Genomic DNA, 72,089 nt, shown 5'->3' with positions numbered 1-72,089 from the left:
GCTAGCAAGGCTTGCGGAAAGCTTCCTGAAGCCTGGAGAGCGAGAGGGGTCGGTGCGCACTGACCCCTCTCGCTCTCCAGGCTTCAGCGAAAGCCTGCATTCGCCCCATAGGACGCACACACATTTCCACTTCATTTTTGGAGGGGGAAAAGTGCGTCCTATGGGGCGAAAAATACGGTAAGTCACTATCTCGGACCCTAACCTCTCTCACAAAGTTATTTTAAAAACAGGAACATAGGAAGGTGCCTTATCCTTGGTCAGATCCTTGGTCCAACTAGCTTGGTATTGTCTACCCTGACTGGCAGTGCCATTCCAGGGTTTCAGTCAGAGGTTTCTCCCAGCCCTACCTGGCAGGGATTGAACCTGCAACCTTCTGCAGCCAAAGCAGATGTTCTTCCATTGAGCTACGGTCCTTCCTCACCACAAAGGGGTGTTTATAAATGCTAAGTAAATGATGGGCCCCCTTAACATGATTACATAAACTGTTGTACGTAGGAGTTCAGTGGTATCTTTCCATTTCCAAAGCGAAGCTCCTTTATTTATCCATTCGTTGCATTTTTAGACTTCCCTTCATTTGCAGCTCTCAGAGTGGCTTAGAAAGGAGGTAAAATACAGTAGAATCGCCAACAAATCCCAGCAGGCAGATAACAATAATAATTTATTATTTGTACCACACCCATCTGGCTGGGTTTCCCCAGCCACTCTGGGCAGCTTCCACAAAGACCAAAAATACACTAAGATGTCACACATTAAAAACTTCCCTGAACAGGGCTGCCTTCAGATGTCAGGTAGTTGTTTATCTCTTTGACATCTGACGGGAGGGCGTTCCACATGGCGGGTGCCACTACCGAGAAGGCCCTCTGCCTGGTTCCCTGTAGCTTTGCTTCTCACAATGAGGGGACCGTCAGAAGGCCCTCGGCGCTGGACCTCAGCGTCCGGGCAGAACGATGGGGGTGGAGACGCTCCTTCAGCTATACTGGGCCGAGGCCCTTTAGGGCTTTAAAGGTCAACACCAACACTTTGAATTGTGCTCGGAAACATACTGGGAGCCAATGTAGGTCTTTCAAGACCGGTGTTATGTGGTCTTGGCGGCCGCCCCAAGTCAGCAGTCTAGCTGCCGCATTCTGGATTAGTTGTAGTTTCTGGGTCACCTTCAAAGGTAGGCCCACGTAGAGCGCATTGCAGTAGTCCAAGCGGGAGATAACTAGAGCATGCACCATTCTGGTGATACAGTCCACGGGCAGGTAGGGTCTCAGCCTGCGTACCAGGTGGAGCTGGTAGACAGCTGCCCTGGACACAGAATTAACCTGATCCTCCATGGACAGCTGTGAGTCCAAAATGACTCCCAGGCTGCGCACCTGGTCCTTCAGGGGCACAGTTACCCCATTCAAGACCAGGGAGTCCTCCACACCAGCCCGCCCCCTGTCCCCCAAAAACAGTACTTCTGTCTTGTCAGGATTGAACCTCAATCCATTAGCCGCCATCCATCCTCCAACCGCCTCCAGGCACTCACACAGGACCTTCACCGCCTTCACTGGTTCTGACATTTTTTTAAAAGGGCATGGAAAGTTTTAAAAAAAAGTTTGCAGGTGAAATTCTATTTGAAGATTTGCTAGCTGTGCTGGCAAGACATTCAGCTGCGCTGCCATGACGGATGGGAGCGATAACCGGGAGATAACTTCAGACCTCAGATAACAATGCAGTTTGGACCGAGGGCTCCTCAGATAGCCTCCATTCATAGGAAGGGTCACGCAAATGTAAATACGTCCAAAGCGCTCCTCCCGTTCTCTAGGGATGAGAGAGAAATTCATTTCAGTTCACATTTAAGGCAAATCTACCTAAATCGCATTCTCTGAAACAATGTGTGAACTGAGACGCAGACATCCTTCGAAATGGGAACTTCCCTGAATTTGGCAAGGCCAACCCAACCAAGTACAGTGGTACCTCGGGTTAAGTACTGAATTCGTTCCAGAGGTCCGTTCTTAACCTGAAACTGTTCTTAACCTGATGCACCACTTTAGCTAATGGGGCCTCCTGCTGCCGTTGCACCGCCGCTGCACAATTTCTGTTCTCATCCTGAAGCAAAGTTCTTAACCTGAAGCACTATTTCTGGGTTAGCGGAGTCTGTAACCTGAAGCCTATGTAACCTGAAGCCTATGTAACCTGAGGTACCACTGTAATGCATGCAAAAAAAAATGCATATACATAAGCAAAGGGTGCGCAACAATGTATTTAGTAGTGAAAACAATATATAAAAATGCATTAGGGGAAATACCAATATTGTGGGAAATCTGCTTTGCAAAAATGTGCGTATTGCGTGCAAGCATGTGTACATTCACACTAAAATGCTGGTGAACGTTCATGAGATCTTTACAAAATGTTTTGTTGGAGAACTGAAAAATGGAGGGGGGGAGGACTTTTCGTTGCTGAGTGGAGAAGCACATTGCAGCTGGGACTGCACAGCTTTACCCTCTGCCTCAGGGATTCAGTTGTGAACTGTCTGGGTGACTTTAAGCAAGTCATTTCTCCTCACTCCAGATAAACACATCAAGAAGGAGAAGGAGGAGGAGGAGGAGGAGGAGGAGGAGGAGGAGGAGGAGGAGGAGGAGGAGGAGAAGGAGAAGGAGAAGAAGAAGAAGAAGAAGAAGAAGAAGAAGAAGAAGAAGAAGAAGAAGAAGAACAACAACAACAACAACAACAACAACAACAACAACAACAACAACATTGTGTGTGTCAGACTCAGGTATGAACCGGCTTCTGTGACATCATGATGGTGTCCCAGCCCTCACTATGCTACTTGTTGGCCTTCCATGTACGGGTAAAGACTAAAATGGGGCTGTTGTCATTAAACATCATTGTGAGCAATGGTGAAGTTGCCAGACTTGTTGTTGCTGCTTTGCTGGTATTTACTTTTACTAGAACTACTGACTGCTTTGCTGCTGGGAGCGAAGGTGATTGTTGTGACTGCACCAAGCCAGCACAGTGCATATACAGGTTTTGTCTAAGATAGCAGGACCATAGCATTAGCCTGTCCTTCTTACACCTCTCTGCAGTATTTTCAGGAATCTTTTTATGCTATTTTTTTCTTTGTAAACTGTTTTTATGCAGTTTAAAGGTTTATTGAAGTATTAACAAACTGCCTCGACAACCAGGGTTGGGAAAGAAATTTAAAAATACCGTATTTTTCGCTCCATAAGATGCACCTAACCACAAAACGCACCTAGTTTTTAGAAGGGGAATGCAAGAAAAAAAATATTTTTAAAGAGACCGCTGAGCAGAGCCTGTATGAATCCCAGGCTCTGCTCAGCGCTCCCTTTCACGAGCTGCCTGGAGCGTGTGTGCGGTGCTTGCAGGCTTTTCCCCAGGAGGGAGAAAAGCCCCCAAGAGCTGCACACATACTCCATGCGGCTCGTGAAAGGGAGTGCGGCTCTTGGGGGCTTTTCCGGGAGGTGGGGGAAGGGACTGAGGGGCTGCCGCGCAGAGCATGTGTGTGGCTCTTGGGGGCTTTTCCCGCCTGCCTTCGCTCCATAAGATGCACACACGTTTGCCCTTACTTTTTAGGAGGGAAAAATTGCATCTTATGGAGCAAAAAATACGGTAAATAAATTAGAAGCATAGAAACAAGAAGAAGAGGTCCTGACTTCTACCAGACCTGTTCCGGATAGCCCTCATTAACACACTGAGTAGAAGCAGCGTTGAACACACTTCATATATCTTGGGCCAAACAGAGAACAGCAAAAAGGGAGAAGGGGAGGATGAGCCTTTTCATATATATATATAAAAATGACTGTCCAGAAGTGCCTCCAAATCCACACAGGATTCCCATTGCGTGTGTCTGAATCCTGCTCCAGAACCAATATTTGAGTAACAGCTTCAGAGGAATTTGCAGAGTGCAGCCACACGAATATCTTTTCCTTTTCACAAATGCGAGTCTTGGAGAGGATGCGAAGGGATCCCCAACAGAGCTCTCAGCATCATCACACAGAAGCAACAAATGCCAAGCAACAGTAGGGGTTTGGGTTTGGGGAGTGACATATATTCGGAGTCGAGAGCAGTGGCGTAGCGTGGGGGGTGCAGGGGGTGCCGGCCGCATCGGGCGCAACATCTGGGGTTAGAGCAAATCCACGGGTTAGGGGGCGCAAATCCACGGGTTGGGGGCCCAAATTACTTGCCTTGCCCCGGGTGCTGACAACCCACGCTACGCCACTGGTCGAGAGTGGATTTCATGCTCTTTATTCAGGTCATAGTGGTGAGGAGGAATGGAAGTTCCCCCACAATATCTGCTTTATATACATTATTTACACAATGGGCTGCACGTGATTGGCTAATTCCGGGATTCTCCTGTAGTCCAATCAGGTTGTGGATTCACTTCCACCTGGAGCTGGATTGGGTGGCTCCTGCGGACCAATCATACTGCTGCATTGTTCTAGGAGCAATAAGACTGCTGCATTTTGAATCCTATTGTTCTAGGACCAATCAGACTGCTGCATTTTGGATCCTATTCAACTCAGTACATAACAGGGGGGTTGCAGAAGATGAGGTATAGTGTCTCAGATTCTCCTGCATCCTGCCGCTTAGTCCAAACAGATGCAACCTAAAGGACTGTGCTACAAATGAGTGCTGTTTGTTCAGCTCACGTTCAGAGAAAGCAAACTGGGGGTGGGGTGGGGAATGTCTCTGTTTGGCTCATTATTTCACTTCTGGAAGGAACACACGTTTTGACTGCTTGGTAGCCGCAACGGTATTTAGCACAGAAGAAGAGCCATCATCCGGTCCACCTATTGGCCAAAGAAACAACAACAACCCAGTTTAGCTCGCTCGATGTATAAAGCGAGATATCTGGCAACACAGCTAGCCAAATACAACACACCGAGTTAGTCAGTCTTGTGAGGTCTGTGATTGTTGGCACAGGAGATGGCTCAGGGCTCGGGGCTTGGCCATGAAGGTACAAATTGGCTCAAGCGTCATTAAAATCAACAAGAGGTGTGAGTTCAGATGCTGTGAAGCCAAGGGGTTATTCATGCTGTGAAGATATATTCAGAAAAGCCATCTTTTGGCTCCTTAGAGAATAACGCATTTTATTATAGCATATGCTTTCATAGACAACTGTTCGTGTCATTCAATGCAGTAAGTGTCTATTATTATTTTTATTATTAATAACTTCATTTATTAATTGCTTACTGCAAGACATCTCTTTAAATGACATACAAAAAAGAGCCAAAAAGACTAAGCATAAAAACAAAGCAATGTATTTTATTTATTTTATATATATATAATTTTTATTAAATTTTCTGTTTTACAATTTAAAATACTCATTTTACATCCTTAAGATATCAATGACTTTCCTTCTTCTCTTTCCATGGTCCAATTTACAGATCATAAATCCCTGCATATTTTACAGAAACTATACCATTCAGTATTCCATTATTGCACCCATCAAAACTTGTTTACACTGTTGAATTTATCTTAATGCTGCCAACGTTTTCAGCTGTACACAATTATTTCCCATATATTCAATAAACGTTTTCCAATCTTCTTTAAAAGTATGTTTTTCTTGTTCTCTTATTCTGTGAGCTGTGCATATTCTGTCAACTTAAGTTGCCATTTTCCATTAGATGGGACCTCGCTCGTTTTCCATTTTGGGGCTAACAAAACACGGGTTGCAGTAGTAATGTATTTTAATAAAAACCATTTCAATAATCGATAAAGAGACCCTGTAGAAAGGAGCAAATCATCATCATCAACAACAACAACAACAAATGGCTTTTAATCAAACAGACTATCAGCCAACTAGCCATTAAGGGTCGTAGCTGACTGTCTCTTATTCAGAGATGATGGGGAATAGACTGGCTAAGGGCAACAGAAGACGAAGAAAAAAGTCATGGGTTCTGGAAGAAGCCAGGACATTCAGAGAGGCACTGCTCTAATCTGCCGTCCCTCCTTTTCCTTTTGAGAGAGTGACTGGGAAGCAGGACATAATTCAGAGAAGGAATAAATGAGCACGCCTGACCCAGCAAATTAAAGCCATGCCAATGGACCTATCATGCATGTCATATGATCCACTGCAGGGCGGCTGCAGCAGGCCCCAGCTTCCCCAAAGTCTGCTGCTTTTCCCAATGCCTGCATTGTTCCAGGACCTTTGAAGGAGGACTCTGACATGGGGAAGAGCCATTGTGAGCTCCTCTCGCACAGCGGAGGTTTCTTACCCTCTCAGCATCTTCACTCACACGCAACATTTTGGACTCTCTTGTGTGTCAGGCTGGACTCTGATCCAGGCAGCTCATAACTTCAAAACGTCTGACTGTGATTTTCAGCTGATCTGCTGTGTCTGGTGACATTTGTTAGTTTCATTTATTGTCAATGGACACTGCTTTTAAATACAGTGGTACCTTGGGTTACGCTACCTTTGGGTAACGTGATTTCAAGTTACAAATGCAGCAAACTCAGAAGTTTATACTTCCGGGTTCCGCCATACGCGCATGCACAAAAGCGCTCTATCGCACCATGCGCATACCAGAAGTGGCACGTCGGGACATGGACTTTTCAGGGTAAGTACGGACCCCCAGGACAAATTAAGTTTGTATCCAGAGGACCACTGTAACTATGATGATGATGATGATGATGATGATGATGCCGCCCATCTGAATGTTTTCCCCAGCCACTTTGGGTGGCTCCCAACAGAACATTAAAAACATGATAAAATATCAAACATTAAAAACTTCCCTAAGCAGGGCTGCCTTCAGATGTCTTCTAAAAGTCAGATAGTTGTTTCTTTCCTTGACATCTGGTGGGAGGGCGTTCCACAGGGCGGGTGCCACTACCGAGAAGGCCCTGTGCCTGGTTCCCTGTAACCTCACTTCTTGCAAGGAGGGAACCGCCAAAAGGCCCTCAGAGCTGGATCTCAGTGGATGGGGGTTATACAAAGCTGAGAAATGCCTCCTGCTTCTTTTACAGTGTTGAAGCCATTTCGGATTTTAAAGGTTAGTACCAACTTTTGAATTGCGCTCGGAAACATAGTGGGATCGCTCCCAGACCCTCCCAGTGTCCCTATTTTCCTCAATTTACATAAGCCGTCCCAGTTTCTGATTTGAACCCAGAATGTCCTGCTTTTCCTTAGGATGTCCCAGTTGGAGAAAACATTGGAGAACTGTCAAAAAGTATCGTAGGATGTCCCTATTTTCATTGGAGAAATGTTGGCGGGTATGGAGTTACTCAACCCCCTGAGCCGTCTGAAGGCAGCTCTGTACAGGGAAGTTTTTTTTAAAAAAATCTAATGCTTTATTATGTTTTATGTACGTTGGGACGCGGGTGGCACTGTGGGTTAAACCACAGAGCCTAGGACTTGCCGATCAGAGGGTTGGTGGTTTGAATCCCCACGACCGGGTGAGCTCCCGTTGCTCGGTCCCTGCTCCTGCCAACCTAGCAGTTCGAAAGCACGTCAAAGTGCAAGTAGATAAATAGGTACCGCTCCGGCAGGAAGGTAAACGGCGTTTCCGTTTGCTGCTCTGGTTCGCCAGAAGCGGCTTAGTCATGCTGGCCACATGACCCGGAAGCTGTACGCCGGCTCCCTCGGCCAATAAAGCGAGATGAGCACCGCAACCCCAGAGTCGGCCACGACTGGACCTAATGGTCAGGGGTCCCTTTACCTTTACCTTTATGTATGTTGAAAGCCATCCAGAGTAGCAACTCAGTCAGATGGGTGGGGTATAAATAGTAATAGCAATAGCAATAGCTGAGTTGCCAGACTGATGACTGGGAGCACACACCCACCAAAATTTCTCTAATGAAAATAGGGACGTCCCTATTTTCATCAGAGAAATTTTGGTGGGTGTGCGCTCCCAGTCACTAGTCTGGCAGCCGCCTTGTAGTTTACAAGTCACCTTCAAAGGTAGCCTCATGCAGCAGCGGAGTGTCATGTGCACCCTCCGCCCAGGGGCGGAACAAGCCACCCATTGGGCGGGGCGAGCTGGGGCAGGGTACGCTGCATCAAGCCTCGCCACCACCACCCCATCAGCTGTAGAGTGGTTGAGGGAGAGGCAGCGGGCGGATGAAAGCCCACGCTACCATTTTGGGCATCGTGGAGCCTGCAGGTGCCCGAGCCACCACATCACATAGCCCATATCCATTTTGTCACCCCCTTCGGGGATGACACCCGGGGCAGCCCACACCCACCGCACCCCCCCTTCATACACCACTGGCCCCACGTTGAGTACATTGCAGTAGTCCAAGCGGGAGATAACCAGAGCATGCACCACCTGGGCAAGACAATGCGCAGGCAGGTAGGGTCTCAGCCTGCGTACCAGATGGAGCTGGTAGACACATGAGTAGAATGTGTCCTTTTATTTAAAATGCATCTCTGAGTTATTTGTGGGGCATAAGAATTCGTTCATTCCCACCCCCCAAAAAAAAAATAATACAGTGGTACCTCAGGTTACATACGCTTCAGGTTACATACGCTTCAGGTTACAGACTCCGCTAACCCATAAATATTACCTCGGGTTAAGAGCTTTGCTTCAGGATGAGAACAGAAATCGTGCAGCGGCGGTGCAGTGGCAGCGAAAGGCCCCATTAGCTAAAGTGGTGCTTCAGGTTAAGAACAGTTTCAGGTTAAGAACAGACCTCCAGTACAAATTAAGTTCTTAACCTGAGGTACCACTGTATAGTCCGGCCCCCCACAAGGTATTTGGGACTGTGGACCAGCCCCCTGCTGAAAAAGTTTGCTGACCCCTGACTTAAATATTATTTTGACGACTTGTTTCCCCTCTGCCAAGCGAACGGAGGTTGGATCCGGCTTCCTTTATGCCAGGCTTGCTTTACTCCACCTTCTTTTGTACAGGATTGATCCCTAATACAGTGGTACCTCGGGTTAAGTACTTAATTCATTCCAGAGGTCCGTTCTTAACCTGAAACTGTTCTTAACCTGAAGCACCACTTTAGCTAATGGGGCCTCCTGCTGCCGACGCGCAACCAGAGCACGATTTCTGTTCTCATCCTGAAGCAAAGTTCTTAACCTGAAGCACTATTTCTGGGTTAGCGGAGTCTGTAACCTAAGGCGTATGTAACCTGAAGCGTATGTAACCTGAGGTACCACTGTACTTCGCATATCACATATGCCCAGTCCTCTAAAAATCTAATCCCATTAGCCCAAAGAAATTTGCACAAATGAGGGTGGGACTTTATTTTCATAGATCCCCAAACTGGTCATTCACACCCACTGACCGATTTTAGGGTGTACTTAAGGTGGGTTTTTGAATCGTAAAAGAGTAACAGCGCTTCAAACAATGCAGATGAGGGTGGGACTCCCAGCAGTTATAAATACATCACGGAGAACGTCACTGTGCTTCCCATGATATTCCCATGTGTATCTCTAGGGAAATAAAAGGCTCTGTTCTTTACTAGCTTAATTCCTGTCATTGTATTTTGGGGCTGTATCGCTGCAGCTTGCAATCTATGAGAGAAGCCCGAGGTTATCATCTTTGGGGTCATTCACAAGCCCTGAAATTACAGGCATTTATTTTTACAGGGCAAAACCGCTCATAAATCAGGGCGGACAAGCTCAGCGGCTGGCAGGAACACGGTGAGAACGCGAGCCGTTTTTCACCGGAAGATGGATTGGATATGAAGCCCTTACTGTACTTTGATAAATGCCATTGTTTCCCGACAGTTCTCGTCTCACTCGACGTGATGACAGGCCAGGATTTGCCAGGAGGCAAACTTCATTCTTGTCCCCCAGCCTGTCATGACACACCAACTCTTTGTTTTCGAAATACCGGCCTCCTGTCTTTCTTTTTTTTAAAAAAAAAAAATTATTCAATTTCCAATGCAAGATTTAAACATACATTTTCAATATTATCACAGATACGTAATTTTGACTTCCTTCAGCTCATCCGCGAATCTTCCGTTTTCTAATCTTCTATCCGCAATTCTAAATTTAACATTGCCTTTTATTTTAAATAAACCTATTCCCTTATTACCTTTTTTACAGTGTTTCTAATATTATTTCTTCACAAAGCTTCCTGTAAACCCACAAACGTTATTTGCGTACCACGAATGCTTTTCATATAGTCCACAAATTTGCTCCAGTCCTTGGTAAACTTGTGATCTCGTCGGTTTCGGATCCTTCCTGTTAATTTATCTAATTCTGCGTAGTCCATTAATTTCATTCTCCATTCTTCTATCGATGGTAATTCTTCCTGCTTCCATTTTTGGGCCAGTAGTATTCTTGCTGCTGATACTGCATATAAAAATAATTTATGGTCCTTTCTATTTATTTCATTTCCAACCATTCCTAACAAAAAAGCTTCTGGTTTTTTAACAAATGTATATTTCAACATTTTTTTTAATTCATTATATATCAGTTCCCAGAAGACTCTCGCCTTTTTACACTCCCACCACATCGGCCTCCTGTCCTTCTTGGGGCTCAGGGAGCAGAGCCTCAACAGGGTCTGTGCCAGACTCTCCCTATTTTGCGGGAGGGATTCAGTCACATAGTCGAAAATCCTCCCAGTTTACTGCCCTTAGTGACACAAGACCCCCATAAAAGTGCGTGGTCCAAAACTGTGCACCAAAAATTCCTCTCCTGCGGACTCCACCCACATCAGCTTCTCACGATGGGCTTTATTAAAGCAAAAAGGCTAATTGAACAGCGTCTGAAGGACTTAGAGCAACAGAACAATCTGGCCATTATAAAGAAACTCTGTCCTTGGTATGCCTCCCCCCCCCTCAGTTTGATTCCCTGGCACCATATTTGTATAAATTAACTATCCCAAAATACAGACGTGCCTTCACACTCGCCAGATTGGATGTGATGCCCTCTGCCGTACTTGAAGAAGAGTTTGGATTTGATATCCTGCCTTTCACTCCCCTTAAGGAGTCTTAAAGCGGCTAACATTCTCCTTTCCCTTCCTCCCCCACAACAAACACTCTGTGAGGTGAGTGGGGCTGAGAGACTTCAAAGAAGTGTGACTGGCCCAAGGTCACCCAGCAGCTGCATGTGGAGGAGCGGAGATGCGAACCCAGTTCCCCAGATTACGAGACTACCGCTCCTAACCACTACACCACACTTGAGGGCAGATACCAAAAGATTCCAACTGAGAAACGACTCTGCCCCTGTGGAGATGGCAATCTGGAAACAGTGGCTCATGTTCTCCTGTCCTGCCCCATTTATAAAGACCTGAGGAATGAGACCATCACCCCACTCCTACTCACCATCCCAGGCCGCCCATCTACGGCCACATTGTTCTTTCTCTTATCAGATCAAAATGATCAGACAACAGCAAAGGTTGCTAGGTTTATCGAGGGTGCAATGAGATTAAGGGCCACTATCTGAACGATAGTCTTGATCATTTGATTGTCCTTTTTATCCATTGTTGTCTTTTTAATTGTATATATTGTATATATTTAATTGTATATATTGTATATATTGCTTGTTTTATGTTGCTATGGCCGTTGGCTAATGCAAATAAAGTTTATCTATCTATCTAGTCGAAAATTAGGGTTGTGCAATGTAAAGTGCATGAAAGCGCTCTGACACAACAAACCCACTTTAAAAAAATTAATAAATTTAAAAGACTTTCTGCAATACCATACTCTCCCAAGTGCCCCAAATTTTCAGGGACAGTCCTGGAATTATGAAGGCCATCCAGTTTGTGATCTGATCCTGGAATGTCCCTATTTCCCTTACCAGTGCTGTTACCTCTGAGCTCAGGGAAGGAAGAGCCTGAGATTGTCCCAAGCAATGGTGATGGAAGCAGTGGCCGCCGCAAGGGAATATCTCATTACCTTTCCATGGCCACTGCTGCTGGACTCTGCCCTTGGGCAACTTGTAGCTGCTGCTATGTGTGAGGATGAGGAGAAGCTGCCCTTGCCGCTGAGACCCAGCCCCGTGTGACACTGGGTCTGGGGGGCAGGCAGAGGGTAGGGGTGCCATGAGCAGGAAGAAAGGGAGAGCGGAGGGGAGCTCAAGGGTCTTTTACAGTAGTACCTCAGGTTAAGAACTTAATTCGTTCTGGAGGTCTGTTCTTAACCTGAAACTGCTCTTAACCTGAAGCACCACTTTAGCTAATGGGGCCTCCTGCTGCCGCTGCGCCGCCAGAGCATGATTTCTGTTCTCATCCTGAAGCAAAGTTCTTAACCTGAGGTAATATTTCTGGGTTAGCGGAGTCTCTAACCTGAAGCGTATGTAACCTGAAGCGTCTGTAAGCCGAGGTACCACTGTATTATTATTAAGAATGATTTGTGTGTCCACGTCTTATCTTGCCCTTTTCTAAAGCTTATTTATTGGTGTCTGTTGTTTTTGCAAAACTGCTAATGATTAAAATAAAGAAATGGGTTTTCTCAGGAGGGTGGAGGGTGTGTGTGCTGTGCCCCATTGGTGTAGTGGTTTTGACACTTGCCCTTCTTTTGATAGGATGACAACAACAAAAATGGGGAGGTCAAGGAGGGTCCATTGGAAGGAAGTGAGAAATATCCCTATTTTTCATCTGAGGAATGTTGGAGGGTATGCCATACAAGGACCAGGGCCGAGAATATATACCCAAAAGTGTGGAATAGCAATCATTTAAAGATATGGCCTCACCGCAAACAAATCAGGATGAACGCAAGCAGACATTGTATAACCACCGTGCCAGTTTTGTGCAAGGAAATAAAGATGAATGCTCACCCAACAAGTCCTCGGCAGGATGTAAAAAACAACACTGTACTTGGCCACTGTCTCCTGTGGTCTCCAAAGTCTCAGGCAGAGAAGATCTTTCACATCAGCTTCCAACTGCTGTTTTAACTGGAGAGGCCAGTGATTGCCAACTTCATACAAAACATGTGGTCTACCATTGAGTTATGGCTCCTGCCTCCACAAAAAAAACTAGTAGGTTCAGGATGGAGTCTGGACAAATTTGGTGGCTCTGGAATGGAGCTAAGGCACAATCTAGCAAGCTGGGGTGGAAAACTGGGGCTTCCAGTACGTTTCCGAGCACAATTCAAAGTGTTGGTGCTGACCTTTAAAGCCCTAAACGGCCTCGGCCCAGTATATCTGAAGGAACGTCTCCACCCCCATCATTCTGCCCGGACACTGAGGTCCAGCGCCGAGGGCCTTCTGGCGGTTCCCTCATTGCGAGAAGCCAAGTTACAGGGAACCAGACAGAGGGCCTTCTTGGTAGTGGCACCCGCCCTGTGGAACGCCCTCCCACCAGATGTCAAAGAGAACAACAACTACCAGACTTTTAGAAGACATCTGAAGGCAGCCCTGTTTAGGGAAGCTTTTAATGTTTGATGCACTACTGTATTTTAATATTTTGTTGGAAGCCGCCCAGAGTGGCTGGGGAAGCCCAGCCAGATGGGCAGGGTGTAAATAAATTATTATTATTATTATTATTATTATTATTATTATTATTATTATATGGTAGCATGGTTATAGAGAGAGCCTATTGGAGCCTGGTAGGAGCAGAGCATACTGGCATTTCAAACGTCAATACTTAATAGCCTTCGTTTGATTCGTTCAACCAGGAATGTGCTGGCTGGCTGGCAACCGTATGCACCAATCTTCCTGTCTGCCTAACTCAATATATAGGATTTACCTTTTGTTCTTGAGAAGTTCCTTCCTATGCAAACAAACATGAGGTTGATCTCATCCTGATCCTTTCTGATCCAGCTACGACCTGCCCTTTGTTTGAAAATTGCCTGTTTTTGTTTAGGCAAAGCTACGTCAATCTAATTGTCGGACTACGTGAAACAAATATTTGTGACTTTATGGATGTGAGCAGGCCTTTGTCGCTTGGGAAAATCCACGTCTGAGAGCACTGCTGGGAGATGAGAGTGCCAAAGGCAAACAAGGGATGGGCAGTTCTGTTCAGACAAAATAAGGGCACAGAAAACAGCCAGTCTATATTTAGGAGTTCTCTTAGGACAGACGGACTATCTTTAGGAGTAACGTCGAGCAAAGTCGTTTCCGTTAAAATTGTCACCGAAATCAATTTTGGGGGCAATGTAAACAAGTAGCAAACGTGTTCAAGGACAAGTACACAAGTTCAAAGGGACAAGGTTATTTATTTCCCATTGCTTTCCTGAGAAAATCTTGAGGTGCTCTGTTAATAGCTGGTTTGATGGCAAATGTCCAACTCCTTGAAGGACATTAACTTCTCATATTCTCTCACTAACCATTCTAGAAGTAGTGCCACAGAGGAAGGTCAGGAGGGAGTTACCACCACCAGTCTCCTTTTTACCTCTTCTTCGTCTATCATTTTATTGAAGTGTGTTCCTGACAAACTTTTTAATATTCAGATCCTTTAGGTCAGGTGCCACCATGGACTTCAGCTCCTTTATCAATCATTCCCTCTCCCTAGGATAGGTCTGCCATATTTCAAAAAGTAAAAACCAGGACATCCCGAGATTTTTTTTAGGAAGACCCCAGAAAGTTATTGGGCTTTTTTTATGCAAAGAGCAAAAAACCATGATTTTTAGGTTTACTTGCCAAACATCCAGGACAAATGTCACTTCCGCCTTGGAAATCCCAGTAATGTCTAGGAAAACCCGGACGTATGGCAGCCCTACCCTAGGGAACCCTGGGGAATGTAATTCTGTGAGAGGATTCCCAGCACCCACCCCAAACAACAATTCCCAGGATTCTTTGGGGGAAGCCATGACAGTTAAGATATTAGAAAACCAATATAGATTTGCAGTGTTGATGTAAATTTGTTGTGTAGATGTGTTTTAGCGGAGTAAAAGCTGACCAGCCTGTTCATCTTGAATAATAATAATAATTATTATTATTATTATTATTATTATTATTATTATTATTATTATTACTTATTCCCCAGCCACTCTGGGTGGCTCCCAAAAGAATATTAAAAACACGATAAAACATCAAACATTAAAAACTTCCCTAAACAGGACTGCCTTCACATCTCATACCAGAGATTTTGTTTGTAAGTGTGCTATGGTCAATTACAAAATAGAATATTTACAGTCTATACATTAAAGCTGAGTTGAGAAGGGTATTAACAATCAGAAATGTCGGGATCTAATACAGGCCCCTCTAGGTTCCTATATATGATGATTCATGATCATAATGCTATCAGGGTGGTCATACACAATCCAGCTTTCAATACGATTTGTGTCTGCGAAATATTTAGGGCAAACATTCCGTTTCAACTCCAATCAGAGCATTTCCTGGTAGCTCCTGATGAAATCCTATAATGTTCGTTTTCGCCTTTGAGTGCCCAGGTCGAGCCCTTGGAGGTTCCCTTTCTAATTAGGCAGAGGCTCTTGTAACTGAAACTTAAGAAATGGATTCACACCTGCAGTGGTGTAGCGTGGGTTGCCAGTGCCCGGGGCTGCACGGAGAGGTGGGATGGAGGGTAATGGATGGAGTACGCATGCGCATTCAACTGCCTACCGGTGTCTGCATTGCCCAAGAGATCGCAGCCGCAGAGAAAAGAAAAGAAGAGTTGTTCCATTGTCTGCAGAATTCACCTCCTGGTTTGCATGGAGAATCCATTTTCAATGGAGCCCAGAGACGGAAGTGTGCAGTTGTATTGAAATTTTGCACCCCTAACAATTTTGCATCTGGGGCTACATACTACACCACAGTGTGCCTGAAGACTTCTTCCCCCCACCTCCCAAACATCCATGCTCTGCACATGTGTGTCTCAATAGCACTTGGCCAGCCCACACTGGAAAGATTTTGCATGGCCGTCACATTTATATTAAAAACAAAAATTAAGAGTTGTCATATGTGGATGCTCCACACACAGAGAAAGTGTACAAAAGATGGCAATTGAAGACCAAAAGGGGTGAGGGGAAACCACTGGACTGGAAGCAACCACCGTTATGTTGAACCAATGTTTCTTTCTGAAATCATTTGGAGACATCAATTTCATGCCTGTATATCTCTCCCAGTAACTACTAGCCACAATGGCTAGTATGTTCCAGATCCACTTTTAAAGGCAGCCTGGCTTTGAATACCAGTTGCTGACCATTGCAGGTGGGAAGAATGCTTTAGGTTCTGCTTGTGACCTTCCCAGAGCCATCTGGTTGGCCACTGTGAAAAGATGGTGAATTGGATGAGGCTTTGGCCTGCTCTTATGTCCTTATTTTCATATATCAGATGCCGCTATATATCTCCATAGGACTCTAAAGGTGTTAGAAGCTGACTTCAGATTGGAGTCTAACACTTTGAAAAGTCTGCCATGCATGGGCTTTGTCCAGGGACAAATTTTGTTCTGGAGAAAGGAGAAAACTATTAGACTATGAACCAAACATAGGTTCCAACACCAGCCCTGGAAAGTATTCTTCATGAGCCAGAAGCCTTAAGCTCCTTCAACACAGCTGTGGTGCTGTTGTTTACATTCCCAGTTTTCTAAATCTCGCACAACTCCCCAGTTTGAGTTAAAACGTGCATACTTTGATCCACAGACCAGCAGACATTTCAGACAGCTTGAAATGCCATGGAGGTTGCCAATTCTCAGGCAAGATGCTTGTAGTGGGATGGGATTAAGCCTTTTGGCAGTTTGAAAGACAGCAGCCAAGAAACCTGGATACGCTCGACACATTTTCACTTGTTAGGAATTCTTTCATCAGATTGATTTTTTAAAAGTGAAAGGGCTTAAAAGGGAGCCGATTCTTAGAATCTGTTCTGCATAAAATAGTAAGTAAAAGACCCCATGGTGGTTAAGTCCGGGCAAACTTGACTAAGGGGTGTGGCGCTCATCTTCACTTTCAGGCCGAGTGAGCCAGCGTTTGTCCACAGACAGCTTTCTGGCCAGCATGACTAAACCACGTCTGGCGCAACAGGACACCATGACGGAAGCCAGAGCGCACAAAAATGCTGTTTACCTTCCTGCCACTGTGGTACCTATTTATCTACTTGCGCTGGTGTGTTTTCAAACTGCTAGGTTGGCAGAAGCTGGGACAGAGCAAAAGGAGCTCACCCCCATGGCGGGGATTCGAACCGCCAACCTTCTGATCGGCAAGCCCAAGAGGCTCAGTGGTTTAGAGCACAGCGCCACCCGCATCCCTATAAAATAGTAAAGATGGTCTTATTGGCTTGATTAGTTCCACCGCTACCAGCCTTCTCGCACTTGGCTTCAACAAGACTCTGCCACAAGCACCAGGGTGCAAAAGTTGAGTCCTAGGCTCACCTGGACTGAAGCCTATACATGCATCTATCTGTAGCACCCTAAAGACCCACACAGTTATTATGGCATACACTGTCAGAAGGAGGTTCCAGCAGGAAACCGTTGAATTGGAACTTAATCAAGAAATTCTCTTCTACTCTATCGGGTGTGAATAGAGACTCTCCTTTCCTGTCCCGTTACAGGTATTAATTTACTCTTCACTGCTGTCTGCATTATCATCTATCAGTGATGTTGTGGAGCCTCAGTGTGCTTGTTTTGCAGACAATCAAGTTCTAATTGAAGACTGGATTTTTTGTTTTTTGTTTTGCATTTTTGCACCCAGAATTCACACACAGAGTTGAGAATTGCATCTAGTCTGAAGGGGAAAGACAGTTTGAGGACCTCTGGTAAGAGGGAGATCTCACAGGGTGAAAGGCTGTGGGAAGAGAGCGGTGAGCCCAGGTGAGAGATTGGAAGCCACACCTTTCTCTAGGGATGAGAGAGGATTTTGTAGTTTCTTTTCCTGTTTCTTCTTTCTTTAGTTTCTTTGTTTCCTATTTATTTCTTGCAGATCAGTTTGTTCTTTTAATTGTATCGTGCAAACTTCACAAGACAGTGTGAGGGCTGGTGGGGGGCATCAAACGTTGCCGACGGCCACCAAAAAGTGTCTTGGGGGGTAGCATGTGACCCTTTGGCCACTTATTGGACCACCCTGGCAGACATGCTATTTCCCAAAAAAACAAGGTCTGTATCACTGAACCTCAGAAATATTCCAAACATTTGATCCTTCATCATTCTGGTGTCCAAGCTTATCTTCTTCAGCTCAGTTCTCGTGCCTTTAGCCGCCTCTGTTTTTTATATTTTTAAATTCCATCATGGGAAGCATGAGGGATGCTTATTTGGGGCCATGGAACCCTGACAGGGGGCACACAAAAGTGAAAGCTGCAAAGATCATAGTCTGCGTATTCCTTTCTTGGATAACTCAATTAGCTGGGACATTCCCCTCGAAATGAAACATCTGGATGGATAGGAATGAGGAAGCAAAGCATGATGCACACTCAAATCCCACATGAGCATCTCTGAGTCCATGTATTAGCAGAGGTGAGGAACATATGTCCCTCCAGATGTTGTTGGATTCCAACTCACATCAGCCCTGGCTATGATCAGGGATGATGGGAATTGCAGTCTGGTAACATCTGGAGCAGGGACGCGGGTGACGCTGTGGGTTAAACCACAGAGCCTAGGACTTACCGATCAGAAGGTCAGTGGTTGTCCCAGGTGAATCTCCACCCCTTCCCCGTGTCTCCCACTTCCCCATTCATCATTTCCTCATCCGCCGAGACCATATAACACCAGCCCTGAAAGACCTACATTGGCTCCCAGTACGTTTCTGAACACAATTCAAAGTGTTGATGCTGACCTTTAAAGCCCTAAACGGCCTCAGCCCAGTATACTTGAAGGAGCGTCTCCACCCCCATCATTCACTGAGGTCCAGCTCTGAGGGCCTTCTGGCAGTTCCCTCACTGCAAGAAGTGAGGTTCTATAGCCTCTCTCTGTAAAGATTGAAATTAAAAAGGACGGTAAGAATCTTTTCCTTGTCTTTATGCTTTCCTGGGCAACCAGCCGGGAGCCGCTAACAACAGGGTTCTGCAGTAATGGCATTTTAGCCATTAATCCCACTACAACAGGCATTTTTGCTGTCTCCTACTGAGGCATTGGACCATAAAGAAGGATGATCGCCGAAGAATTGATGCTTTGAATTATGGTGCTGGAGGAGACTCTTGAGAGTCCCATGGACTGCAAGAAGATCAAACGCATCCATTCTTACGGAAATTAGCCCTGAGTGCTCACTGGAAGGACAGATCCTGAAGCTGAGGCGCCAATACTTTGGCCACCTCGTGAGAAGAGAAGACTCCCTGGAAAAGACCCTGATGTTGGGAAAGATGGAGGGCACAAGGAGAAGGGGACGACAGAGGACGAGATGGTTGGATAGTGTTCTTGAAGCTACCAGCATGAGTTTGACCAAACTGCGGGAGGCAGTGGAAGACAGGAGTGCCTGGCGTGCTCTGGTCCATGGGGTCACGAAGAGTCGGACACGACTAAACGACTAAACAACAACAACAACAACAACTGATGCATACCTAATGATGTTTCCCATGGTTTTTTTCCTTATTGACTTGTAAGTTGCCTTTGAAGTCTAACAACGTAAGCCTTATCTGTTTCTGGCTGTGGTCTTGTCCGATGGGAAACTCGTATATAGGACATGGGAGCTGTGGCCTTCTCCAAATCTTGTACCATAGCCTCTGGTACCATTGATACCAGAGTAGCCATTGATAACTTTATTGTCCATGAATGTGTCTGATCCCCTTATAAGCTATCTAAGTTGTTGGTCATTTCTGCCTCTTGTGGAAGCCTAATAAAACTGTGATTGAAAGATAAGGTAGAAATACCTTTAAGCATATAAATAAACAGCATCACTTTTAAAAAACAAAATCCAGAAAAGTCCAAAGTTTGAGAAGTTCAAATCTGAAATTTTGAAATTATGCAAAATTAGCTTTTCCAGTGAATAATTTCATAAGGAAAAAAAATAACTTTATTATTTATATGTCACCCATCTTGACTGGGTTGCCCCAGCCACTCTGGGCAGCTCCCAACAAAATATTTAAAACACAGTAAAACACCATCCATTAAACACTTCCTTGAACAGGGCTGCCTTCAGATGTCTTCTAAAAGTCAGATAGTTGTTTATCTGCTTGACACCTGATGGGAGGACGTTCCACGGGGTGGGTGCCACTACCGAGAAGGCCCTTCTAGTTTCTCGATAAATTCAAGTTTCTCAATAAATTTGTTTTCTAGATTCCACCAACCCCTCTTTTTTAAACAACAAAGTCAGCACATACATGAAAAGTACTTTGCATGTGTATCTTGTGTCTGTGTGTTTTTTAAAGGAAACTATATATGATGTAAAGAGACTCTTTAAATGAGATTCTCTGCATATTTATTATTTCCCACAGCAGAGAGGTTGAAGGCATGGCTATGTATGGCTGTTGGCATCAAAGGAGTTTCTAACACAATCTAGTTTCCACCGAGAAAGCAAACACGATAATGGTGTTACACCTCCTTGTCCCCTTGTATGGTAAAGGCTCAAGCTGCAAGTGTGTGCATTGCACACACACACACATCTATATTTAGTACAAAAGGGATAACACTTTCTGAGCCAAATTGGAACAGGAATTCTGTCTCTGGGTGATGTTTTTGCATAGAATGATCCCCGAAGGCAAGCTCTAAACCTGCAAGGGAAACGTTTTGTTTTCAATACTGCTCTTTTGCGCGAATGGATTTCTGTGCAAAAGAGATGTTTTAACGGTAAAAATGGAAACACCATAAATGTGCCTTCAGCAGCCGGCTGTGGGAAAAGGCAGACTGCAGCCTTTCCTTTGGGCTGATGGAAGCAAAATAGAAGTAGAGGACATGGAGGAAGGGAGAGCACCCAGCAAAACATCACCACCTCAGGGGCTCTTGCTGCCTGAGGCTGCCTGAGGCTGCCACTTCATGCCAGTTCATGGGTGGGCTGGTCTCGCTTCAGGTCATTATGGACATGCCCACTGGTACTTGTTTACCTGTAAGCACACACCCAGGGGTGGAGGAAGGGGAGTGCGGTGGGGGCGGACCGCCCTGGGTGTTGCCACTGAGGGGTGTGTGTGACAAAATGCCGGGCGGCACTCACTACGGGCCTGCAGCGCGCCGGAGCCACAAGTCTCTCTGGGAATGACGTGGTGGCTTGGGCGCCCGCAGGCTCTGCGCTGCCCCAAATGGTCTGCCTGCCACCTCCCCCTCAACTGTAGGGCGGCTGAGTGGGAAGAGGCAGGCAGACTCCTCGGAGGCCCCGCGGAGCGTCCTGCCCTGGCTGGCCCCGCCCCACGGGGTGACTGGCCCTGCCCCTGGGCACAGGGCATGCGCGCCACCTCAGGCGCCTGATTGACTTGCTCTGCCGCTGCACACACCTTTATTTATTTATTTTTAAATACAAGTTTCTCAATCTACCAGATTTGCACAAAACAGCAGCCTTCTGTGTGTCTGTGTATGTGTGTGTGTATTGCTCCAAGCCAGGAAACCTGAGATTCATGGGTATTTGTTCATGTGAGAGACATGATACTTAAATCATATATAGGTGATCCTATGTGGTGCTGTGGGTTAAACCACAGAGCCTAGGACTTGCTGATCAGAAGGTTGGCAGTTCGAATCTCTGTGACGGGGTGAGCTCCCGTTGCTCAGTCCCTGCTCCTGCCAACCTAGCAGTTCAAAAGCACATCAAAGTACAAGTAGATAAATAGGTACCGCTCCAGCGGGAAGGTAAACGGCGTTTCCGTGCGCTGCCCTGGTTTGCCAGAAGTGGCTTAGTCATGCTGGCCACATGACCCGGAAGCTGTACGCCGGCTCCCTCGGCCAATAAAGCGAGATGAGCACCGCAACCCCAGAGTCGGCCATGACTGGACCTAATGGTCAGGGGTCCCTTTACCTTTATATGTTGCATTGAGCATAGAAGCATTACATTCAGGCAGACCACTAGTCCATCCAGCTTATTATTGTCTACTCTGACAGGCAGTGGCTTTCCAGGGTTTCAGACCACATCCTGGAGACGCTGGGGACTGAACTGTGGATCTTTTTCATGCAAAACACAAAAAGCACTAGCACTGAGCTAGCCTTCCCCCAAATGCTTTCTTCCCAGCACTTACAGAAGGGCAGATCTTCTGCGTTGCTGTTCACATCTGATGGTTTGCTACACAGATATCATTTCCACAGCCATCTTGTTTCACATGTAAGAGAAGCACATACATCTCTCAGCTTCTGCTTGTGTCTGTCATACATATTGCTGCACAGGCAGCATGCTGATTGTTTTCCTACATGGTCGGGATAAATTCCTGCATGCAAAGCAGTGCTATCGAGAAAAAGGGAAGCAGATAAGGCACCCTACGTTATCCTGCCAGACCGGCACAAATTGTGACCCACAAAGCCGTCCGTAGCCTGCCAACCAAATGAGGTAGCCCACCAGGGGATTAAAAAGCATCCGGAGGTGGATACATCCCTGAAGCTATGAAAAGAAAAGCATTGTGATGCATTTGGCAGGCTTCATCAAAGCTGACAGGCTTCATGTAGCTTTGTTGCACAGACTGTGGTCCTATTCAGGCTCTGGGAAGGTCACAAACAGAACCTAAAGCACTCTTCCCACCTGCAATGGTCAGCAACTGGTATTCAAAGCCATAATGCCTTTGAGAGCAGAGCTGGAATGTAGCCATTGTGGCTGGTAGTTATTGGGAGAGATTTCCCCACATTTATACGCCACCCATTCAACCAAGTCCTGTGTGGATGAATCGAGAGCATAGGTACAGATGTTCTCTGAGTACAATAGCATACCCTCCAAGTGTCCCTATTTTCCAGGGACAGTCCCGGAATTACAAAAGCCACCCCAGCTTCTGATTTGATCCCGGAATGCCCCTATTTCCCCAGCCACTGCTGGCGCCGCCAAGCTCAGGGAGGAGATTGAGCCGGCGCTTGTCCTGAGTGAGGTTACAGAGAACCAGGCAGAGGGCCTTCTCGGTGGTAGCACCCGCCCTATGGAACGCCCTCCCATCAGATGTCAAGGAAATCAACAACTATCTGACTTTTAGAAGATATCTGAAGGCAGCCCTGTTTAGGGAAGTTTTTAATGCTTGATGTTTTATTGTGTTTTTAATATTCTGTTGGGAGCCGCCCAGAGGGGCTAGGGAGAGCCCGGCCAGATGGGCGGGGTATAAATAAAATATGAAGATGATGATGATGATGATGATGATGATGATGATGATGACTTCTACAGGTGGTGCTAGGTGCCCTCTGTCTTTGAGCTCTTTGTTCTCCTACTTTTAAGGCTCGCCGGCTTCTAGGAGATGGAGGGTCTGGGATGCTTTCTAATGACAACGTGTCAGCTGGCTCTCTCAGGATTTCCCAGCTTTTCCCCTCATCTGCCCCTCAGCTGTGACCTCCCTCAAACCCTTGTTGTAAATCTATACTGTCTTCCTCTTCCTCCTCCCTGCAAGGGTCAGGATGGGGAGGCAGTCTCCACCATTCCTCCTCTGCCCAGTCCCTGACCCCTGTTCATATAACCTGCCTTACACAGAAGCATTCTGGTGTATTTAGTTCCGTACTGTCTGCACACAGAATGGCAGAGACTCTCTGGGGTTCCCTAGCCATACCTGGAAGGATTGAACCTGGAACCTCTTGCAAAAGTTCTACCATTGAGCTATGTATAGAGATAGGGCAGAAATTGGATCCGTTTGCATTTAAAGGCGGATCTAGCAAATCTGCACTTTCCGAAGCCATATGGGAACAGATACACAGCGAGCCTCCAAAATTCACATAGGATTGTGCTGGAGCTCTTCTCACTTTCTTAATAAAATCTGGTGAAGGGGGCAATGGTAAGAATTGCTGTTGAAGCAATTTGTCAAAACAAATTGTTGTTTCACCAGAAAACTGTTCATCCTTTTCCCCCCTCCTGCTCTTCACATCCTAGGCTCTTTTTGATGCTTTAAATCAGGGTTTCCCAACAGCTGGGCCTCCAGCTGTTTTTGGACTACAATTCCCATCTTCCCTGACCACTGGTCCTGCTAGCTAGGGATGATGGGAGTTGTAGTCCAACAATGCTGGGAGACCCAAGTTTGGGAAACCTTGCTTTAGATGGTTTCAGATTGCAAACTTAAAACGTACAACACCAAGCTTATTTGGGTTGCTTTTCTAGCCTAATCCTCTACATCTTTTTACCTGGCCTCACTTCCAAGTAAGACTGCATCCTCAAGAAATCATACGTGACAATAATTACACCGAAATACCTAGGAATGTTTAGGGCTCCCACCAATGATGGCCAACCCTCCCAATTAGTCAGAAGCAAATTGTTAAGAAAAGCAGCACTATCTTCCCCTTTGACACATGAAGAAGTTCAAGTATTTGTAATGGTTTTTGTAGACATCTTTGTATATGCAATTAGTGGTGAAGTGGAATAACAAAAGGCTTCCCGCCCCCCCAGTTAAGTTTCTATGCCTGTGCCAGAACAGCTTTGAATCACATTATACATAGCACACAGGTCTCTTCTGCAGCCTTTATAAATCACATATCCTTGGCTCTTGGTCACCGCTCTGCCCAAGTTTTCAAACCAGAGCTTATAATATTTCTTTGAGACGAGAAGTGGCTAAAACAAAATAGTAGCATGCTCAATATCAAATGAAGAGTGACACTTTAAGCACAGAATGCCACCAAAGCCCTCAAAGAACAAAGCCCACACAGATTGAGGTGGTAATTCACAGATTTCCCACAACCTCACAATACACAGGTTCAATATAACCAGGAAAAAATGAATCATTTATTCAAATTACTTTGTCCACACATCTTTCTTGTACTACGGGAACTCTCAAAATGATATGCCCCTAATGATGTTCAGAACGGGAATTTTTCAGCTGAGTCCCTGTATGCCTAAACAGGAAATTATTTGCTGCTCTGACTTTCAAAAAGACACCCGCAGCAGTCTGAACACTTCTGAATTTTTTTAGGAAATCGTTTCGTGACTGGAATCAGTAAGGAAGGGCACATTCCCTATGCTGTTAGGTGCGACATTAGCACAGAACCTCACCAACCTGATGCCCTCTGGGAAAGTGGGACTACAGTTTCCATCAGTCCCAGACAACAGAGTCATGTTCACTGGGGGCAGATGAGAACTGCAATCCAAAACAGCTGGAGCACACCAGGTTGGCAATTGCTGCTTTAGCACAACAGCCTCCTCCTCCTCTTTTGCAAAGCAAGAAGTGCTCTCCAGAGGAGGCTATTTCCAGCAAGGAAGTGAGTTGTTAACTGGTAGATTTTCTCCTGAAATTCACCACCACCCTCCCTGCAAAGTGATCTTTCTCTCTGTGGGGTTTGGAACTGCCAGAACTAGAGGAGAGAGATCGGTGGAAATTCAACCACTTAGCAGACAAGTGTTTCAGTACAGTGCTGCTACTCTCCTGAACGGCTATATTTGTAAGGACGTTGTATTATGATAATGGTCCCAATATGCCCAATAAAGGGACGCGGGTGGTGCAGTGGGTTAAACCACAGAGCCTAGGGTTTGCCGATCAGAAGGTTGGCAGTTCGAATCCCCATGATGGGGTGAGCTCCCGTTGCTGGGTCCCAGCTCCGACCAACCTAGCAGTTCGAAAGCACGTTCAAACTGCAAGTAGATAAATAGGTACCACTCCAGCGGGAAGGTAAACGGCGTTTCCGTGCATTGCTCTGGTTCGCCAGAAGTGGCTTAGTCATACTGGCCACATGACCCGGAAGCTGTACGCCGACTCCCTCGGCCAATAAAGCGAGATGAGCGCCGCAACCCCAGAGTCGGTCACGACTGGACGTAATGGTCAGGGGTCGCTTTACCTTTATGCCCAATAAACCATAAGATTCCTCTAATTCTGATCTTCTTAATGACAATGTGGCATATGAGCAAGGCCAAAGATTTAAGAGCATTGAAGACTTTTACGGATCTCCTAGAAACACACAAACTTAAAACTGTGGACATTTCTGTGGTGGGAATGTAGAGAAGTTAAAAAATTCTGGGGAAATGATATATAATGAATTGAAAAAAATGTTCAGAATGACATTTGTAAAAAACAAAACAAAAACCAGAAGCATTTTTGTTAGGGATTTTAGGACAAGACCTGCCAAGAAAAACAAAGAATTTATTTATGTATGCTACAACAGCGGCAAGAGTCTTGTTAGCACAAGGATGGAAGAATGAGGAAATTCCAACGAAAGAACAGTGACAAGAAAAATTGATGAGCTATGCGGAATTGGCTAAATTGACATACAAACTGCATGATAGGGACAATCGTGACTTCAAGGAAGAATTTGAACTTTTTACAATTTACCTAAAAAGACAACAAAATGATTTGGACTTCTTGGCAGGTTTTGAATAAACATCCACAAATTTATTGGTTGAACATATGATATATAAGGCAAAGATATGTACAATTTTATAACAAGCAGAGAATAATATGTGCAAAGAAATCAGGGGGGGAGCTGAGGGAAGTCTGTGGTGGGGGGAGTGGGAGGGGGAAATAATGTAATTGATTATTTGGATTGATAACTCCTTATATTGAAATGGTTTAATAAAAATATTTTCTTTAAAAAAACTGTGGACATTTCTTATCATCAGCTGTACAGGTGAAACACACAGATAGAAAAACAGATCTTGAAAATATATGCAAATATATAAGAGATCATTAAATCTGATACCATGGGATATCCGATTTCCACATTCTGCTGGGAAACTTGACTACAGTGCTACCTCAGGTTAAGTACTTAATTTGTTCCGGAGGTCTGTACTTAACCTGAAACTGTTCTTAACCTGAAGCACCACTTTAGCTAACGGGGCCTCCTGCTGCCACTGTGCCGCCGGGGCACGATTTCTGTTCTCATCCTGAAGCAAAGTTCTTAACCTGAGGTAATATTTCTGGGTTAGTGGAGTCTGTAACCTGCAGCGTATGTAACCCGAGGTACCACTGTATGCTAATATGATTTACAGCAGGGATCGACAACTAGAAACCTCAGGACCAAATCCCCAGTTGCCAATTGAGAGGAAGCAGGGTGTGCAGCCACTCACCACCTATGAGAGGCAGTGTGGTGTAATGATCCAAGTAGGCCTGGATTCAAATCCCCACTTAGCTACAAAACTCACCGGATGACCTTGAGCCAGGCATTGTTTCTGGGAGTTGCAGTCCAAAAGCATCAGGAGGGCAACACCTTGGCTGCCCCCGTTTTAACCTCACAAGAAGTCTATGAAGTAAGAGGAAATTGGGATTTGAAACTTCGTCTCCCTAATCCTAGTCAGAGGACCTTCTAATCACAACATCATCCTGGCTCTCAATTTTTTTATTATTTGCATAAGGATGTATAATCCTACAGCCAGAAGATTCTCTCTGTCTCTCGCTTTCCCATGTTTCAGATTTCCACGGAGGGGCATTGTGACATGTCTCAGCTAACAGGAAACTTTGGGCTGATGTTCTCCAGGCCTTTAGAGCTGACAAGCAGGAAAGGCTGCTGGTCTGGTGGAAGGAGGGGGTGGAGTTTAGCAGTGACTGATGGGAAAGACACAAGTAGGTTTTAAAAAAATAAATAAACCGGGGAGACTGTCTTCAGAATGCTCCATTATCAAAACCCTGTACACTGTAGACACCAGACAAGCAGTGGGCAGACAAACTATCTCAAGCAAGAAAGGGTTTTCTACAAGCAGTTGGAACTAAATCAAGGACTCTTCCGCTTGGACAATTTACAAGGTAAAGATCTTTTTCAAGTCGGTTTAGAATGAACACAAGCTTTTACTAGAAAACCAGAGCATGTCTCTTTTTAATTGATTCTTATTAAAAACGTGTGTTTTTTTAAGAAGTCCCTTTGATTTCAATGAAATCTCACTTGGAATTTATTTTGCCGAATGAAATAGGACTTGATTTGATTCTGCACAATGTGTTCCAAGTCAAGGTGAAGTAATTCAGGAACATCCCCGTAAACATGTTTTAAATAGTGCAGTCAATGGTCTTTAACAAATATTGTTGGCAGAGATTCCCCAGAAACTGTGCCCGTCGTGCATGGGTATAGCCAGCAGTCATTCAGGTAAATAAATAAAAATACTTAACTAAAAGTAGAAATTGTAGAAAGATTTTGAAAGGTGTTTCTGAGCATGGGGGGGGGGCAAAAGAAAGTAATTTTAAACAACTCTTGTTGAGACATTTCATTCTAATTCTGCTAGCCAGAGCCAGGCAGAGGGTGATGGCAGGTGGGTGTCCGGTCCACCACCAACATAAATCCTGGCTATGCCCATGACGTCGTGGTTCACCCTTGAGTTTAGAATCCCCCCCCCCCACTTTGATATTAAAATTGGAGCGATTAGTTCAATGGGAGTAGCAGAGACCCTCGCTTTTCCGCACCTCGCTGTTTTCTTTTGCACCTAACCTGGCTGTGCGCCCGGGAAAAGATCAAAGCGGAGCGTAAAGATATAGTAAAGAGCCTTGGCAGGGTTTTACCCCGCAAATCACGCTTGCTTGGCTCGGGGGCGTGTGTGTGTGTGTGTGTGTTTTCCTCTTCTCCCTTTCCCCACCCACTTCTCCCTGGGTTTCCCGACAGCGCACAGCGCTGCGCTCAGCAGACGGCCGGGCTGCTTCGCCGCCTGGTGCGCTCAGGGTGGGCGCACGTGTTTGGGGCTGCCTGGGATTGGCCGCGACGGGGATCCGGCGGGCGCTGCCACCTGGCGGGCTTGCTGATCCCGTATCCGGAGGTTTTCTCTCTCTGTCTCCCGTCCTTTTAGACCCAAGGCGGCGGCGTGCGCACCAGTCTCCTCCGGCAGCGGTCATGGGTAGGCGTAGCGCCTGGGAGCTGTGGCTCCTGGCGCTCTTCTTGCTCCGCTACGGCGCAGCGCTGGAGCCCAGCAGCGCCTCTCCGGCGCGCCTCGAGGGGGAGGCCGGGCGCAGCAGCCCCGCCGCTGGCGCTGGGAAGAGCAGCGTCGCCCCGATCGCCGCCGGAGAGCAGCTGGAGGAAGAGGACACCGGTAGCTCCAACCTCTCCAAGGCGCTGGCGCCCGGGAAGGGCGACCGAGGGTCGTACCCGCCGTGCGCCAGGAAGACGGACATCGCCGAGGCGTTCAAGTATGTCAACACGGTGGTGGCTTGCGCCGTCTTCGTGCTGGGCATCATCGGCAACTCCACGCTGCTGCGGATCATCTACAAGAACAAATGCATGAGGAACGGCCCCAACATCCTCATCGCCAGCCTGGCGCTGGGAGACCTGCTGCTCATCATCATCGACATCCCCATCAATTTGTACAAGGTAAGCGGCGACAGACAGCGAGGCGCGCGGTTGGTGGCGTGGGAGCAGCAAAGGGCAGACCTAAGCAGGGGGACTCTGGCGACGTCTTCTTGTTTCCTTTCTCTCTCCCCCCCCCCCGAAATTTTTATTAAAGTTTTAAGGAGACAATAGAATTATATCTAGAACCAGTGCTTCTTTCCCCCCCTAAAAAAATGTTTAGGGGTACTCTCATTTTGACTCAAGAAAACCACCATTTTATAGTTCAAATTGGGAAAAATAAATAGAGTACAGTGGTACCTCGGGTTAAGTACTTAATTCATTCCGGAGGTCTGTACTTAACCTGAAACTGTTCTTAACCTGAAGCTCCACTTTAGCTAATGGAGTCTCCTGCTGCTTCTGCGCCGCCGGACCCCGATTTCTGTTCTCATCCTGAAGCAAAGTTCTTAACCTGAAGCACTATTTCTGGGTTAGCGGAGTCTGTAACCTGAAGCATATGTAACCTGAAGCATATGTAACCCCCGAGGTACCACTGTAAATGGACAAAAGTACAAAGTTTCACAAAATGTTTATGGGTATGCGTACCCCTGCATCGCCCCAGAAAAAAGCACTGTCTAGGACAAATGAAGTCAGAAAAAGAAAGAAATAGAAAGAAGAGGAAAGTAAAGAAAAAAAATTGTTCCAGTAGCACCTTAGAGACCAACTATGTTTGTTATTGGTATGAGCTTTCGTGTGCATGTACACTTCTTTAGGGTGCTTCTGGAAAGGAAAGAAAAAAGAGAGGAAAAAGATGATAGATAGATCTATCTCCCTCTCCCTCTATTCTATTTATACTCTAATCTTCAATCCACATACAAAGAAGTGAGTCTGCCCTTCTGGGATGTTTTCCTCTTAGCCTCTAGCCTCACATCCTCAGAAAAGCCCACTCTTGCCTGTCTCCCACACAGGCTTCTCTCTTCTAACCATCACCCCTCTCTCTGTATGTAGCTTCATTTATGCAAAGGACATTAATAAGAGCACTACCAGAAATTAGCAATCATAAAAAAGTTGTTGATTCCTTTTGAGGATGCTGGGCTTTAATTTGAAATCGCTCTGTAATCTAAGTTTGAGGGACTCGGGTGGTAATAAAGGGGTGGCCTCTGAGCATGTGCAGAGTACATCACAGGCTTTGCTCATTAATGGTGGCCGACCCATGTGTGCTTGCCGTTGAAAGGGCAGAGCTTCTCGGGCGGAGAATTGCGGAGTTTACGCACAGGATCCTTGCATCCATTAAAACAGAGGAGCGGTTCAAGTAGAATTAACAGTACAGTCCTGTACATGCTTATTCTGAAGAAAGTTCCACTGTATTCACTGAGGCTTACATCCCAGAATTGCAGGCTAAGTCTTCTAAACAGTCTCGGTCGTAAAATGTTTAAGCTCTAAAAAGAAACTACATGGCTGCTAAGGGTTGCAAGTTGCTCAAAATTAAAATGAGTAAACAGCCATTTGTGGGGGTTTTTGAACAATTGTTTTGTCAAAATTTATCTTCTGTGCCATGGAAATAAATAAAAACAGTATTAATTTTTAAAAAACAAAAATGAGTAGAAAAAAAGTGTTTTTACAGTGAGAGGTGCTACTCAAGAGCACTCAAAAGGTTATACACTCTGCCCTGGAAACTCTTTTGTCTAATAACAGATATGTTGGGGTTGACAGCACTTAGTAGTGAGAGAAAGGAACTCTGCACATGGTCAGAGGCATTATCTACTTTAGCATCTCTTCAGGGCTCCTAGGTCTGAAACCTGGTTTCTGAGTCTTGGTAACAACTGCTTGTCTTAGGCTGCAATCCTGTGCACACTTTCTTTGGTGTAAGTCCCATTAAACTCAGTGGGGCTTACCTCTGAGTAAATGGGCGCTGCTATGAATTGTCATGAGAAATGGGGTGCGCTTCATGAGGTGTGCAGAAACATTAACTTTTTACGCCCCCTTTGACTTTGCTATGAGAAACTCAGCCGGGAGATAGATGAGTGTATAATTCTTTGTAATCACTGGGTCTTAAAGAGTGCTTAACTCTGGTTGGATTTCATTCACATTGTACTGTATTTCAACTATGCAAAACAGAACTGAGGAACTTTCTGCTGTGATATTGAATAACACGAATATTCATATTGAGGATTTATTACAGGGCAGAGGATATATTTAAGAGCCTTAAATTTTAAAAAGTAGACAAATTCATGAAAGACGGAAATATCACTGAATATTGTCTCAAAAACTCAAATTCCCCTGGAGTTTACATGGCAGTCCTAATCCCATTTATTCTAGAGTAAGCCCCATTGCATTCTGTTAAATTTACTTCTGAGTAGATATGGTTAGGATTACACTGTTAGAGATATACACAGCCTTATCTGATACCCCAGGCAATGAAGGTGATTTGCTGAGACTGGCCCTTGTTAATGCCAAGCATTTGAAGATATTTGAATATGAATAATTGGGCAGGGATCGGCTTCATTTTAGGGTCCCCAGCTGGGGTCTTGGGGAGAGGCAGCAAGCCTTGAGGCATGTGGCTTGGCTCACTCGCTGGAGTCAGTCATGGCCTCCGCAATTTTGACAAGTTTGACAAGGGAGAGAGCTACATTTAGACAATCCTGGTTTGTGGAAGTTGCATTTTATCAATCTTTTTATGAGATCCCATTGAGGTTCCGTTTGGCTGATGGTAGGATATATGACGCTGATGCACTGACCATTGGCCTGGCCCATCATTGCCCCATAGCATTGGGAATCAACTGAGCCACCATGATACTAATCACGTTCCTTGACCAACAACTCTTTGGCCATTTCCTTCCAAAGTCCGTCCCATTCTCAGCTGGTGTCATTGGACAGTTTGGTTGACTCACGTCTTGCTGGGATAGAACAGATCCTCAGTATGTGTGCAAAGGAAGTGTCGCTGACCACAGTGACCATCCCAGCCACAATTCAAAGCTTGCCAGTTTTGTTCCTGCTCCCAGCCCTTCCCACATTTGACAGAGGTTTAATGCACACCCAAAAAAGCCTTAATGGGGGCTTCCTGTACAACAGCATCCTATTTCCTAAACCAATCCTGAAACTATTTCAGTAGTTGCCCTTGTAGTTTCTTTTGCAGTTGTTGAATTCCCAGAAATAAAGTCCGTTTCGCTTGCTAGCTGATGCTTAGTGTTGTTTGTCAAATAAAAACAAACGCTCCCATTGTCACAGATATATGCAGATCTGTTTGACTCCGCATGTTGAATTTCCTGTACAAAAGCAGCAAAAGCTCAGAATTGCTTTGCTCACGAATTCCACCCCGCTTGGCTTCCCATCGCTGCAAAGCTCATTCAGAGCGCTCAGAAAAGCAGCGTCATCATTCGTTCATGCACTTTTCTAGGGCAGTGACTAAGGAGAGGGGACCTGCCACGTGGAGAGAGTGAGGAAGAACTTCTCATAGAACAGTGTTGTGGGGTTGAAAGGGACCTCGAGGATCATCTAGTCCAACCCACTGCTGGTGCAGGCCATCTGCTGCCATAGCATCCCTCTCAAGTAACCTAGGATCCCTTGACTTCTGGGGTGTCAGCAAAACTTCACACCGACTAGGTGTTCAGTGCAACATTTTTACAGTCGTACCCATTCTGGAAGTCTGTTCAACTTCCAGAACGTTCAGAAACCAAAGCATGGCTTCTGATTGGCTGTAGGAAGCTCCTGCAGCCAATCAGAAGCCGTGGAAGCCCCGTCGGACATTCGGCTTCCAAAAAATAGTTAGAAAACTGGAACACTAACTTCTAGGTTTCGATTGTTCAGGAGCCAAAATGTACGAGTACCAAAGCATTCGACAACTAAGGTATGACTGTATTATATTAGTACAGTAAGTAAGTGTGTAGTCAGACATTGGCAGAATTGGAAGAAAGTGCCACAAAATGCTTTTGGGTTTCTCCTGAATGATGTTTTAGAGGAGCAGAGATCAAATACAGATTACCATTTCTACCACGCTCCAACTTACCGGCAAACTCATTTTCTGCATTCTTGCAAAGTGGTGATAATTTTTAATATATTTCTGCACCGGATGTGGGAATTCCTTTTATTATTATTATTATTTAAGCCCAGGGGTTCCCTTATAGACAATTTCCCAAGGGCCACATATTCGTGTTGGGCAGGGAGAGACCGAGGCAGAAGTGGAACAAACATTACAAGGAGATTCCGACTAAACATCAGGAAGAACTTTCTGCTGGTGTAAGCTGCTAGTCAGTGGAACTTACCGTATTTTTCGTCCCATAGGATGCTCTGTCCCATAGGACGCACCTAGTTTTTTTGGGGGGGGAATAAAGGAATTTCCCCCCCTTTATTTCCCCCCCAAAACCAGGTCAGGGAAACCGAACCAGGTCGAGGAACAGCGGGATGGCGGCACTGTGCCTCCCTGCTGTCCCCCGAGCTTATGGGGCTGGCCGATGTCTGCCCGGCGTGCGGGGCGCTCTGCTTCAGGGTGCCCTGCGCGTGGGGCGGCAGGCTGCTATCCGCAGCGTGGGGAGCCCTGCGGGGAACTCCTGCAGGGCTCCCCACGCTGCGGATGTCTGCCCGGCGCGAGGGACGCTCTGCTTCAGGGTGCCGCTCGCGCCGGGCGGCAGGCTGCTATCCGCAGCCTAGACAGCCCTGCGGGAACTCCCGCAGGGTTGCCTAGGCTGCAGATGTGTTCCCGAAGCGCCAGGCGCTCTGCTTTCAGCGCACCCGGCGCCCCGGGAAGCAGGCTGCTATCCGCAGCCTAGACAGCCCTGTGGGAACTCCCGCAGGGCTGCCTAGGCTGCGGATGTCTTCCTGAAGCCTGGAGAGCGAGAGGAGTCGGTGCACACCGACCCCTCTCGCTCTCCAAGCTTCAGCGAAAGACTGCATTCGCCCCATAGGACGCACCCAGATTTCCCCTTCATTTTTGGAGGGGGAAAAGTGCATCCTATAGGGTGAAAAATACGGTACTTCCTTGGAAGGTGATGGACTCTCCTTCATTGGAGGGTTTTAAGCAGAGGTTGGATGGCCATCACTTAACTCAGGCAGAGCCGAGCCAATGAGAGACATGGCCTTGGAGAAGGAGCAGAGGCTGGGAAGAATCCCAGGCTGGATAGGGGGGGGGTGAGGTTTACATTCCCTCTTCTGTAGCATACAATAGGAATGGAGTACCAGTGACCCTTCAGGGGTTGTTAGACTACAACTCCCATCTTCCCTTCTATTGGCGAAAGCTAATGAGTCTGCTTCTTTTTGATGTTGCCCTCCAGTCTTCATTCACAGACCGATCCGCATCTGAGATTATCATGAGTGCTTTCAGCTGAGACCTCTGTATTAATTTAATCAGTTATCTTGGGGAGACTTGGAATAGAGTCACACACACCCCTTTCTTTTTACAGTGGTACCTCGGGTTACATACACTTCAGGCTACATACGCTTCAGGTTACATACTCCACTAACCCAGAAATAGTACCTTGGGTTAAGAATTTTGCTTCAGGATGAGAACAGAAATTGTGCTCCGGCAGCGCAGCAGCAGCAGGAGGCCCCATTAGCTAAAGTGGTGCTTCAGGTTAAGAACAGTTTCAGGTTAAGAACGGACCTCCGGAACGAATTAAGTACTTAACCCGAGGTTCCACTGTACTCATTATAATAACTTCTGGGCATCCCTATTTCAGAATATGGTAGAGTATTGCGGTGTGTGCAGACCGTTCCTGTTACCCTCCCTGACCAGTTCTGAACCTATTTGCTAAATTCAACCTTTTATTCATGATATACATCAAACCTCAGCAATATCTCTTTAAATGACCACTTCACAGCTTTGAAAGGTATACACACAAAATTAATTCAAACAGGATAGTTAGAAGCCTATGTTTTTCAAAGCACATCTATCAGGAATGGAAGTTTACTCCAGGCTGGATTTCTTATGGCTCCCTGTTAGGTTGGAAATCATGTGTTTGCAGCTACATAAAGTGTGAAGCTATGCTTGTTTGCAGTTATTATCCAGTGCTCTTAAATCTTTCTGTATCCCTTATCTGCATATCACTCCACACAAGCTTATCTTTTATCAGCCCCTTCTGTCTCCTTCTCCCACTTCTGTCTCCATGCTTTTTGCCCTTTGCCTTTTACCAGCTTCCCACTTCTCTGTGTCCATCAAAACTCTTCCTTTGTCTTCCCAAGTTCCGTATCTTCAGCACAGTATTTCTAACACTGCCTTAGACTCATCCTTTCTTCTGTTTCACTGCTGCCAAGCTTCTTCTCTATCCCATCCTCTCTAGGACTTGTCAAGTTTCAGTGGCTGGCTCCTTTTCCAGCTTGAAATAATTTTCTTTTTTTAAAAAAAAATAATTATTAGATTTTCCACAATAATAACATAAACCACAAAGCAGAATAACACACAAAAACAGAAAAAAGAAAAGAAAAATACATCAGTGAACGAGAGAAAAAGGAACAATAAACAGATAAACAATAACAACTAACTTAATTCTTTACAAATCCAACCTTTTAAACATCTTGGTTGACTTCCTCTAGTCCCTCCCTTCTGAGTTTCCTTGTAGTTGAAAGTAACAGCTTTCCAATATCTTTATTGAACTAGAACAATTTCCAATTATAGTCCATCTTATTCACATTTCTTAATATTCTAAATCCTGTTTATTTAATTATAACTTCGTTTAACCCTAGGCCTATTTGTTTCTTTCAAGTAATTTCTAATTTTTTATATTACAGTATTTATTCAAATAGTCCTTACATTTCCTCCAGTCCTCTTGAAACTCCTTTCTGGTCGCGGATTCTTCCAGTCAGATCAGCTAGCTCCAAAAAGTCCATCATCTTCATCTGCCAATCTTCCACTGTTGGTAATTCTTGTGTTTTCCAATTTTTAGCAAGTAATATTTGGGTCGCTGTTGTGGCATACAAAAATAATTTAACATCTTTCTTGGGCTTGAAATAATTTGCATCATGCCTCTCTAACGTTGATTTTAACATGACCAAACAGTTGCCATGCATTTCAGATTATAAGGCAGCTTTTCCTAGGAAGGTGCAGTTGTTCCCAGCCAATGTGACTGTGAATAATCAGATCTTTTTTTTCCTCCAGGACAAGTTCTATGAAACAATTCTAGGCTAACTGGTTTGATTGTTGCAGTAACCGAGAATGTTACTAAGGTTGTGTTATGTAATTAGTTATGTAATTTCTTCTTCTCTGGATTTGATTTGTTATCAACCATCTGTCTTCATGAGATGATGGACTTGTAAGCTCTTTGGATGGCTTGGAGTCATCTGGTTACATTTCTTGGGGCAGATGAAGGGTGCCAAACAGGATGAGCCAGACCCACTGCAAGGTGTCACATTTGTAGATTAAATGAGGTTTTGGCTGGCATCCAAATTAGATTTGGAAATGTGTCTAGATGCCTTTACATAGACTTGGGCAATGTGGCTGCAGCCTTCTGTACGATTGTTCCCATGTCACTCCCAGACATGTACAAAACATTACAGTGGTACCTTAATTCGTTCCGGAGGTCCGTTCTTAACCTCAAACTGTTCTTAACCTGAAGCACCACGTTAGCTAATGGGGCCTCCTGCTGCCGCTGCGCCGCCAGAGCATGATTTCTGTTCTCATCCTGAAGCAAAGTTCTTAACCCGAGGTACTATTTCTGGGTTAGCAGAGTCTGTAACCTGAAGCATCTGTAACCTGAAGCGTCTGTAACCTGAGGTACCACTGTATAGCCATGCACTCGAACTCCCTTGCATCTTTCTAAAGAGTGCACAAAATAGGCTTTCCGAAGGCTATCATGTAAGCATGCGACAAAGCTCAACCACATGGCTATAAGGTTTTTAGACATTACTGAAAGCCTAGCTACGTAGCCAGAATATTTTTTTACATTCCTGGGAGCAATATAAGAGAAACTGCAGGTCTGTTGAAAAGGGAGCCTTCTATCAAAATACTGAGTGACCTCTAGGATTATTGGCATTGACGATATCACCATATCTAGAGTAAATCCATCTTGCAGTTTGTATACATACCCAAATCACTGCAGCCATCTCTCTTTGGGAAAAAACCAAGGCACTTGGTAGGTCTGCACATTCCATACTGCTGATATTATCTTGCCAGGAAATGCCAAGATGATAAACTTTGAAGATCCATCCATTTTGCTCTTCCAGCCTGTAATGGTCAACTGGTTCTAGTTGCTGTTGCTGCCCACACCCTACTCTCTCTCCCCAACAATTTGACTCGGGTTTGAGAAATCCAGGTTGTTAGTACGCTTTGGGGAGTATCTGTGACAGTATCCACAAGCTGAGTCCTAAAAGTTGTGATTTCTGTTTTAAAATCATGGCAACGAAATAAATATGGACAAATCTCTAACTTGTTTAACTTGCTTGGCTCACTCAAACCATGAAATTTGAGTCTGGAGGATCTGCAAACCCCTCTGAGCTCCAGAGCATTCATGAATCATGTCTCTATCTTATCACCCAGGCAGATAAAGCCATAGTCCTCTTTCTGTGGACTGATTCAGTTCCTAGTTATGCTATGTGGGTGGGAAGATCATATCTTGTCTTCATATCAGACTATACAGTATTTGTCTTGCCGCTTCAGTTTTTCCTGCGCCCCACTGCATGAAACAAATTCTTGCTTTTGAATACCTCCATCGCCTCTTCTCATCAGATTAAATATGCATTCATCTACATTTTTTTCCTTTTAAATCCAGGCTGCAAGCTTTATTTGACTTAATCAGTGCATTAATCAACTAAAGTTTTAATGAAGTCATTCAGCAGCGAGGGCCAGTTTTAATAAGGGAGCTGAGCTTTAAAGCGCTTGTTGCATTTTTGAAATTTTGGTCCTGGCATGAGCCTGACATGAATTACGATGTGGAAATCAAAATATCAAAGGCAGCCTTTCCACCCAATGAGTGGTAGTCTTTGTTTAATAACTTTTAAGGTGTCTCACGTTTGCATCAACATCTCAAAAAGGCATTTCTATTGGCATTTTGGTTTCATGATTTTTTTTAACCTAATGGGTAGGTTATTAATCAATTTAATAATGCCAGTTGGTTGGCGGCCCTTACCTGTCTATCTAGCCATTCATTCATCCAACACTTTTGTATCCTGGGTGTTCAGAGTAACATGCATACATACATTTTATTTTCCTATTGATGAGGTTCAGTGTCTGAAGCACAGAGCATCGTCCTAATGGTTGTTGATAGCTATTACTTCCAGTTAATAAAATAGTCCTTTTTAATATTGCTTCCCTTGCTTAGGCCAGGCATATGTGATTGGAATGAACCAAACATAGGATTGGTTAATCATTGTTAAGGTACATTAAAAATCAGTGGAATAGGGCAGTACAGTGGTACCTCGGGTTAAGTACTTAATTCGTTCCGGAGGTCCCTTCTTAACCTGAAACGGTTCTTAACCTGAAGCACCACTTTAGCTAATGGGGCCTCCTGCTGCCGCCGCACCGCCAGAACACGATTTCTGTTCTCATCCTGAAGCAAAGTTCTTAACCCAAGGTACTATTTCTGGGTTAGCGGAGTCTGTAACCTGAAGCGTATGTAACCTGAGGTACCACTGTACATGTTTACTCAGTCAGATAAGGACCTCGTATGTATGGTGGAAAAAATAATGCATTAGGATTGCATCGACAACTTAACTTACTACAAAAGTGAAACTTTTAGATTTGATACATGTCTTTCAAAAAGGGTCAGTTCCCACTTTTTCACCACACGTATATCTCTGGCCAATTGAAGTTATACAAGCCAGACTTTATTCATTACTAGCTTAAGTTCTGTTGATTTCAATGTGATTAATTTTTCCTGGATTAGGCCCGATCCGTGCGTTCGATTTTTCATTTCAATTTTCCTGAGCATGTTCTAGCAGCTTTATTATTTGGTCTGGTTTCCAGGTGCCAGAGTTTAGCTTAGGCTGCAGTCTTATACCCGCTTACCTGACTATAGTAATAGTTCAGTATTCGCTTGTGCTGTAAGGACATATTTCCATTTGATTCTCTTAACATATGTTCTACTCTTAAGGTTCTAAATCGCTGGTGGGGGGTTGGAGATATAGCTGCATAGAGGCACAAACTGTGATCGATATAGAATTGTTAACCCTTAACTGTTTGTTCACTCTTCACAGCTCCATGCGGAAAACTGGCCATTTGGGGCTGCCGTGTGTAAACTGGTCCCCTTCATTCAAAAGACATCGTTGGGCATCACTGTGTTAAGTTTATGTGCTCTCAGTATTGATAGGTGAGAAATCAAGATCTTCATTCTATTTTTACCCAGTGTGCACATTTGGTATAGATAATCTTTTAAATAGTAAGGTAAAGGTAAAGGGACTCCTGACCATTAGGTCCAGTCGTGGCCGACTCTGGGGTTGCGGCGCTCATCTCGCTTTATTGGCCGAGGGAGCCGGCGTACAGCTTCTGGGTCATGTAGCCAGCATGACTAAGCTGCTTCTGGTGAACCAGAGCAGCATACGGAAACGCCGCTTACCTTCCCGCCGGAGTGGTACCTATTTATCGACTTGCACTTTGATGTGCTTTCGAACTGCTAGGTGGGCAGAAGCAGGGACCGAGCAACAGGAGCTCACCCCATCGCGGGGATTTGAACCACCAACCTTCTGATCGGCAAGTCCTAGGCTCTGCGGTTTAACCCACAGCGCCACCCACATCCCTTTTTAAATAGTAGATCCAGGAAAAAAATAATTCTGATGCATGTTAGAGAAGAGATACTTAAAGGAACAGATGGGTATGGGCAATTTTTTTTTTCTAGAGAAAAGTGTGCTGGAACGTACCTCCCTCAGAAGACCCACCACAGGATCTCTTCATGCTTGGAGGGGGTGGGGAGTGACTCCTCACCACCAAAGGCTTATTGAGGTTGGTCCGCTGAGGTGCAGAGAAGCTACCTCGCCTCGGCTGAGCAGCTTAACAAAATCACACCCACCCCACCATCACCTCTCTGGCTCCTATGAGCTGAAGTAGTGTAGGGGCTTGCTCAGCTGAGGCATGGCTTCCCTGCATGCCAGCTGTTAGCTGGGAGGCTGAAAAGCCTCACCAAAGCCCCGCTGCCCCTCTGGCTTGCAAGGAGAACCTCTCTGGAGCCCGTAGAGCAGTGGTTCCCAAACTTTTTTGGGCCATGCACCACCTAAACATCTCTAAAATCCTGATGCCCGTGACATATAATTCTTATTATTCCAAAAGTGAACTCCTATTCACGTGGAGGAAGCCTAAAAGGCCATTCACTGTTAATAACTCATTCTCAAATTTCCCCCCTTAAAAATCAAATTGCCCCCCTGTAGGGTGTGAGCCCCACGTCAGGAACCACAGCTGTTATGTACTGAGTTGAATAGGATCCAAAAGGCAGCAGTCTGATTGGTCCTAGAACAATAGGATTCAGAATGCAGCAGTCTGATTGGTCCTAGAACAATAGGCTCCAGAATGAAGCAGTCTGATTGGTCCTAGAACAATGCAGCAGTATGATTGGTCCGCAGGAGCTACCCAATCCAGCTCCAGGTGGAAGTGAATCCGCAACCTGATTGGCCTACAGGAGAATCCCAGAATTAGCCAATCACGTGTGGCCCATTGTATAAATAATGTATATAAAGCAGATATTTTGGGGGAACTTTCATTCCTCACTACTATGAGCTGAATAAAGAGCATGAAATCCACACTCGACTCCGAGTATATTTCAACAGCCATGGAGGCTATCCTCTTCCGACTCTAGAGAAGGTCTCCTCGTGAGCTATCTGCTGACCAGATTCAGATGGAGACAGGAGCTGCTGTTATTGCTCCCTTCCCAACATGTCATGCTTTCAGCTTCCGTGCTGCAGGCGTTTCTGCAGTGCTGTACTTGGGACAGAAATAGGGCCTAAATAGTCACCACTTATGCTTAAGTTCACATCAGCAGGACTGGGGGGGGGAGGGGAGACGGGCTTTTAGTCCCAGCATAGTGTATGATCTGATCTAATCAGCACCTCTTCCCTCCATTTAGGTATCGGGCAGTCGCTTCATGGAGCCGCATCAAGGGAATTGGAGTCCCAATGTGGACAGCGGTCGAAATCGTCCTGATCTGGGCCATGTCTCTTGTTTTAGCTGTCCCCGAGGCTTTAGGCTTTGATTTGATTACCCTCCCATACCACGGCCAGAAACTTAAAGTGTGTCTACTTAATCCCCGCCAGGAAACTACTTTCATGCAGGTACGGTGTTCTCTCATGAGCCAGCTGCTTCAGTGTTAAGAGATGTGTTTATTTAATAAAGTCGTACCCTGCCTGTCTCAGAAATACACATCTGAGGTGGGTACAAATGATGCACCTGTCTGTGTACTTGCAGACAAAGAGCAATGGTAAACACAAGACTCACAAAAAACATGTGTCTTGACTTAACAGGGTTGCATTCAACTAACCTGCGTTCAGACTAGGCCCATGGAAGTGAATGGGTCTTAGTCATGGACATTAATTTCAGCAGGCCTACTCTTGAGTAAAAGTTTGTTGATTACAATCCACTGTGTGTTTTAAGAGTTATTTTCCCCCTCAGTGGTCAGAAAGAGCTATATAACACTTAGGACTCAGCTAGATTGGTAAAGAAAAAGCGTTCTATATGTGTTGTATATGCAATATAACACTGTGACACCAGGTGGCGCTGTGGAGTCTCATCTTTCCCAACCGGATTTCCCTGTATTAATTTACAATGCGTTTAACCGAAACACTTCTTTGATGCGTCTAGATCCAGCCTTAGTCTGGTCCCCTTGATACGTGGACCCAGCTGGTATGAGCGTCAAGTGCTCGCTAACTAACCTTGACCTTTTTATTTTATTTTATTATTAAATTTACATACCGCCCTTCATCAAAAGGTCTCAGAGCAGTTCACAGAATAAAATACATGATAAAACACAGCAAATAATTAAAAACAAACAAGAACCAAACCTTCCTACAGACACATTTAAAAGGCTGTGGGATATTAATCAGCCAAAGGCCTGGGTGAAGAGCAGCATTTTTGCCTGGCACCTTAAAGTGAAGGCACCAGGTGAACCTCGCTGGGGAGAGCATTCCACAAATGCGGAACCACTACAGAAAAGGCCCTGTTCTTGTATTGCCACCCTCTGGATCTCACATGGAGGAGGCACACGAAGAAGGGCCTCAGAGGATGAACACAGAGTCCGGGATGGTTTATATGGGGTCCTTGAGGTATTGCAGTCCTGAGCCGTTAAAGGCTTTATAGGTCAAAACCAGCACTTTGAATTGGGCCCGGAAGCTGATTTGACAGCCAGTGCAGTCTCCTTTCTGATCATATTCGTCCCTTCTGGGGAAGAAAGAGCTCCTCCCCCCCCCCTCCATTGTTTATCTCTCACACAGCTAATCTCCCCTCGCAGTTGGCAAGAAAAGTAGGCGAGATTAGCCAAGGAAGGAAGGTTACTGGCTCCTCCTTCCTTGTGAGTATAGTTCAGCTGGGGCTCCCACGTCCCTCAGAGCAGAGAGGAAGGCATGGGGCAAGTGAGTGCATTGAGCCCCTTCATTTTTCCTCACCTGTGCGGCAAGGATGGAGAACTTGTGGTCCTCTGAGTGGTGATGGAGTAGTTCTCCCATGTCAGGTGGTGTACTGCTTTTCTCCTGGGCACCAGTTCTTCCAGCCAACCTGCCTGCTGTGGGAGTCCGAGGCGGCATCCGCCACAAGGGCATATTCTTATGAGACTCCAGTGGGCTGATTTCTTAATGAAGGTACTCTGAACATGCCAGTCTGTTAGGTTTGGCGTGTGATACTCTGTACATCGTGGACATGCATGTGTCCTTGACTGCCATTATAAAGCAAAGTTATTGTAAGTAACGGCAACTTAAATTGATGGAATATGTACAGCTTGCAGATTTAACATACAGAATAAGAAAACAAGAAGAGCATGCGTTTAAGGAAGATTGGGAAATGTTTATTGAATATATGGGGGGGGGAATTGTGTACACTTGAAGACGATGGCAGCATTAAGATAAATTCAACAGTGTAAATAAGTTCTGACGGGTGTAATAATGGAATATTGAATGGTTTAGTTTATGTAAAATATTCAGGGATTTACAGTATGCAGAATGAACCATGGAAAGAGAAGAAGGGAAGCCATTGATATTTTAAGGTTGTTTAAATGAATATTCTAAAATGTAAAACAGAAAAAAATAATTAAAAAATATAAAGCAAACTTATTTAATGGTTCTGGGTGTTTTTTTCATTCCCTCCTCCTCTTAGCTTTACAAGGATGCTAAAGACTGGTGGCTCTTCAGCTTTTATTTCTGCTTGCCCTTGGCAACCACGGGCCTTTTCTACACTTTGATGACCTGCGAGATGCTCAGGAAGAAGAGTGGGATGCAGATCGCTTTAAACGACCACTTAAAACAGGTAAAGATCATACAGATTCATATAACTGTAGAGTTAGAAGGGGCACCAAGGGGCATCTAGTCCAACCCCCCTGCGATGCAAGAATCCTGTCTACAGCCGTCGCTGGGTGGCCTCGAACCAGCAACCTTCTGGTTAACAGCCAGACACACTGGCCTATCTCCCTGACATTGTGTACATCCTATTTTGATGAAAATTTCTTTCCCAGGAAATTTTTCTCTAGATGCCGTCGCTGGGTGGCCTCGAACCAGCAACCTTCTGGTTAACAACCAGACACACTGGTCTATCTCCCTGACATTGTGTACATCCTATTTTGACGAAAATTTCTTTCCCAGGAAATTTTTCTCTAGATGCCGTCGCTGGGTGGCCTCGAACCAGCAACCTTCTGGTTAACAGCCAGACACACTGGCCTGTCTCCCTGACATTGTGTACATCCTATTTTGATGAAAATAACTTTCCCAGGAAAGTTTTCTCTCGATGCTTTTTGTAGCACTCAAGCAGGCTAAAGTGCGGTCTTCATCTGCCTCAATGAATGATAACAAACAGGTTGATAGGAGCAAACAGGCTTTGTTTCCAGGGTTTCGGTAAAGATGCAGATGGTGGACAGTGTGGGGAAATGGGACAGGAGAAGCTATGGCTTTGGCATCTTCACTGGAACTGGAACCACTAGATTGCACCCAGGGTATCCATAACCTTTGCTACATAGTGATAGCTTTTGCATCCTCTGCCTAGTCTTTCCAGTGGTTGCTCCTTAAAAGTGGAGGGTGGTATTCAACGAAATAATTCCATGTGTGTAATGGCTTTCAGTTGTGCAATAGGATTTCCCCGTCCCCCTGCACACACCCTGCACTATCCCCAAATCTTCTCTTGGGGGGCTGGAGAATCCCATAGGATAGATTTATGGGGGGTGTGGCAGGAGGAGAGGGGTGTGGGGAGTCCGGTTGCACAAGCAGTTGTTGTTCTGCTCCTGCCATTATTTAGATGAATGCCGCCTGGAATACACAGGAAACAAGGAAAAAAGACACAGTTTGAAGATGAAATACCACACCCTCTTGGGGTCAAGGAAGGCATAGAGAGGTCTCCCCCCAAACCAGAATACCAATAACCATAGTTAACACCTCTCACTTGATCCTGCATAGTCAATGCTACCAATCTCCCGGTGGCAAGGTTTTATCATTGTATATATTGTAAAGTGGGGACGCAGGTGGTGCTGTGGGTTAAACCACAGAGCCTAGGACTTGCTGATCAGAAGGTTGGCGGTTCGAATCCCCGCAACAGGGTGAGCGCCCATTGCTCGGTCCCTGCTCCTGCCAACCTAGCAGTTTGAAAGCACGTCAAAGTGCAAGTAGATAAATAGGTACCACTCTGGCGGGAAGGTAAACGGCGTTTCCGTGTGCTGCTCTGGTTCGTCAGAAGCGGCTTAGTCATGCTGGCCACATGACCCAGAAGCTGTATGCCGGCTCCCTCGGCCAGTAAAGCGAGATGAGCGCCACAACCCCAGAGTCGGCCACGACTGGACCTAACAGTCAGGTGTCCCTTTACCTTTTATATTGTAAAGTCATGTTCCTAGTCAGTAGAAAAATTGTTTTCTTCTGCACAGGAACACATGTTTGAGGTGTGGAGTTCACAGTTGTGGCACACCAACGAGCAAATTATACTTAATACCAGACAAGAAGTAGTAAAAAACAGGCAGCATGTTAAAACTTGGCCTAAAAGAATATACCAATTTATTACAAACCAGAGAGATGGATTACTTATATCGGGGGAGCCACAAGGGCAGAAAAAGGATCTGCAAGTGGGTTTCCCACCAAGGTTGATGAATACAAACATATGCGGTGTGTACAAGAAGGTTGGTTATGCGTGCATAGGTCTGGTGGAGGGTTCGAATCCTTGTCATCATCGTTATTTATTTATTAAATTTTTATACCGCCCTGTACCCACAGGTCTCAGGGCGGTTCACAGTCATGCTAATGGGTGCTCATGTGACTATGTGGTAGCCTCAGGCATAGAGGGCCTGACTAGGCCAGGTGTCCAATGTCCGTTTCGGGGGCCTCATCCTGCCCACCGGTTGGTTTAATCTGGCCCCTGTGGCAGTTTATTTCCTGGGGTAAAATCCTAAAAAAAACTCGACACAACTTCAGTCCTAATAAAAGCTCAACAACTTCAACCCTAAAAAAAGCTCAAAAACATAAAAATTTAATAATTGTTTTGACTCCGTGCTAGCATTCGAGTGATAAAGAGCTAAAAGGAGGTGGATAACAATTAAGGATTTATTATGTTTTCAGAATGTATTAGAAAAATTATATAGAAAGGTTTATTGTTTTGTGTACATTCAAATGTAAGATAAAATATATGCAAAGGGACTTGACAGGAAGTCAAAGTTGAAGAAAAGATTTTGGAAGATAAAAGGGGGAAAATATTTACTTTCATTATTATCATTTTGTGTGCGGGTGTGGGTGTGTGGGTGTCTGCATATATGTGTGTTGTTGTATGCAATGTTTGGGAGGAAATAAGACGGTAAATAACAAATAACAAACTAAATATCGATGTATGTATTTTTTATTTCTCAATTATATTTAGTGGTAGTATGGCTGTATTGTTTTTTGTAACATAAAATCATTCAATATAAAATTATTTTTAAAAAAAGCTCAAAAACAAGTTTGGGGTAAAATTATACAAAAAAAACTCACAAACTTCAATCCTAAAAAAAGGTTACCAACTTTGGTCGGCCCTCACGGCCCTTCACTTCATCAAATCTGGCCCTCTTTGAAAAAAGTTTGGGCACCTTTGGACTAGGCCAAATCAATATGGGCCTTGGATGGCTGAATTAGATTAGAGGTTTGGCATTTGCGTTTCCTGGGGCTCTCGCACTACCACACATAGAGTCGTGCCTTCTGCTTGATATACTCCACAGGCAAAATGCTGATTTCTAGAGCTGGCGAGGCTGAGCTCCTGAGATAATAGCATGCAACCAAGTAATGCCAGGCATGCGCCAGGGACTGGCAGGGCGCTGAGAAGCTGGCACCAAAGGAAGGGAGGTTGGAGTCTTTGACTCAGGAGAGGGGTCCAGTGATTTGTGGGGACCTGTATCAGCCAGGAGGCAAGAGTCAGAGGCAGGGAAGCTTCAGGAGGGGTCGGAGGAAGACGCAGGTCAGGTCAAGGCTAAATGCCACCACTGTCTCCTAGAACCAGGAGAGGATTGAAGAGGGAAGAGCAGAGGTGGCTTCCACACAGGTGCAGCCTCTGGCTGTGTGTTCGCAGCCCATCGGAAAGTACAGTCATACCTTGGATCCCGAACGCCTTGGTATTTGGACATTTTGGCTCCCGAACGCCACAAACCTGGAAGTGAGTGTTCTGGTTTGCGAACGTTCTTTGGAACCCAAACATCCGACAGGGCTTCTGATTGGCTGCAGGAGCTTCCTGCAGCCAATCAGAAGCCGCGCCTTGGTTTCCAAACGTTTTGGAAGTCGAACGGACTTCTGGAACGGATTCCGTTCGACTTCCAAGGTACAACTGTATATGAAATGGAGGGAGGGATGGCCATTGCTGCAACTACTTCATAGAGCGCACATGACACTATTTATTTATTTATTTTATTTTTATTTAGTGAATAGACTGGTGTGGGGCTATTTGGAGCCATAGAAACTACTTTAAGTGTCCGCTTTTGACTAATAATAATAATAATAATAATAATAATAATAATAATAAATAATTTTATTTATACCCCGCCCTCCCCAGCCAAGGCCGGGCTCAGGGCGGCTAACAACCAATAATAAAAACGAGTTGAATGAATACAACTTAAAAACAAGATTAAAATACAACATTAAAACAATTAAAATGCAGCCTCATCACAGGAGGAGAAAGGAAAAAGAAACGGGGAGGGAATCAAATGGACTCCAAGTGTTAACACTCTGCCGTGTGCATTTTTTTGGCTGGGGAGCATCCACAACAGCATGTCTCGTTTCATTGGTGCTATTTTGGTTATGTAGGTGAGACCTTGGAACTACAGAAAGTCTGTCTAAATCACAGCTTTCCAAACCGTGTGGCGCAACATGTTAGTGTGTCGGCTGCAGTGCGTAGGTGTGGCCTGCGAACGTTCCCCACGCTCCTCCCAGGGCTGGAAAGGGGTTTGTTTTAACCTCCGGTTTTCTAGTAAAGCTGAATTACTGTGCCGCAAAATGATGCATGTCTAAAAAGCGTGTCACCATCGTGAAAAGTTTCGGAAGTAGCAGTTGCTGTTCTTTGGCTGGTTTGTTTGTTGGAAGAATTCAAAGTAGATCAAAGAGCAATGGTCAAAAAAACCCAAAAGCAAAATGCGCAGACTTTTCTCTTGAAGTATCATGCAATATTTTGCCCAGTGCCCTTGTTTTTTTCATAGCCATAATCCAAAAGTGTGCCAGTGTGTGTAGGAGAAACATAATGCAGAGATTGGTCAGGGATCATGTTCCAATTGAAATGTTCAGCTTCATTAAGTATGACCCATTTTCCCATTTTCAATGGGTGTTTCTTTGCTTTCAGAGACGCGAAGTGGCCAGAACCGTGTTCTTCTTAGTGCTTGTCTTCGCTGTGTGTTGGCTTCCTCTCCACCTTGGTAGGATACTGAAGTTTGCTCTTTACGATGCGAGTGACCCAAACAGATGCGAACTTCTGAGGTAGGGCTCCTCTGATGAAATGCTTCCCAAGATAGCGCTGCCATTTTGATTTACTCCCCCAAAGGTGGCATTTATGCAGAGCCAATTTATACAGCAAGTGGCCCTCTGAGATCATTGTGAGGAGCGTATATGGCAGCCAGTGGGCATGCTGGGGTGCAAGTCTGTCTATTCTAGTGCCCAGTCTAATCACAAATGATTATGGCTGTTTGTAAAACCCCTATGTGGTTCCTATATATGTGTTAAAGGTAAAGGGACCCCTGACCATTAGGTCCAGTTGTGATCGACTCTGGGGTTGCGGCGCTCATCTCGCTTTATTGGCCGAGGGAGCCAGCGTACAGCTTCCGGGTCATGTGGCCAGCATGACTAAGCCACTTCTGGCGAACCAGAGCAGCGCACGGAAACGCCGTTTACCTTTCCGCCGGAGCGGTACATATTTATCTACTTGCACTTTGACGTGCTTTCGAACTGCTAGGTTGGCATTAGCAGGGACCAAGCAATGGGAGCTCACCCCGTCGCGGGGCTTCGAACCGCCAACCTTCTGATCGGCAAGTCCTAGGCTCTGTGGTTTAACCCACAGCGCTACCCGCACCCCTTTATATATGTGTTGCATCTGCACTATTCAGATTCGGCCATTATATAGGTGGCTCAAAAGTAGGTATACAGTTGAATCAATGAAATACTAATAATAATTAGTGATAATAATTTATTATTTATACCCCGCCCATCTGGCTGGGTTTCCCCAGCCACTCTGGGCGGCTTCCAGCAAAAGATTAAAAATACATTAAAACATCAGTCATTAAAAACTTCCCTAAACAGGGCTGCCTTCAGATGTCTTCTAAACGTCAGATAGTTGTTGATTTCCTTGACATCTGATGGGAGGGTGTTCCACAGGGCGGGCGCCACTACCGAGAAGGCCCTCTGCCTGGTTCCCTGCAACCTTGCTTCTCACAGGGAGGGAACCGCCAGAAGGCCCTCGGCGCTGGACCTCAGTGTCCGGGTTGAATGATGGGGGTGGAAATTTATCACAACACATTATATGGGTATGCATAGCTGACACGCAACAAAGTGGCAGTTAAACTTCAGCTGGAGAGAATAGTGCGGCAGTTGGGGGGGGGAATAGTCAGATAAAAGGATTATTTTTCTTTACTGATATTGTGAACGAGAACAGCGAACCTGAGTCAAGAACAAAGAAAGTGGATTCTAAAGCAGTATATCTAATTTTGGGCTGCCCTGTATGCTTGATCTTTAGCCTCTGAGAGCTTCCATGCTGCTTTTCACAATACGCAGAAAATTTCGCTGATGAAGTGAGACTGAGGTGTGCAGCACAGTCTAAGGTGGAGCCAGAGAGAAATTCCACAGGCCAAAAAGTGATGGCAAGGAAAGCAGTGTAGTCCCGACTGAAAGCATGGGAAGACAATATCCTCCTTTGCACTGTGTTTATTCACCACCAAATGAATTCATCCTTTTTTCCTGTCTTTCATCCTTCCTACCAGACTTCCTTCTTTGTGACCTACCTCCTATTTATTATCTTGATTTCCCCACCAAAACAACCCGAAGAAGTCCAGCAGTGCTACCTGAAATCTTCTCCTAATCTGACTACCTTAAATCAGTCGTGGGGAGGAACCAATGGTCCTCCAACTGTTGTCTCCTGCATGAAAGCCCTAGATTCCCAGCGAGACACACCCAACCTGTAGAACTACTTGCTCACTCTTATGGGAAACTCCCATTGCACACTGGAGCAAAATAGCTAGTTTCTTCTGGAAAGACTAGAGCAGTTTCCCCCCTGCTTTCAGAAGATAGTGTGATTAGCAGCCTGCTTTCACAAATGGGAAATTCCTTATTTTGAAGTCTTTCAAAATAACTACAGGGGAAAATGTTCTAGGATCACCCACCTAGTTTCATGGGTGAGTGAGGAATTGAACCTATTTCTCCCTGTTCCTAGTCCAGCACTATTTACCTCTATATCACACGGGCTCCCTAGTTGCAGTAGACTGCCTAACACGTCCTGGTGCTTAACTATCTTTAAATAAAGAATTTCAACTATTTTTCATCTTTTTCCCCCATGCAGCTTTTTGCTCATATGGAACTACATTGCTATGAACATGGCATCCCTGAATTCCTGCATTAATCCAATTGCTCTCTATTGGGTGAGCAAAAGATTCAAAAACTGCTTTAAGGTAAGAAGTCTTTGTTGAAATGTGCTTTTATAGAAACCCTCAGGTTAAGGGAAAAATCCAAACCCAAGACCCGCTGGGATGAGACCTTGAGGTGTGCCTGGGATAATGAACTGGACAGGTTTTGTTTCTGCTTAAAGGCGCTGGCAAACGAAATTATCAAGGTGTATAGTGCAAATTCACTATATAAAAGTGTTCCTTCTTTGCACAGTTTCCACATGAATCAGCTGCTCTCTAGGGGCATCCCTAAGGACTACAACTGTGATTGTCCCATTGATTCCTTAGCACTGTCAACTTACAGCCTAGGAGGAGGGGACTCCTAACTCAATAGGGAGCACACATTTTCAAAACATGGGATAAGAAAATTCAGGGAGAAAGAAGAGCCACAGAAGCAATTGGCTCTAGTTCTCCAGCAAGTCCACCTCCTACTTTGAGGACCAGTGAGGTAGACCATGGACTGGAGAGACCATGGACTGAAGTGGTGTAGTGGTTAAGGGTGTTGGATGAGAACCTGTGAGATCTGAGTTCAGGTTCTCACAGCTTGGCCTCGGTCCGGTATATCTGAAGGAGCGTCTCCACCTCCATCGTTCTACCCGGACACTGAGGTCCACCTCTGAGGGACTTCAGGTGGTTCCCTCGCTGCGAGAAGCCAAGTTACAGGGAACCAGGCAGAGGGCCTTCTCGGTAGGGGCACCCGCCCTGTGGAACGCCCTCCCACCAGCTGTCAACGAGAAAAAACAACTACCAGACTTTTAGAAGACATCTGAAGGCAGCCTTGTTTTGGGAAGCTTTTAATGTTTGATGCATTACAGTATTTTAATATTTTGTTGGAAGCCGCCCAGAGTGGCTGGGGAAGCCCAGCCAGATGGGCGGGGTATAAATAATAAATTATTATTATTATTGGTGACCTTTGGCCCTGAGCCTAACTCTCCCTCACTGGGTGGATGCAATAAAATGGAGGAGGGGAGAACCATGCAACTTGGAGAAAAGTTAGGATAGAAATGTAAACATACCGTATTTTTTGCTCTATAAGACTCACTTTTTCCCTCCTAAAAAGTAAGGGGAAATGTGTGTGCATCTTATGGAGTGAATGCAGGCTGCGCAGCTATCCCAGAAGCCAGAACAGCAAGGGGGATTGCTGCTTTCACTGCACAGTGATCCCTCTTGCTGTTCTAGCTTCTGAGATTCAGAATATTTTTTTTTCTTGTTTTCCTCCTCGAAAAACTAGGTGCGTCTTGTGGTCTGGTGCATCTTATAGAGCGAAAAATACGGTAAATAAATTGCAACCCCAAAAAATAGTTCTGAGGTTTTGGTCAGAAATAGGTAGTAGGCATTCTCTATGTTGAAGTGTTGCACCCAGCCTTCTAATAAGGGATTCTGCTCTCTTTCAAGTCATGTCTCTGTTGCTGGTGCCATTCGAAAGATATGCTGTCCCTGGATGAGAAGCAGTCCTGCTTAAAGTTCAGAGCCAATGATCATGGGTATGACAATTTCCGCTCCAGCAACAAGTACAGCTCGTCTTAAGAAAGGGAAATGTACCCTCAGCTCCTGCGACAAAAGACTGTTAACGTTAAAAACAGCAGATTTCCGGGGAGAAACGAGTTTGGAGTTTGCTCGGGAAACCAAATTGCAAAACTTTGCTTACAGTCTGTACCAGTTGTGATTACGCACGGCGCCCGTAGCTATTTGAACACATGAAAATCACCAGGAGATGCAAAAAAAAAGAAAACCCCTTGTTGAAAGCACTTAAACTCTTTGGAATGAGCACTTCCAGATCATCTTCAAATCCTGTGAACGAAACAACTCTGTATTCATTGAACTAGCCCTGGGAGCCTGAGTAATAATTCTTTGTATATAGTATACCATGGCTATTGTTTGGGACAAAGCCAGCTTTGTCTATAAATTACTGTAATCTTTCTTTCTTTCTTTCTTTCTTTCTTTCTTTCTTTCTTTCTTTCTTTCTTTGGTGGGAGAGATTAAAAGATACAGGCATGTCCAAAACATAATCCCTTATCAAATGTGCAAATTGATGCATTAAGCATGTCGCATCGTGTCGTGGAGTAAAAACCAAACCAAACACCACTGCAGCTTTAAAAATATATCAATATTTTACCCACATAGCCAGAAACAAAATTAAAAGAGCATAATCAGGCTCAAAACAATCTGCTGTTAAGTAAGAAAAATGCAAGCAGGGAGGAGGAGCAGCAGGGAAAAGCAACGCAACTGAATTTTTTTAAACACCAGCAGAGTCCTGAAGCCATGAGCATGTCAGCAGGAACTCCGCTGCATTCCACTGGTGGAAATGGCAAGTAAAACCAATTTCTCACCAGAGGATCCGATCAGGCCTGCACAGCCTCATGATCTACAAAGCTGCATTCATCCCACCAGGCAGGCAGCAAACCCAAGAAGGCTGATCAGGCTCCTGGCGAGTCCGTTTACATAAGCAGGGATCTGTGTTTGGCCTAGCGAGCCACAAGCTGTAGAGTGATTGAGGTAAGGACAATAGAGGAATTTGCAGGAGCAGAGTGGAATGCGTCTTTGGAGACTGGTCTTCTTTCCATGGGGAAAATGTATATTCTTCAACAGCTCTGCCTGAGAACAAACAGTAGGAGTGGCTAACTTCTGGTCAGCATCTGGTACTCCATTTTCTGAACCCTAAGCATTTCAGGGATCAGAGCAGCGCTCTTTGGGCCCATATCGAAGATGCCATTTCTTCTCTTTGCCATAATAACCCCTGTCTGATGCTGGGTTAACCAGTCATCACTTGTTACGACTCTGGAGCTCTTAAAAAGACACTACCATTATTTCTCCCTCACCAAGGTACAGTTCTACCTTGGATCTCAAACGCCTTGCGACTCGAACGTTTTGACTCCCAAACGCCACAAACCCGGAAACAAGTGTTCTGGTTTGCGGACGTTCTTTGGAAGCTGAACATCCAACACGGCTTCCAATTGAGTGCAGGAAACTCCTGCAGCCAATCAGAAGTCGCGCCTTGGTTGTCAAACGTTTTTGGAAGTCGAACGGACTCCCGGGATGGATTCCGTTCAACAACCAAGATATGACTGTATCAATGTTTCTCAAACTTGGGTCTCCAGCTGTTGTTGGACTACAACTCCCATCACTCCTAGCTAGCAGGAACAATGGTCATGGATGATGGGCGTTGTAGTCCAACAAACAGCTGGAGACCCAAGTTTGAGAAATACCGGTATATGAACAAAGTGCCCCAAGCATGCGGATGTTAAGTATGTTCTGTGTTCTGCAGTTGCACATGGAAAAGGTACAGAATATGGTAGCAGTCACAGAATTCATTGTCTTCAGAATGTCAACTTTCTTCTGAAGATTTGGAGGGTTGGCATGAGGTTTCAGTGCCTTGCTTACCACTTTGCTCCCTCGCCCAGGACTGGCCAGCCTAAATGGTGCAAAGTAGTAAACCTTACAGAATAAATTAAAAAAAATAAGGCTATGCAAATTAGCAAATCTGGTTCGCCAGAAGTGGCTTAGTCATGCTGGCCACATGACCTGGAAGCTGTCTGCGGACAAACGCCAGCTCCCTCGGCCTATAGAGCGAGATGAGCACGCAAACCCAGAGTCGTCCACGACTGGACCTAACGGTCAGTGGTACCTTTACCTTTACTCCCAGCCCTGACTCTATACCGTCTCAGTTTTAGGTGTTTGTCATCTCTGTTATAGAGAAGAGTATAGCTTAACCTGCAAATGATTTGCTGCATTTGAGAGCTCGCTCTTACTATTTCCATGGCAAAAGAAACTACCCACATATTCTCAGAGGTCTAGCACCTATCAGTGTCGAAAATGTTGGATCCCTATCTTTACCTATGTTTATCTAAAGAGCACTCAGTTAGCATTTTATAAATCTCAGACATAACCAAACCTAGAGTAGTAAATAATAAAACATGGGCAGGTCCCATTAATGCCTGTATGAATGGGGTGCGTGCAAGAGAAAATGTGTTTGTAATAAACATGTTGTGCATTGCCAGGAGCAGATCACATTTTTTGTGCACTGAAAGATATTACTGCTAGTTAAAATAGGTTTAAAGCTTACAACAAGGATGAACCTCTACTTACGACCACCTCTACTTGGGCCCGATCCAAGTCGCAACCGTGGCAAACCCAGAAGTAAATTCGCGCACACGCAGAAGCGGCTTCTGCCGTCTGCGCACTCGCAGAAGCGGCTGTCGCTGTCTGCACATGCGTACAATGGCAATTCTACCAGTGACCCGTTTCGCCTAAAGGACGGGCCACCAGAACGGATTATGGTGGTAAGTAGAGGTTCCACTGTGTTGTTGTTGTTTAGTCGTTTAGTCATGTCCGACTCTTCGTGACCCCATGGACCAGAGCACGCCAGGCACTCCTGTCTTCCACTGCCTCCCACAGTTTGGTCAGACTCATGCTGGTAGCTTTGAGAACACTATCCAACCATCTTGTCCTCTGTCGTCCCCTTCTCCTTGTGCCCTCGATCTTTCCCAACATCAGGGTCTTTTCCAGGGAGTCTTCTCTTCTCATGAGGTGGCCAAAGTATTGGGGCCTCAGCTTCAGGATCTGTCCTTCCAGTGAGCACTCAGGGCTGATTTCCTTCAGAATGGATAGGTTTGATCTTCTTGCAGTCCATGGGACTCTCAAGAGTCTCCTCCAGCACCATAATTCAAAAGCATCAATTCTTCGGCAATCAGCCTTCTTTGCGGTCCAGCTCTCACTTCCATACATCCCTACTGGGAGAACCATAATAGAAATTAATAAAATTGTTCTGGGTTATATATAATCTGAGCTAAAAAAGCAGGCACCGCCAATATGATGCCTGTGAGTACCCTTCATGGTGTCTGCAAAGGATCTCAGTAAATATCCCCTCAAAAACCCACATCCTCAATGCCGTTCTTGCTTCCACTGACTTAGCCTGCCCTACACCAGCCCCCATAAACATGTAAAGATTGAACACCCACCCATTCAAAACAGAGGAGGAGCAGGCACTGACTGGGGGCATGTTTACACCTTTTCCGTTTTTCCACATTTCTGTCTCTTTTCTGCTTCTCTAGATGTGGCAACCATTTTTTTTTTTTTAATGCCCTTCACCCTGTGGCAGCTATTTTGTGACTGGTGCCCACCCATGGCACTTTTCCCAAATTCCAAACATGACCACAGGCCCATAAAAGTTGGCAGCTTCAAGGCTAGTCAGATCCTTGGCCCTGTGGCGAGATCCACTGTTGTTAAAGCATCCCTGGCTGGCCCTACTAGGAGGTAGAGAGAGACGTTAACCACAGATAGCAGATTTGAGGCAAGGTTAAAAAGGATGGCAAATTCCTAGAATATGTAATCTTTCCCCCCACAGGTGAGTTCAGAACATGGGATGTTGTTTCTCAGGCACTAAATGTGCCCCTCTCTGCTGAGGAACATCATTTAGGCAGCAGTTCCTAAACTGTTGAAATAAAAGTAGTAGAGAATAAGCCTTATTGATGGTGGTAGGTAGTAAATATGCATATGAATGGACGACTAAAGGACATTCCACCAGGAAATTTCTCTGCACAAGCACCTACTGAAATGAATGAAAGCTGCAAAAAGAATTGTGCACGATGTTGCCAATGTGTTATGGTGTGTCACCATAGATAGGGTTTTTATAAAACTGCCCTCATCACTTTGAGCTCATGACAAACTATATTGGAACGTTAAACAGAACTATAATGAAACAATGGTGGGTTGTTTTCTATCATCCTCTGAGGCTGTGTACATTTAAAGTTCATGGCTTCCGGCAAAGAATCCCGAGAACTGGTTTACCCCTCAGAGAGCTACAACTCCTAGCACCCTTAACAAACACTACAGTTCCCATGATTCTTTGGCAATTAGGGTGAAAGCAGATGCGTAAGAAATCAAAGGTCTTGTGTCCTAGGTCTTAAGAGATTGAATAATTCAACCGTAGTGAATATGCTGTACACACTCTTATTTCTGGTGAAAAATACCATAGAAAAAGTAAAATGCATGGGTGAATGTCCTAGATATGAAATGTATTCATGTGCTTTAGTATTAGCCATAAACTCTGTGCGCATGTGTGTGCGCGCGCACACAAACACACACTCACTGTTTTCATCTTGCCATGCTCTTTAGCAGTTAGTTTGAGAGAGGCGAAAGTATTAATGTTGGCATGGTCAATCCAACATTGGTTCTGATCGACTGTTTACCACTAACAGTCGACTAGCACTTTTAACCTCTGAAGTCAATGGGAAACCGAATAAATTGTCTATTTGAATCTGCTCAGTATTATTGCTACTGTTTCTAGTATTTCAGTACTGTACATATATGATATTTGTAATTCTATTTAAAATGTAGTCTTCATTGTATGATGTATGGGGGTATTTTTCCCTTGATGAGTTTATTTTAATGTGTCTTAGAGCTGTTACACTCGATCCTAAATTCCTCTGTGGAAAGCACCTTGGGCAGATCCTGACATGCAACAAAATCCACATGTGGGTTTTTAACAAATTGCCTTCCGTGCAGGAATTTGGTCACCTGTGGAACATGCGTTGGTCATATATTATGGATGCAGAGCATAAATGCTCTCTAATCTTTAGACAATTGTGTATTCTAAATATATTATCCTCACATTTCATTTTGTCCAGTATTTTTGAGAATAGTAACCTTTCCAGAAATGGTGGTTTTCCGTACACTGATTGGGGTTGCCAACTTTACATACACACACACACACACACACACACACACACACACACACACAGTGGTACCTCTAGTTGCAGACGTGATCCGTTCTGGGGTGCCATTTGCACCCCTGAAAAGTCCACAACTAGAGCGGCGCTTCTGCGCATGCGCGGAACGCACAGAACGCTTCTGCGCATTCAGTGAATCCTGGAAGTATACACTTCTGGGTTTGCCTCGTTCGCAAGCTGAAAAGATGCAACATGAACCTTACGCAACACGAGGTATGACTGTACTGATTCCTGATGCTGTGCCTTTAAAAGCAGATTATGCTGCAGACAGTAGCAAGTCATAATGGTTACTTCCATGCTGCCAAAAACGTCACATGTGAATTTCTGCAGATCAAACTGCTAACATCTGAGCAGGATGTTGCTGTCCTTCTGATCAGCTGGCAACCTTAAGGCTGATGTGGAAGAGAGGAGCAAGGCAAGCCTAACAGATCTATCTATAAGCTCTTTTTAAAAATGTAGCCAAATAAGGAACTACCTCTACTATACACATATTTTCTGAAGCAATACAAACCTAAGATAATTAAACAGACAGGAAAAGGTCTGACTGTTTTTAAATTTCCACTATTTAGACATCCCAATTGGATACAGAGTTCTTCCCCAACCACTTGGTCTCTTCCTCTCTCTTTGCATCCCTTAACTGAATTGTTTCATGCATTCCATTGCCGCTTGATCCCATGTAAAGTATAAACCTGCCAGCTTATGGAAACAACCCTTCATTTATCTGACGAAGTGGACTCTAGCCCACAAAATCTTGATGCCTTAATCAATCGGTTAAGTCTTTAAGGTGACATAGAACCATTTGCTGGTTTTGTCACAACAGATTAACAGAAGTAGACCTCTGGAAACTGTGAAGATCCCGTGAATTTCTCTGTGCTGGATCATGGCCTACAGGTGTAATACAATAAACGCTGGTCATATAAATAGTGTGGTGTACATTGGGTTGTGGCTCTTAATTAAAAGTACAAGGAAACAATATTTCGGCTCTCCAATGAATGATGGACGCAAAAGAGGTTTACGTATACAGTATACCATGTGGTTCTTGGTTCAGAATTGCCCTTCACTGCCATTGAAATGTTTTCCCCTTTTTCTCAGCAAAACGGGATACATTCACGGAGAGATCTGTACTGCTTTTCCATAGAGTTTTATCTTCCCCTCGCTGCTCATACCAGAGCAGGTGGATTAGGAGAGGTAAATTAGGCTGCTTGTAGCAGCTAATATTCTTTGTTTTAATATAGTTTTATGAACATGTAAAATATTTGTGGATTTTGCTTTTTATGGATACTTAAAAATCAACTGTTACGGTTACTACAATGTAAGCAAACTGAATTATCAATAAAGATATTTGTACATTGTTTTGTTAGATAAAGTGTTCTTTCTGCCCGCACCTTTCATTGATTTAGATGAACTTACCCTTACTTCAGTATCTCAAAAGATAAACTATAGATCTGTTTACAGTCACTGTTTACAGCTTTTTTTTTTATTAAATAACTAAAAAATGGGCTTCATGACCCCTGACAAATGTAAATAATTGGAAGAGAGTTTTTCCTTTAAAATGATCACTTGCCATCTCTGGCTGCACTTCAAGCGACTCGTTTAACAACCTTATATTTTTCATAAAAGCACCAATTCATACCTTTTGTGGACTAATACACAGTGATAAGTTTTCAGATACGGACGCATGTGGCAACATCACATGCCCCATGTAGGAAAAGATTTACCGTATATTAATCTGCAAATCGGGTACATCAGGGTTATGGATTCGAGTCCCATGTTGGGCGTAAAATACCTTCTTTGCAGGGGGTTATACTAGATGATCCTTGTGGTCCCTTCCAACTCTACGATTTGTTTTACTGTGATAAAAAAACCCTGCTCCTTTTCCTTTGTGGGGTATTCCAGAGCCCGTATAGCGTCCTTAAGTGGGTTCCCTGTCAGTAGGAGAAAATAAGAGGCCAACCAGAGTATATTGAGAAGCAAAGTGTCTAGTAAGCCTGATTTTTAATGAAGGAACAGTTGCAACAGGGTCCCCACTCACCACACGCAGGAGGGAGGAGAACCCTGAACAATGGTGCACAAGCCCTTATATAGACTTTTGAAATTGCCCACTCTTTAGCCCAAGACCACCACCCCTAAAACATACATACCGGTACATCACAGAAAGAGTTGGTCTACAGCAGAAATCCTGTCTGTCAGGATACCTGATAATGGTCACTGACCGCATTACCTGGGCATTATTTTGTGATGGTTAATACTTTAGTTCCTGAATCCAGGTCACAGGCTCATCCTATTCATACATAAATGCGCCCTTAAGACAGGATTTGCAAGCAAAAAGACAATGGGAAGGCTTTCCCTATTTGCCTCCCTTACAGCAGAGGAATATTTGAGTCAAAATGGGTTCAGGATTGCTCTCCCATACTATTTCAGACATGTGGTTCATATATTTAGATATGTGTGCATTTTTGAACATTTATTCTGTATCTAAGACCTTAAAATTATTATAACATTATAAATAAACAAACCCACCCCGCTTCTTCTATCATTTCATAATTACTGTAGCACACACCCCAGTGCTCTTCCTATTACCTAAGGGAAACAGCCTTTGCTTTTTGCTCTGTGCCCAAACATCCTCTCTGCCTTTAGATGAGCAGGACATTGAAAGAGCCACACCTAGCGGCTGGGTCCAAACATTTAGAAGTTATCAGGACATCCTCAGTGATGCTTTTCCTTCCGCCCAACTCTCGGTTCCGTTGCTACTGCCACATATACACTGGAGTTTCCTTTGATGGCAGATGGTGCCTTGGAATTACCAGGTTGACGAGAGACCAGTGTATAGTTTACTTAAAAGGGGGGTGGAGAGAATAATGCTGTAGCGGCAACAACATTCAAGCGATACCTTTCCCTTTTGGCACTTTTGGTCTAGTTCTGAATGAACACGTTGGTCTCAGGTTTGGTCCATGTTGGCAACCGGCATTGGGGATGGAAATCAATTCAGCTCAAACCTGTTAGAGCAACAGTCTCTGAAACGAGAACTCGAAACACAGCTCTCCTTAAAAATTTGTACTTTTCCGAATTTTGCAGTACATTTTGTAATACAATGTATATACAAATGCATCTGCTAGGTGGAAGTTTGCATAAAACTTATATATATGCACACACACACACACACACACACACACAAACATCTATATAGCGAAAATAACATATGCAAATATATCCTAATCCGGAGAAACTGGATGCAAAAATATGTAGTGGAAGCTGCGTCAAAAAGTGTTTATTAGGAGAAATTTGCACTAAAATGCTGAAGAGTTTTCATGTAGTGGAAGCTGCATCAAAAAGTGTTTATTAGGAGAAATTTGCACTAAAATGCTGAAGAGTTTTCATTATGGGTTTGGGGTTTTTTTCGGGGGGGAGGGGAGGGAATCACAAATTACTTTAGAATGTAGAAAACAGAATTTTAAGACTGGAAAAATTGGAAATTGAAAGAAACAAAATTCATAGATCCTAGCATTAGTTTGGCCTGTTCAAGAAAGAGCATACTTTATAGTATGATCTCCTTGTGTGGAAAAATCAAGACATTTAAGAGGAAATACTTCATTCCTGACAGAAGAGATTTGAGGTTCAATTATTCTGAAGAGTTTGTCCCTGATGCTTTTATTTGCTGTTTTTATTCTTCTTCTAAATTGCTGCACATTTTATTGCAGTCTTTAAAAAACAAACTTTGGTGCATCACTTAGCACTAGAACCTGTTTTCAGTCGAAGGATTATGTCTTAACACAATAATCAGTGCCTCTGAGCACACACAGAATAATCACAAAGAAACTACGATAGCATCTGCGCATCTGGCACTAAGGACAGGCCTACATGGCCTCGGGATATGCTTTCCAGACAGCCTTGAGCTCAGACTCTTCTTCTAGAAATGTAAACATTTACACTGAATGTCATAAACCTAATCTACGTTTAAGAGCCTGTTACTGGGCACTTAAAGTTATTCCAAGTCGGGAAATAATGTTTGAAGAGATGTTGAAAGGGGGCAATTAGGATTACAACATCATGTTTCTGCTTTTCTAATATTTCCAGGACAGGCGTGACCATTAGAGAGGACGCTGCTTATTTTATGCCCTTCAAGAATACCCTGAACACTTCTTAAAATATGTGCCATACTGCTGGTTTAATCCTCATTCCCATTTCCTCAGCAGCTGTGGTTCTGTGGATAAGGATGAGAATTCCTTACCAGAATTCTCAGACACCTTGCAAGTGGTCTGAAACGCAAATATAGTAGACTATGTAGCTGAGCTGTGAATCAAAAGCCCTTGCTTTTAATCTTACCTTTGCTGTGAACTCACTAGCTGGCCTTAGGCAAGGAGCTAGTCCTCATCCTCAATCTCAACCTTCTCCCCCCCAGCAATCTGGGATTTACTAATACTGCTGATTTCAACTGCTTAAACAATCAACATTTTCTAAAGCAGGTGTAATGCTGGTATTACTGTAGAGACAAAAATAATGACAACTTATTCTCTTTGTTCTGAACTCCCATCTCCTAGATAACTGGTCCCTAAAATTATCCAACCTCATTTTTACAGCTTGCACAGTTGCACAGTATTCTCCAGTATGGTGAGACATTTACTGTATTTACAGTAATTACTTCTAAATTTGCATCTATCAGTCTAAAACAGTGTTTTCCAAACTTGGATCTCCAGCTGTTTTTGGACTACAACTCCCATTATATATGAGACCGCCTCTCCTGGTATGCCCCACGGAGGACCTTAAGGTCCATAAATAGCAACACCCTAGAGGTCCCAGGCCCTAAAGAAGTTAGATTAGCCTCAACCAGAGCCAGGGCCTTCTCAACACTGGCTCCAGCCTGGTAGAATGCTCTGTCTCATGAGACCAGGGCCCTGCGGGATCTGATTTCTTTCCGCAGGACCTGTAAGACAGAGTTGATCCACCTGGCCTTTGGCTTAGAATCAGTTTGATTCCCTCCCCCTCTTTCTTTTTCCTTTCTCCTCCTATGAAGAGACTGTATCCTAATGTTTTAATGTTGTATCTTAATCTTTTAAATTGTATTTTAATCAACTTATTTTTATTATTGGTTGTTAGCCTCCCTGAGCCTGGTCTTGGCTGGGGAGGGGAGGGTATAAATAAAAATTTATTATTATTATTATTATTATTATTATTATTATTATTATTATTATTATTATTATCCCTAGGTAGCACCAAGAGTCAGGGATGATGGGAATTGCAGTCCAAAAACAGCAGGCTACGCAAGTTTGGGAAACACTGGTCTAAAGTAACATATTCAAAATTTATGTTCTTTTTTTGCCCTCTAATTCCGGTGATGTTTTCCCCCTTTTTTTGAAATCTGTAAGTGGCCATCCAAATTCAATGCCATAACCACACTTCAGCTGACTTGACTATTTGTATAAACAAGTGCCAAACGACTGAGGCTTTGCTTTTCCTGTAATGTGGATTAGCCCAGCAGACGATGTGGAGAATGCTAAATCCCCTTTCCAATGAAACCCCACTAATTTAATTATTGAAGGATCATAACACAGCATTATTGAGATGCGCTTGGAAAGAGACACGGGTTACCTCCAAAAGTCATCTATGAGGAATTTCTCGCGCTGCTTCCAGCAATAGAACAATCTAGTGAAATAATGTAATAAATTGATTGCGTGTCACATAAAACCCAAAACTCATTCAGGTTTAAATAATTTCATTAGCTTTGCTTTGAGGGAATAATGCAAATTTACTGCTGAAGGAAAATTAGAAGTGGGGGCTGGGGAGATACTGGAGCAATTAACGCAAGAACTTGGAGCAGATCTCTTCTAGTAGTGTGTTCACATTACTGCCTCAGAGTACAGTGAATTTGTTCCCCTACCATCCAGATTTTACAGCGCTTTCCCCCACCCCACCCCCACCCCAGTTGCTCACATCAACTGTCACAAAACCAGCCAGTCCAGCAAATCACAGTTTGAAGTTGGAGTTACCGTATTTTTCGCTCTATAGGACGCACTTTTTCCCCTCCAAAAATTACGGGGAAAGTTGTGTGCGTCCTATGGAGCGAATGCAGGCGTCTTGGCTTCAGCGACAGCAACTCGAACCCTCCGAAGCGCAGAGGGAGCGCTCCCTCCGCGCTCCGGAGGCTTCGAGTTGCTTTCGCTGAAGCCTGGAGAGCTAGAGGGGTCGGTGCGCACCAACCCCTCTCGCTCTCCAGGCTTCAGGGATGGCCCCTGAAGCCTTTGGAGCGTAGCACAAGTTCCCGCTGTGCTCCGCAGGCTTCAGGTTCCTTTTGCTGAAGCCAGGAGAGCAAGATTCTCCTGGCTTCAGCAGAGAGGGAGAGCTGCGCAACGCCCCTTCAGCCAAGCGGGAGGAGAAATGGAAGGGGCTCCATTTCTCCTGCCACTTCGCTGAAGGGGTGCTGAGCAGAGAGGGGGAGAATATTTTTTACTTGCTCTCCCCCTCTAAAACAAAGTGCGTCCTATGGTCGGGTGCATCCTATAGAGCGAAAAATATGGTAACTCTTTATTAGCAAACCCATTATCTCCACAGACTTGGTGGAGTGTCAGGACTAATGAGCACAGCAGCTCATTCCCCATAGGTCTTGCTCCATGAAATCAGTTGCCACACTGAAGGTTCCTGCCTCCCCACATCAGTCTCTGTCTCCTCCTCCCCAGAGCTTTTCCTAAGCAATCGGAGACTACGCCTCTGTATCTGACTTTGCTCCTCTCATTTCACACTGTCAGGATCCAGAGTCAGGTGGAGGTCAGCAACGGAAAAACCTGGTGTCAGTCAAGTTAACTCTTTATTCAAAGAAACCAAAACAGTGCAGGCCTAGTGATTCCAGCAACTCTTCCCAGAAGGTCTTGACCCCAATGAGGCAGCTGTGAGGGCAGAAGGTCCTCTCCTCTTCAGGGTTCTTTCCAGGCAGGCAGAGACTGCGCCTGCACACAACAAATCTCTCCTCTGCTCTTTTCATTTCACTGTGTGTTCTGGGAGACCACAGGAAAAGGAGCTGGCGGCAACAGGAGGGGGAGACTCCCTGGACTCTTCAGCAGCCAGCCCCATCTCTGTCTCCTGGCCCTCCTCATCTCCAGCCTCTGAATCAGGACTGCTCTCTGCCCCAGCATCTTCCTGCTCACTAAACTCTGCTGTCTCTTCAGCTTCTGACACTGCCTCTTCCCCATCTTCTCTCTCTGACCACTCATCGTTGTCCTACCACCACTCCCTGGGCTCTGAGCCTTCTTCCTTTGGTGGTTCCCCAGCTGGTTCCTCCCACTGTTCCAACCAGTCCATGACAACAACACAGCTGAATCACTGCCAAGATTCCTTTCTGTTTGTGCACACAACAGGGGCTGCTGACAGGTGGCGATATCTTTACCCCATGCGGAAGTGTTCATACCTTGGCTAGAGGTGAATTAGGAATGGCTTAAGGGTGTGAAGTTGCTTAGAGAAGCAAAGCATCAACCAGTAGGGCTTTGCAACAAAGTACAGGACACATATGCATTTTGGATAACGTTTTGTGAACACGAATTAAAAACCCAGCACTGAAAATGCAGTGGGTGCACAGTAAGCATGAGGATATTATTATTATTATTATTATTATTATTATTATTATTATTACTCCATCCATCTGGCTGGGTTTCCCCAGCCACTCTGGGTGGCTCCCAACAAATAACAACAACAACAACAACAACAACAACAACAATAATAATATACTGATAAAACATCAAACATTAAAAACTTCCCTAAACAGGGCTGCCTTCAGATATCTTCTGAAAGTCAGATAGTTGTTTATTTCCTTGACATCTGATGGGAGGGCGTTCCACAGGGAGGGCGCCACTACTGAGAAGGCCCTCTGCCTGGTTCCCTGTAACCTCAGTTCTCGCTGTGAGGGAACCGCCAGAAGGCCCTTGGAGCTGGACCTCAGTGAACGATGGGAGTGGAGATGCTCCTTCAGGTATAGTGGGCCAAAGCCATTTAGGTTAGGTTGCCCTCAGGCCTAATACAAGGAGGTTTTTCATAGGACATAACACAGCCCTGTTTCCCACCTTCACAGCATGTGTGCACGAGGAGATAGTAGAAATTAGCACACACTTTCCACATCCACATCTTGCCCTTCCTTTGGGATCAGGTGAGAGGGAGAGCTGGATGAAGATTTATTTATTTATTTATTCCCCGTGGGGAAGCATGCACAGGGTATGGGAAGTGTGCACAGATTTCCTGGTTTCTGAAAAGGCCCATCACACTGCATGTGTGTATGCCAAGCGGTGGGAGAGAGGAAATCAGGCTCCAATGAGCCCTACTGTAATCGCTCCATGCTGGGTTCTACTCCTATGCTTGCACAGGTCACATGCCAAGTTAATGCTGGTCCCAGTAAAAAATATTCACTCAGGTTCTTCCAACTTGACCGTGAATCTAACTTTCAAGAACAAAAGGGGTCCTGGCTCCACACAGGAGAAGTCTCACGGTGTCATACTTGTAATGCTACACAGATGCACATTCATCATTCAACAAGTGCTGATGTATTGCTATGTTTCCTGTTTGGACATGGCATGGCAGTTATTGCCACCAAGCACAAAATATTAATTAATTTTAACACTTGGTCGTCTTCTTAAAAAAATGTTTTTTTTTGACACATTCTGAAAAAGCACAGCAGCGGCACCGTTGAAAAGCTTCCCTCGCTCACAAAGGTACAGCACATCGAGATTTTTGCAGAAATGCTTCGTATGTTGTCATTACAATGCTTCCTTTTGTGTGATGCCCATAAATCTCTGAAAGTCACTGGAAAGTCATCCAAGAAAAGACTTCCTCTCCGCCTCGTGGTCGCTTAGCACGGGGCTCCCTCACTAATTGAGTATGCATTAAGGAAAGAATGGCTCCTTTCAAGAAGCGTCCCTCCAAGCTCTTTGACAAAAGAACACTGGAGCCTTTTTCGTTGTTAGCTCTTCACACATTATTAAGCAAGGGTTAATAAAGGGAAAGGGTCCCCATAAGCCCTTGCCATATCTCTCCTCCTCACCCACTCCACGCACGCACACACTCAATTCATTCAGAGATTTGTCAAGATCAGATGACAGGGCAGATGAATCAAAACGCTGGAGCCAGATACAAGAGAGCCTTTCCAAGTTTGGAGAGCAGTTAATTCCGGGAAGGATAAATGCAAACTGTTCCTCACAATAAACCAACTCATGCTATCCTACCAAGATGGATCCTCAGGATTTGTTGCAGCGAACCTCCCTGTGACTGGCAAAGATATAACTGGAGAAAGCGCCCCCAGAATTCTGTTTTGTTGGAGCAACAATGAAACTCTCTTAGGTAAAGTTTTCCTCAAGCAAGATCAAAGTGAAATGGAAGGAGACGGGAAGAAGAGTCCATGAAACCATCTCAATTAAAGGCTTCAAGAAAATGCCTGGGAAGCAGAACTGGGTTATCCAAAAGGCAAAACAAAGCACATGTTTAGGGCAAACTAGGGATACGAAAAAAGAGAGAGATTCTGACTTTGATCTTTTTTTAAAAAAAAAAGCATTGAAGGACTCATCATGGGGGAAATCAAAACTTATTAAGACTTTCCTACAGTCCACAACACACTCTTCCCACATTTTTTGTTCTTTTTTATTACCGTATTTTTCCCTCTATAAGACGCACCAGACCACAAGACACACCTAGTTTTTGGAGGAGGAAAACAAGGGGGGGGGGGAAATTCTGAATCTCAGAAGCCAGAACAGCAAGAGGGATTGCTGCGCGGTGAAAGCAGTAATCCCTCTTGCTGTTCTGGCTTCTGGGATAGCTACGCAGCCTACTTTCGCTCCATAAGACGCACACACATTTCCCCTTACTTTTTAGGAGGGAAAAAGTGAGTCTTATAGAGCAAAAAATACGGTATTTATCCCCACGTCAACCAGAGGGCATCCTACTAAAGTGGAGGAAAGCAAATCATATCCTGTCATTCGACATAATAAATCTTTCCTTTGTTTTATTGTTGTATTTTAAATTTGAATTTTACATTTTGCTATTGTTTTTATTTTGAACTACGTATAGGGGGCACCGTAGTCTTTTCAGTGCTTAGGAGCTCTAAAGGTCTTATTGCATCCCTCTCAACTGCCCCAATTAAATGGGGACATCCTGAAAGATCCCAAAAATGCGAGAGATCGAGGAGCCCCAAAACACACATTTGGGGACAAAATACACAAGATCGCGACCTCGCATGAGATCACGGAGCTTTGTGATCTTGCACAGATCATGGGACTCACGCAAGAGTGTGGCTAGGGAGCCGTGCATCTCGGTTTTCAGTTTCAACACGTTGGAGGGTGTGATGTCGGGAAACATACAAAACTGATGCCAACCCTCTCTACCACTGCATGGTGGCTGGTGAGATATGGATGCCTTGTTCACATTTACCACCCTCTTTTGGATTGTGAATTAATCACCTCATGCGGAATCCAGTCTTCAACCTCCTCCATCTCTGTCTCTTCCCTTGGACTGGGGGGGGGGGGGAGAGAGATGCTACTGCAGGCCAGCATAAAAACTCTGCCAAAGAACTGCATAGAACCTTTTAATAAACCAGTTAAGTCTGCTAGAGCAGAGGAGCCTGAATTCAAAATAATAATAATAATAATAATAATAATAATAATAATAATATATTTATACTCCACCCAAATGGCTGGGTTTCCCCTGCACTCTGGGCAGCTCCCAACAGAACAAAAAGCACAATAAAACATAAAACATTAAAAACTTCCCTAAACAGGGCTGCCTTCAGATGTCTTCTAAAAGTCAGATAGTTGTTTATTTCCTTGACATCTGATGAGAGGGCGTTCCACAGGGCGGGTGCCACTACCGAGAAGGCCCTCTGCTCAATGAGGATTCAACAGTCTACTCCAATTTTCCAATGCAGCAGCCATACGGGCAAGGCCAATTGCACAACTTCCTCTCTTTCCTTCCAGGTTAAAAAAAAAGCAAGAAATGCATACAGTGCCTTTTCTGATGCTGTAAATAAATACTATGAGTGACTTTTATTGGTTGAAGGAGGACCACAGGCATAGGGAAGGAGCATGTGGCTTGCGTCCCCTGCTGTGCAAATGTGCAGCAGTAAATGATGACAAATTTAACAATTGCAAACCAAAATTCTAATTGTGAAGGGAGTTAATACTGGAAACGTGCTGAATTTGGCAAACCAAGGACAAACGTCTTGTTAGTGTTTAATTAGTGTGATCGGTGGATCCCTAGTTCCCCCACAGGCCTCATCCATGAGTTCTGAATTTCAGAGGTGATCTGAATATCTACATTGCTGCTACTCTTACTTCTGTTTCCCCCATATAACTTAATTACAATATCTCAGGGTGAAAACTTTGACTCTGCTAGAAGTTTAAGTACCCACATGGGAATTAATTGTGTGGCTAAAACAGAAAGCTCACGGACAAGCTGCAGCTGAGCAGCCGGACACTGCACACAAAGATTCATCTTCTTACCGTATTTTTCCATGTATAACACGACCCCGGGTATAAGACGACCCCTCTTTTTGGGAGCCCACAACAGTTGTTCAGCTTCTTCTGTAAGTTCACTGAGCTGTTGAGCAGCTTTTCAACAATCCCCCGCTCCGGCTGACGGAACTGGTGCCGTAATACACCGCATAATGGCACTCACGAAATACTCCTCCTAAGCCGGGAAGGGCAGGTAAGCAGCCTCCTCTCCGATATTTCCCTGGTACCGCCACAGCACCAGCCCTCACTTACTTAGCACGACCCTCAATTTATCACAAAAATAAATTCCGGAAAAAAGGTTGTCTTATACATGGGAAAATATGGTATATGTTTTTAAGGCATTAAAAAAAAAAATTCTTGCAGATACTGCAAGCATATCTTCCAGGCACTTCTTCAGTACTAACCTTGTCAAAGTGAAGGGGATCATTTCCGTCGGTGGAAAAACCTGAACTACGGGGTTGGGATGTAGCTCAGTGATCGAGCATCAGTTTTGGAAGCAAAAGATCCCAGATGCAATCGCTGGCGTTTTCATATAGGACTGTTATCAGAGGGGTATATCGGATTCCTCCTGTCGCCCTTGGGAATACGCCTTGTACAGTCTCCCAGGCCCAACCTCTAAAGTGGTACCTCAGGTTACATATGCTTCAGGTTACATAGGCTTCAGGTTACAGACTCCGCTAACCCAGAAATAGTACCTCGAGTTAAGAACTTTGCTTCAGGATGAGAACAGAAATCGTGCTCCGGCGGCGCGGCAGCAGCGGGAGACCCCATTAGCTAAAGTGGTGCTTCAGGTTAAGAACAGTTTCAGGTTAAGAACAGACCTCTGGAACGAATTAAGTACTTAACCTGAGGTACCACTGTATAAATTACTCATAGACAAGGTGCAAGAACATTTAAAGGACAAGATAAAAGGGTAAAGGGACCCCTGACCATTAGGTCCAGTCGCAGATGACTCTGGGGTTGCAGCGCTCATCTCTCTTTATTGACCGAGGGAGCCGGCCTACAGCTCCGGGTCATGTGGCCAGCATGACTAAGCCGCTTCTGGCGAACCGGAGCAGTGCACGGAAACACCGTTTACCTTTCCGCCAGAGCGGTACCTATTTATCTACTTGCACTTTGACGTGCTTTCGAACTGCTAGGTTGGCAGGAGTTAAAGGACAAAGGAAGCTGCTTATCATGGCACTGACTGGCAAGGTATGTCCTGAGTAAGGAATCAACTCTTTGTTGTCAGATTTTTCTGTGCTGTGTTCGAAAAACAGAGGACAATATTAAGAACCAACAAACACATGCACATCCGAACAAGAATACAATCTAACCAGCACTGAGAATAACACAAACTCAACTAAGCGTCATCGTACTCAGAGGCTAAAACCCTGCTTAACCAGTAATATCTTAATAACTCATGCAGCCGAAAAAAGTTCTTAGATCCTGCAGATCTCAATAAGTAATGAACTCCATAATGTGGAGCTGCAACAGGGAATGTTATTATCAAGGCCAATCTAGTCTCACAGAGGCAACACACTCTCTGACATTGAATGACTAGCAAGTCACAGATACCACTACCACCCACATGTCAAATGCTTTATGACATTCAATTAGCATTTAATATCCCTGTGTACGTTTTGCTTGAGGCAGCAGCCCCCTTTTAAAATTTATTCAACCAAATCTGTACAGCGTTCAGCTGTAAATAAAACTTCTCAGTGTGATTTACACTTTACCCTGCTTATAGTACAGAATCAATCTGCTTGAAGATTCCCCACAGGCACTAAACTGGCCAGTATGAGAACAGGATACCTAGCTAGATGACCGACTGGGCTGATCCAAACGGCTGCTACGTTCTTACATCCTTCTAGGCATTGACTCTGTTTAATTCAGGCAAGGATGTGTTATAGCTATGCATTCCTTCACACACCCCAGTAAAGTAAATGGACAACAAACATCACTTCCAATGGGTGACTTTACCACTAAACATAAATCTGAAAACACTCTATTCAGGTTTTAGGGCCGTGCGTTATTTTGCAATAAAACAACGAAATGTTATAACCCTTTGAAAAGCACTAAGATTTTCTTTGCAGAAATTGGAACATTTCAGGATTCGCATACGGTTCTTTAGGCAGTCGGAATTGTTTTTGCCGGTTTCTCTTTGCGGTTCTTATTTTTGTGGCACGAGAGCTACATTTCAGAACGATTAGAGAAGTTCCGATTAGGGCAGAACAGCTCCATCTCCACCGGTGACTCAACGTAAAAGCCGAAACGGCACTCAGAATACATCTTGAATAAATGTTCAAAAACCATCTCCTCGGGGTAATTTCCTGTTTGACTAGCGAAGGTATTTTGTTAGCATCTGATAAAGCTGTTTGAACTCTGGAAGCATAATACTGGGAAAGCGTGTCTGATGAACTCTTTGGACATACTGTTTGAAGCATTCAGAGAAATCCACTTTACTAGCTGAGCAGTTCCTGCGCTCTGAAAAATTCCCTTTCTCGCTGTGTTCTTCCAGCCTGTTAGTGACACGTACAAGGTGCAAGGATAAGTCAGACTCAATAGCACAAGCTTATGCATGTCCACTCTGAAGGGTGTTCAGCTGAATTTATTCCCACGTAACTGTTCATAGGATTACAGCCTTAAACTGGTTTCAGTGTCAAGGGAAGCATAGGAATTGCATTTCGGTTAAGAGGGAACCCCTAATTCTTCCCAGTATCCCCATCAGACTGAAGTTCTCAGAGTTTGTGGTGGAAGCCATGTTGGGTTATACAAAACTAGTCGGATGGATCCAGTGCTAGCCTATGCATGCCAACTCAGAAGTAAGTCCTGTTGAGGTCAATGGGACTTATTCCCAGGTTGTTGTGTACACATAGGATTGCAGCCTCGGTGAGCGGAACCTTTTCTGTTGAACAGTTGAAAAGTTAGTCGTGCCAAAGAAAAACTACCAATGAAATCAATGTGAGCTGAGTTCAGATGACTAAATCCAAACCCCATGGACTAAATGACTAAATCCAAAAACATGAGACTCTAAATCTCAGGGTTGTGTGGTTCGAGCCTCACATTGAGCAAAAGATTCTTGCAGCTATTAAAAGGTAAAACAAATCAAAATTTAATAAAAGAATGGGGTTCTGTGAATGAATATACGATAAAACACTGCTCCGGTACAGAAATATTGATATGTAAAGAACAAAGTTTGTAAGGGAGAAAGGTTACAAATGCAAGTAAAATCAGAATATTTGTCAAATACAATATAACTACAGAACTGTAAAGATAAGTTATAGACTTAAGGTCAAGCGACGATGGAAGGAAGTCAGATTTTAACTCACATTTCGAGTTATGTCGAACCAATGGCGGGGGGAATGTTTTGTGTTACTAACATGTACATATGTGTAAACCTTTTTTTCTTTCTGTTATTTTGTAGAGATAAAAACTTTAATAAAAATTAAATTAAAAAAAGAGATTCCTGCATTGTAGGGGGCACTGGAGCCAACTCCCAGTGGACGGGGCAGGCTTCGGCCCCCACAATATTTGAAGGGGATGGGCCCCCCCAAATTGATGGGCATTCCCATTCAAATGGTGTGTGTGCACTGCATCATGTGATCAGTTATGCAGGGCAGCGTTTACCTGGGCCCCCACAATATTTTATTCAAGTTGGCATCCCTGGTAAGGAGTTGGACCAACTCTACAATTTATGTCAGCAGCAGGGTCCATACAGAATCTAGTAGACCCTTGTGCCCGCTAATCTCTCCCCCTCCCCACAAATGGTTTCTACCTGTGGGGTAG

At 44.7% G+C, this 72,089-nt stretch overlaps 1 protein-coding gene across 1 annotated transcript; it reads left to right on the top strand.

Annotated features, from left to right (window-relative positions):
* The first annotated feature begins 27,288 nt into the window (after positions 1 to 27,288).
* EDNRB (endothelin receptor type B) lies at positions 27,289 to 52,128 on the top strand. The gene is made up of 8 exons (XM_053384540.1): positions 27,289 to 27,442; positions 28,468 to 28,985; positions 39,060 to 39,172; positions 40,916 to 41,120; positions 43,150 to 43,299; positions 47,815 to 47,948; positions 50,017 to 50,125; positions 51,515 to 52,128. Exons 1-8 carry the CDS (start codon positions 27,307 to 27,309, stop codon positions 51,644 to 51,646), a joined length of 1,497 nt encoding a protein of 498 aa, XP_053240515.1. The 5' UTR covers positions 27,289 to 27,306; the 3' UTR covers positions 51,647 to 52,128.
* The last annotated feature ends 19,961 nt before the right edge of the window (positions 52,129 to 72,089 follow it).

This window comes from Podarcis raffonei, chromosome 4 (genome assembly GCF_027172205.1).
Source record: "Podarcis raffonei isolate rPodRaf1 chromosome 4, rPodRaf1.pri, whole genome shotgun sequence".
Classification (NCBI taxonomy): domain Eukaryota; kingdom Metazoa; phylum Chordata; class Lepidosauria; order Squamata; family Lacertidae; genus Podarcis; species Podarcis raffonei.
This window is presented reverse-complemented; position numbering and strand designations above follow the sequence as displayed.

What these genes read in the sequence shown, in the direction of transcription:
- EDNRB (XM_053384540.1), top strand. Translation starts at nt 27,307, where the DNA reads ATGCTCCATTATCAAAACCCTGTACACTGTAGACACCAGACAAGCAGT. An exon ending in TGTGCTCTCAGTATTGATAG is followed by an intron (nt 39,173 to 40,915) that starts GTGAGAAATCAA and finishes CCCTCCATTTAG; the next exon opens with GTATCGGGCAGTCGCTTCAT. An exon ending in AACAGATGCGAACTTCTGAG is followed by an intron (nt 47,949 to 50,016) that starts GTAGGGCTCCTC and finishes TCCCCCATGCAG; the next exon opens with CTTTTTGCTCATATGGAACT.